This window comes from Nomascus leucogenys, chromosome 4, assembly GCF_006542625.1.
Source record: "Nomascus leucogenys isolate Asia chromosome 4, Asia_NLE_v1, whole genome shotgun sequence".
NCBI lineage: Eukaryota > Metazoa > Chordata > Mammalia > Primates > Hylobatidae > Nomascus > Nomascus leucogenys.
Window position 1 is genome coordinate 15,965,542 of NC_044384.1, and position 72,089 is coordinate 16,037,630.

Genomic DNA, 72,089 nt, shown 5'->3' on the forward strand with positions numbered 1-72,089 from the left:
GATTTGGTTTCCAAATAGTACAAGTTACCTCAGGTTAGAGTCTTTGGCAGAGAGTGGCAAAACAAATAGGAAAAGGAAGGTAGAGTAACCTTGTGGGAAGGCTTTGAACGTCGTACTAGAAAGTTTAGACTCTATCCTGAGGGAGTGAAGAGCTGTCAGTGTTTTATAAGAATATGAACTTGATCTGATCTGTGTTTTAGGTAGAAAACTGGCATTTATAGATGAAAACATAGAATATCTTCACAACTTTAAAAGTGAGAGAAAAGTAAGAGTCACAAGAGACAGGTAGAACAGATACGAGACCAATCCAGAGAAGAAATGCAGCCTCAACAAGGTCAGTGTTGATGAAAAAGAAGAAAAGGGGATATATTCAAGAGTCATTTTCATGGTAACACCAATAAACAGTTCTGCTGTGAAAAAAAAGGAAGATACAAGGATCATCTTGATGTTTCGTGTTTGAGTTTTAGACAATGAACCACAATGAGCACCGAAGACTGGGTAACAAACTCAAGGAAAGGGGTATGTGTTTCCTCTTAGATGTGCTTAGTTTCACCCTAGGACATTCAGGTGGATTTATCAGGAGGCAATTGTGAATCAGGATGAAGTTAAGCGTATAGATAGTTGTCACCAGAAATTATTGAAGCCATGTGATTGGATGGAATTATATATAGAAAGAATTTTGAAAAAGAGGAGAAGAACCCTGCAAATAACTGTGATTAATAAACAGATTAAAGAATTATGAACCTGAAAGATGAAAAGTCATCTTTGTATGAAAAGGAATCCATGACAAGGTCAGTGACATGGCCTTATACTAAAGTGGTCCCTATGCTCTTCTTTCCATCTAAAATCATGTTCTTGAAATGAATGACTCTATTTATTCTAAAGATATAGAGTGCCTACCATATGTCAAGTATTGCTCTGGGATTGTGAAGATACAAAAACAAATCAGACATGAATCCTGTCCCAGGAAGCATGAACTTCAATGGTAAGAGAGAAGCTGAACAGATGTTACCTTTGCTGCCGTTGAACCTGATGTTTGACAACATTCAACAGAAAAGATCGATGATTCCACAGGCACCACAGTTTCAGAAGCTGTTTCAAGCTCATGCAAGTTTCACTAAACTAAAGCCTAGATCATGACTACGCAATATAGCCGTTCTCTGAATAAGTTGGGACCCTTAAACATGAGGTGGACATATGGGCAGGACCAACCAACCAAAATTGCAGAGAAAGTTTGTATTTAGTTTGTCTATAGTGCTATGGTGTGAATGTTTATGGTCTCCCCAAGTCCGTATGTCGATACCTAACCCCCAACACAATATGGCCACCATCCGAATGCATGTTCCCATTGCCTATTTCCTGAGGTCATGCTTCGAACGGTAGTAGATGGGAATGGTAATCAGAAAAATCAATTCCTCTCTCAAAACATGCCACTTAAATTCACTTTCCATAAACATCCCTGAAAGGTGTAATAGTTCGGGTGCTGCAGGTTAGTGGTTAAATTATTTTGGTCAAGAGATTTTCTACATATTTCAAGTCATGTCATATTTACTCATTTATATCATATTTTTAGATTCCACAATATTTGTTGAAAATTAGGTATCTGCCAGCTCTGGTATTAAGCACTGCAGAACCATGCAATAGGCTATCACTGATTTATATAGTTCCTATTCAGGTAAAAGTCTTTGTTGATGAAAATATAATTCAATGGACTCATTGTTTACAAACTCATAAGTAAGTTCAGCATGATCTACTGATTCTCAATTTATTTTTCTTCTGTTTATAAAATTACAGATGGCTTATTATAAATATTCATATACACAAATCATTTCCCTCATGAATTTAAATCCTACTATTTAAAATTAATTCATCAGTCTATATATCTGTATAAGCAATTTTATGTGTAATAAATGAGCCACATTGAATCAAATCAAACATATTATAAAAGAATTCTTGCTTGCTTGCTTGCTTGATTGCTTTGCCTAGAAAACAAAGAAAGCCCTAGTTGTCCTACAATTGGTCAGAGGAAAACAATCACACTGTACAGGTATGTTGTATTTCTTTATTCTGATAAATAGAGAAAAAACTGATAAACTACACAGCATATGAAATATGATTCTGTAAATGACAACTGCCAACAGTTAAAAGATATTTAATATTTGAAAAAACTATGTACATACTGTCTTATCAAAGAAAGGCCAAAATTTGTCAATTGAAAGCATTAATGAAATATTTTGGTTGGTCCCCAATCCCAATTTCATATTTTTTACCACCTAGATTATACACTGATTTAAAATCAAACGTATGAAGGTAAACTCTAATATCTTCATAGGTCAACAAAGAAAATTTATCCTTCACACTTATTTCTAGAAAGCAGCTGGGCTTATTTCCTAGATTGTTTACAATGAAGCTAGAATATCTGTGATAACTGCAGAGTTTCAAAAGGGATCCCTGGGGCTACTTCTACATTCTCCTTACCAGTTAAGCACTCTCCATAATTTCCAGATGGGTCATGGGGGAGAATGATAGAAATGAATGTGGGAAGAAAGACAATGAAATTAGAAATGGGCGAGGCACATGGTGGTGGAATGCTAAGAGCAGGGATCAGGACAATCAACCAAGTGTCTAGGAAGGGTCAAGTCACCAGTGTCATCTGCTGACCAATGTTAGGAAGAAATAAACTCAAAGGAAACACCACATTTTTCCAATTAAACTCAAATCTATTGACTTGTGGTGGTTCTTTGATGTTGTGGGGACTGCTGTAATAGAAACCAGTTGGATTTTCAAGGGCAAGAAACTTTGCCACTGAATAAGATGATGTCATCCTTCCTGATGACAAATAGGAATGGGTGGTCAGCTCTAAACAGCGTGGACTCAGGGAGTTGCTTTTCTACAATATTACTTCCTGTGGCAGCAGTAGCCTCGGTGCCCTCCTCAGTGACCTCTATGTAAGATTTGTGCATCATTCTTGATATATACAGACGACCCCCCGAAGCAATCCCAGAGAGATCTGCTTTGGATTCATCGAAGATATCTTTCAGCCCTAGGGCTCTCAAATATTGTTTCATTTCATAATTCTTCTCTATCTTGAACTGAGGAAAAAATACCTCAACATACTTAGAGGTCATTCGCCTTGGATTGGTCCATTCCATTAGATTCTGAAAGGTCAGTTTGTTTTCAATCTGTAAAAATAATTCAGAGATAATTTAGAATCATATGGTTAAGTGATAGATGAAACAATAGCTACAAAGATACACAGTTTTCTATAATTATCGCTTCCTGGATATTTGTGTTCAAGTACATGAATGTGTCTTGGGAAGTCTTGAAACAGAACATGAATAAAATGAATAGCTCAGGTACTTTTTAACAAATCCCATGTTTAATTTGCTCTACTTTGAGAAGGCATGATTTATTTGCACCTTAGGGCAATTCCGCTCTCTGCTCACCCATGAGCAGATACAGCCAAAGTGGAGCAATAGACAGGTGAAGGAACCTGGGAATTTGAGACCATCAGAGGGAGAAAGGAGCCCAGTGGTCATTTAAATCAATATTTCCTAGCCATCTCCTCATCATGAAAGACAGATAAAATGTTTGCACAGCTTACTGGAGTAAACCAAAGAAACCCCATGTGGCCTGAGGCAAGGAGCCCAGAGCTCCAGCCTCGAAGGTTTGAGTGACCAATATCTCCCAGTACGGTTACCCATACTGTCTGGGAGGCTTGAATTCAAATCAATTTCTTGTTCTCAACAGATGAGGCAACTGAAGTGCAGGAGGATGTAGTTTTATATGCCTGAATGCAAAGCAAGCAACCTCAGTTACACAGCTAGAAGAGTCCTTATCTCTCTCCAGCAGCATCGCTGCCCACAAACAATTCACAAAGCCAATTCACCAGCTCTTGAATACTGAGAATTGATCATAAATTCTCAATTTAGAATAAGAAGATTTTTCGTAAACATTGTTTAGAAATCTTACATAAGGACATTTCTTCTCAAATTCAGGCTCAACTTCAATCCTAAACAACTTTTTACTGATATTAAATTTACCTTGTATTCTTATCAAGGACCTAAATTTGTACAATCAAATTTAGTCTAATTTGAATTTTTTGTTTTAATTATTCAGTTTTGTGGTTGATCTGTAATATATTTTTACCCTGTTGGAATTTTTTTTTTTCATTTAGTGCACCGAGATCCAACTTCCTCATCGTTATCTGGTTGTGAAGGATTATGCAGGTTTTTAAGATTATATAGTATGTAGGTTTATAATAGTCAGATTCAAACATTATTAGGAAATCTATTATGGAAAAGGAAAATTCAGACAGTAAGGGCAAGAACAAAACTATATTGTTAGCTTGCTTTATCGGGGCTACTTTTTCTGCTGCAGATTATTTCAAGTTAAACTAATTGCTGTATGCTAAAATCTGATTGTTATGAAGATTATCAAGTGAATTATAGATTTAATATGAAGACCAATATTTTATATGGTCCTACTTTATATTTAATAGTACCAATTTTATGACATTTCTCTTGCTTCTCATGTCAAAATAATTAAGATGAAAACGTAATGAAAGAAAGTTATTGCTAAAATTCCGTAATCTTTGTCTATGTAGAAAGTGTCATTCCAAAGCTTTAAAGTCATGTTTTTAAATCATAGTAATGCCCCTTGGATGGTAGGCATGTCTGTTTCTTTATATTCAGTCCACTGTCCTGTTACTCCACAGCAAATATTCATTATTTTCCAAGTCAAAACAAAACACTTTTAAGTGTATTGTAACTTTTCAGTGTAGCTGACATACATATATGTGTGTGCACATACATACACACAAATATGCATATCTATACATATGCATCTATCAGAAAAATTGATTAAATTCTTCAGCCTCCCTTTCCTATCTCACGTGCTTGCTATAAACATCCAACAAGATAATATAAATGAAGCTCAGAGCACATAGCCTGGGATGTAGTAGGTGCTCAATAAATGGCACCTGTTATTCCTTTTTAACGAGAGAATAGAGAAGGGAGATGAGTACAGTCCTCTGAGATTGCATATCAAACTCAAAGAGCCAAGTTCAGGAGGAGGAAAAGCAGAAAAAGGGCTGAAAAAAGATCAGGCTCTGAGATTCAGTTGTGGTGTCTGGCTTGCATGGCCCCCACCGTCTTCCCATTGCACTGTTGGTCCATTTTTCCTGCCACATCAGTCACAGGGCAGTCCCTCAACTCTGCTTTTCACTTGAGACACAGCAGCATGGAGTGATGAAACTGCCTTTGCAAAATTATAACAGTAGGAAATCTGACATAGTTGACTCCATCTTGCTGCTAACCTCCAAGCTGTTGTTGGTCATTGTTTGGCATAGGCTAAGATAACTTTGGAAGAAATTTAGTTTATAGTTTAAATGTAAGGCAAGGATCATAATAGCCCTTCCCAAAACTAAACCACCTTTGTAAAACTAATGAAAGACCACATGATTATGATTATGAAAGAGGCCTGAATTCCACCACAGTGTAGGCGTAGTAAACATTAACAAATCATTGTTACGGAGGCCATAAAATTTATAACTCCCTCAATGACTCTTATAGATAATATCCCTATTGTAGAACCTAAGAGTGGCCTTTTGAGATGTCTTTTCAGACTTTTACATTTCTGATACTAACTCCACTTGGACTCATGACTAAACCGGTCTTGTGGCCCCCACAGAGTCCACAGGTGGACTCAGTGCATGAGGACAGTTTTACACACACTTGCGACTGCATCCCCACCCAGTCAACAGCACTCATTTCCTAGACCCCTGCCCACTAAACTATCCTTGAAAACTCCTAACCTCTGAACCTTCAGGGAGATTGATTTGAGTAGTAGTGACCTCATCTCCCATGTGGCATGGTCGGCCTTGCATCGGTTAAACTCTCTTTACTACAATGCTGTGCCCTCAGTGAATTGATTTTGTCTGTGCAGCAGGCAGGGAGACCCTCTTGTCCAATTACAGTGAGATCATACATTTTAATTCTAAAAGGCTCAGGACTCTATCATATCATACCTGCCTAAAGATGCTCAGTCCAGCAAAATTTCAATAACACATGGAAGACTGTATTCATGGCCAAACACCAAAAAGACCTAAACTCATGTGTTTTTAATTCCATAGCTGACATTTGAAAGTGTTCCAACTTGATCACTACTCAACTAAAATTATGCTAAACTGAGTTAAGTCAATCTCAGCAACTATAATGGTGTCTGGCTCATACTAGGTACTCCTTAAATATTTGTCAAATAAATTAATAAGTAGGTAAGTCTCTAATATCTCAATACCCTGAAATCTTACAGTTTATCAATGAAAACTGAATCAACAGTATCCTAAAAGTCTTATTTCCCAGTAGTGAAAATGACAGTCGTAACTTACTTCAGAGAGGTCACTCTCAGGCAGCAGAACGTACATGTTTATGCCGCCATTGTATCTGAGCTCAAGAATCTTCATTGATGGGTCCTTAATAACAGACAAATTGAACTTCCGCTCCTGATGCATCATGGCCACTGCCTTCCCGGAACACTGAAAGTCAAGTCACAAAAAATTATTTATAATCCCACCTCATTTTACTTATTAACCAAATACATATAAGAATATTGCACTTGGTCAATAAATTTTTGCTCAGTTGATCCTGCAGATTTTTTCCTGACGTGTTATCAATAGTGATTGCATTGGTGCAAATCTTAGTGGTAAAGCCAAGACTTCAAGTTTGATTCCTTGAGTTTAAAATTTCCTAACTGTGTGACCTTGGGTGAGTTACTGTGCCTCTCTGTTCCTCCATTTCCTCATCTATAGAATGGGAATGACTATAATCCCTGCTGTACAGGATTGTTGTGGGGATTATGTGAATTAATATAGCCAGCACTTGGAACATTGCCTTGTACTTAGTATTTTAACTGAAAAGTCTCTATAATAAGTAATGAAAATTTACTAAATATCATTAAAATGAAAAATGAATGCTATAGGTTTTTTTTGTCTTCTCAGAAGTAAAATACAGACTAGTACTAACAAAATTACACGATTTAAGACCAGGTGCAGTGGCTCATGCATGTAATCCCAGCACTTTGGGAGGTCCAGGCAAGACGACTACTTGAGCCCAGGAGCTCAAGACCAGGCTGAGCAACATGGTGAGACCGCATCTCTACTAAAAATAAAATAAAAAAAAAAAAACAGCTGGGTGTAGTGGAACATGCCTGTAGTCCCAGCTACTTGGGAGGCTGAGGTGGGAGGACCACCTGAGCCCAAGAGGTCAAGGCTAGAGTGAGCAGTGATTTCACCACTGCACTCCAGCCTGGGAAACAGAGTGAGACCCTGTCTCAAAAAAAAAATACACTATTTAAGCATGAGGTCTTGGAAAAATAAAAATTCCTGCAAGGTATTTGATAATGTCCCTCAAATTCACTAGGGCAAAAAAATAAGTAGCTCTTATCTTGAGATTATCATTTACAGATTTAGAGACACCATTGAGGTACAATAAATTTTCTCCTAGTGATATTATGATCTGCAAACTTGTCAACATTTCTGTAATATCCCCTTTTAGGAAAAAACATCCTACATGAGGAGGACAGATGACAGATAATTCTCTGTCCTTGAACCAAAGGTCCTTCTCTCTCTGGAAAGGTTGCCTTTTTTGACTTAGAGTCCAATCCTCAGAAAGAACACACATGAAATCTACCCGCTTAGTGAGACAGGTCCGCAGAATTGAGCCTGACACACATGGGGACTGGGATGTGATAGACAGGATGTCTCACTGGGGCAGGGAAAGAATCACACATCTGGGTTCTGCTGGAGAGATTATGTCACCAATTTTTAATATGATAGAACTAACACTGATATCAGAGATCTAGATTCCATAGCATATTACATTACAAGCTGTCTGTTATAGCTACCTTACATAGGGTGTGTGGACTAGCAGGAAGAGTGTTTAAAACAATACTATGCTATAGTAATGCTTTTTAAAATAAAAAGAAATTAGGAGAAAAAGAATAACACAGGAAACAGGAATGCAGCTTCTGTGAAGCAAGGCAGGGGCCCCAATACAACATTCCTGACTGCAAAAGCTTTGTTGTTTCTGCTGTACTAAGATTACTGTGTACAAATTGATTTTAAAACCCAAGAATATATGTTTTATAAAGGTTGGTAACAAGATGTTTTAGATCAAAAACAGAACTAAGTGAAGAAATACATATGGCTTGTACTTGGAAATGCTTAACTTTACTAAATATAACTTTTCTCTTTGCAAAAGAAAACACATTCCCTGCTGTGACTCAGGAAAATCATTGATGATAAATGATTTTAAATATAGACCCCATGGTAAAAATGATGAAAAATGAAAAATACAATTTGGTCGTATTTGTTCTTATAGGCCTCCAGTTATAATATCTTAAGATACATTCATACCACTTCTTTCCATTTTGAATGCATTTTAAAGAATACCAATTTACAAGATACCTTTGGTGGTGTTTCATAGCCTGCATGACAGGGAAAATAGAAAGTTTGCTTTATAAAGCAACTGACCTTATAGTATTGGTAATGCAAAAGAAGAAATGGGTTAAAAACGGTGAACCTAGAGTTTACTATGTAACTATCACCATCCTGCAAAGGAATGCTATTGGGGAAAAGTTCCAAATTTAATAGGAGATTGACAACATACCTTGGGAGATTTGAAATGGCAATTTATGGTTTCGCTCTTGGTGAAGGCTGATTGCCACTTGCCTTTGAAGTACACAGCATTCACCAGCACCATTACAGCAGATGAGCTTATGCCACCTTCACCGATCACGTTCTTGATTTTGCCTTTTGAAAAAAAATTGAGGGAAAAAGGTTTATTTTAATATAATTTTAAAACTGATTTAAAAGACCATTAATTGGTATGAAGTTTTTTTCTTAACACATAATAACACCATTAAGAATATTAAGAATAACCTATGAGCAATTAATGTGTCCAGCACTTTCTAAGCCTTTTAGATGCAATCTTTGGTTTAATCCTCACATAATCCCTGTGAGGTAGGCACTATTATTGTTCCCATTTCCTGTTGAGGAAGCTAAGGCACAAAGAGATCAAGACGCACAACCAGAAAGTGATAGCAATAGGATTCCAACCCAGGAAGACAACCCCAGGGTCCCTGCTCATAGGTATCAAAGTGCCTTTACTGCATTGACTAGGCCACCTTTTGTGACTACAGTACTTCAATCCATTGAAAGGGTAATGCCCTCCTTCATTCCACATTAATAAAATTTTTGCTGGATGCTATGCACTATTCTGCATATTTGAATTACAAATGTGAAAGACATAGCCTGTGCCATCATTGACCTCCCAGTCCAGCCAGAAAAGTCAACATCCAAAGAGCAGTTGTAACCCACCAGTGACATAGAGGTCTGATCTCAGTGCACTGCGGGAGCACAGATTAAAGTCACCCAACTTTTCCTGTGGCTGTCTGCTTTAGCTGAAGAACAGTGGAGAGCAGGAAGAGCTTCCATAAAGCAGAGACTATTTATTCAAAGGCACAGAGCCTGGAAGAGCAAGGTGTATTTGTCAGGGAGAATAAGGTTGGCAAGATTGGAAGCAAAGGCCTGATAATGAAGAGGCTTGAATGTCTGGTAAGAATTTTGGATTATTTTGAAGGTGATGGAAAATAATTGCTCAGGATTCATTGAAAGACAAGAAAGGTCATGGTCATGATGGATCTGATCTGCCTTTCAAAAGGATGGCTTTGGTATTGTGTAGAGGATGTGGGCTTCAAGACCTGGGTAGGGTTGTTTAGAATATTAGCAACATTTTTAAGTGTTTCCTCAAATAAATATTGAGTACATATGCTTATGAAAAATTAGAGTAATTAGCATAGATTTGCATGAGAAAGGAAGGCAGAGAAATAAATAGTCTAAATAGAAAAAGTTGCTAGCAATCTGATACCCTTATATTAAATACTAAATAGAATCTCACCTAGATTTTAGAAAAGTAATAATTACATAGTTTCTCTTGATTTATAAGTGCTATATATGAAACATGTGATGGCTAAACATCAAAGTAACCCACTATGAATATAATGAGGAATGAATGACTAAAAAGAAAATTTATACACCGCATTCTTAGTCCCAGGACTAAGTGTATGCTGCTGAAAGTTTGCATTTAAAAGTGCAAGATATAGTTATCTCACATTTCTGAGGCACAGCCAGGCTCAGTAAATACAGGTACAATGTTTAGAGTACAAATCAAGGCCAACCCTTAGGTAATGAAACAGCTACTAGCTTTGGAATTGGTTGATGAACAAAGCAAGGATTAATAAATTTCTTTATTTGCTTTTCACTAAACCAGAACATTAGCTGGAATTCAGTTTTTAGTTGTGACAGAGACTTACCAATAAAGAGCTATACTTTTTCTGGAAGGTACTACCTTTGTTACATAAATTATTTTGATAAATAAAGAACATTTTAAAATGAGAGATATATTATACATCCTTGGGAAAAGCAATATCATGAAAATTTATTTCTTTGACGTAGAATGTTATAACTTTAATAAGATTCAGTCCATAAAGCAGTTATAAAGTATGAAAATCAGCCCTATCTTTAAAAAACAGATTGATTATTAAATGAAATGTTATGCTGTGGTCACTGAAAATAATAATGTGGTCATTGAAAGTAATAACAAGAAACAAGAAAATAATAACTCTTAGTTTTTGTTCACTAACTAGGGTGAGATATTGAGGTTAATTTATCAAATTAACTCAGCTTGTTATTCATTTATGAAGTGGTCACAATAATATGTTTGTCCTGCAGGGTTTTGCCAATGAAATGGGATAATGTAAAAGACTGAACTTCTGAAAAGCACAAAGCATTCAAATTATCAAGATTATTCAAAACCACATTGCAGACAAATACTAAAGCAATTTTAAGTAGCAGCAATCATTACTTTGAACTAGGAGGAGCTGTTCCTTGTATGTACAAAAGACTCCTAGCTTTTGTTCTCAGTATTCACATATAGAACTGACAAATCTTGTAGAAAAATAAGGTATTTCAATACTCACCATGTGTTTCATTTTCAACCCACTTATTAATTTTATGTCTAGTGTCTTCTAAATGATTTGTAAAGTCAACTCGCTCCACTTTGGCATCATATAATTTTCTGGCACACTCAATGTAGTCCTACAAAGAAGAATATAGTTCTTGTATTTACAAATCATCACCAGCTAAGTATATAAGAAATGTATTTTTGAACTTTTTATTTCCACTGCTTTATTCAAAGGTTCAACTCTGCCTCAAAGATGAGTATGTAAATATAGGGATATATGCAAATAGGACTGGAAGGGGATCTGGTGTATTTGAAGTTGAATTTGTACAGCAAATACTCTGTTTAAACTTAAGTTTATCTGAAATGGATTTGAGGAGGCTAACAGAGAACGGATAAAGCCCGTGCTTTTACCACTGCGTTCTCATATTAAATAACTCAATAGCCTCCTAACCAGGCTCCCTTGCCTGTGTCATCCCTTCCTGCTGCAAATTTTTCAAGGCTACATTATTGCACTCAAGACAAAGCCTTGAACCTTGCTGACAAGGCTCTGCTGATCCCCACCCTGCTTACGTCATAGCCACTTTCTCCTTACTCTGCTCTCCCACCATACCACATTCCTGACAGTTGCTCAAAAATGCCATGTGTCCTCTCTCACTAGAGGTGTTTGAACAACATTCCTTCTGCCTGAAATGACCCATATAGCTCATGATTATGTCTTATCCATTTTCTAGTTCCAAGTATGGCTGTCTCTCCTTGACAGATATCTTCTCTAGGTTCCACCTACATTTTCTTTTCTTTTTTTTTTTTTTAATTCTTTTTTTGAGACAATGTCTCACTCTTGTCCCCTTGCAGGCTGGAGTGCAATGGCACGATCTTGGCTCACTGCAACCTCCGCCTCCTGGGTTCAAGTGATTCTCCTCCCTCAGCTTCCTGAGTAGCTGGCATTACAGGTGCCTTCCACCACACCAGTCTAACTTTCGTATTTTTAGTAGAAATGGGGTTTCACCATGTTGGTCAGCTGGTCTTGAACTCCTCACCTCAGGTGATCCTTCCACCTCAGCCTCCCAAAGTGCTGGGATTACAGGCATGAGCCACCACGCCCGGTCCCACCTACATTTTCTAACAGTCTGTTTATCTTGATTTCTTTTCTTAACAGCTGTTATCATAATGCATCATTTTTACCTTTGAGATTGTCTGAGTACTTCACAAAACAGCAAATTCTGTGAAGTCAAGACTACATATGCCTTGCTTATTATTTTATTCCCAGTACCTAGCACATTGCCTTGGACATAATAGTTGCCTAAGAAATACTTGCTGTTCTTAATTAAAAAAAAGTCATAATGATCTAATTTATCAACACATTAGTAATTTAATGAATATACACATATATATTTTTGTGGAAAGATGTTCAGAATTAGAAGAGAAAGATATATTACAAACCATGTATTGTTAGTGGATTTCCTGTTAAAGTTTATAGGATTTTCATCCTAATAATGAAGATTCACCAGTTGTCCTTTGTCTATCTGCAGGATAAAACTAGCCCTCTAATGCAAGCTTTGTGTGTGATTTCCTTGGATACAGCTCTTTTCATCTACTGATTAATTCATTCTTCCATCCACACATCCATTCATCCATCCACTCTGACACAAAGAGTAGTTTTTGTTTGTTTGTTTGTTTGTTTGTTTGTTTTGTTTGTTTTGTTTTGTTTTGAGACAGAGTCTCGCTCTTTCGCCCAGGCCAGAGTGCAGTGGAGCTATCTTGGCTCACTGCAAGCTCCGCCTCCTGGGTTCACGCCATTCTCCTGCCTCAGCCTCCCAAGTAGCTGGGACTACAGGCGCCCGCCACCACGCCCAGCTAATTTTTTGTATTTTTAGTAGAGATGGGGCTTCACCGTGTTAGCCAGGATGGTCTCAATCTCCTGACCTCGCGATCTGCCTGCCTCGGCCTCCCAAAGTGTTGGGATTACAGGCGTGAGCCACCACACAAAGAGTAATTTTAAGTAGTCCATGGCCTAGAAAGGTTGATACATGCAAGAGGTTGATACATGCAAGATGTCAGCAAGGAATAAAGATAGCAGTGGGGAGGGACAGGATAGTTACGTAGATGTTGCTATTCTCTACCACTTCCAAGAAACTCAGGCCAGATGTAGTGGCTCATGCCTGTAATCCCAGCACTTTGGGTGGCTGATATGGGCAGATCACCTGAGGTCAAGAGTTTGAGACCAGCCTGGCCAACATAGCACATCCCCGTCTCTACTAAAAATACAAAAAAAAAAAAAAAAAAAAAAAAAATTAGCAGGACGTGGTGGCACATGCCTGTAATCCCAGCTACTTGGGAAGCTGAGGCAGGAGAATCGCTTGAACCAGAGACACAGAGGTTGCAGTGAGCCGAAATTGCGCCAATGCACTCCATCCCGGGCAACAGAGCTAGACTCCTAGACTCTGTCTAAAAGTGGGAGAGAGAGAGAGAGAAGCTCTAGAAGAGCTAGAAGCCACTAAGCATTTATACTTTTTTAAAAAGTCCAACTAGTATGTCATGTTGATCTCCTTCTAAGACTTGTCTATGTCCTTAAAAAAAATACGTAAAACTTAATGACATAAAAAATAAAATTTGGCCAGGCAAGATGGCTCATGCCTATAGTTCCAGCAATTCGGGAGGCTGAAGCAAGAGGATCACTTGAGCCCAGGGGTTCAAGACCAACCTGGGCAACATGGAGAGACCCTTTCTCAACAACAAAAAAATTAGCTGGGCATAGTGGCATGCACCTGTGGTCACAGCTACTCAGAAAGCTGAGGTGGGATTATTGCTTGAGCCCAGAATGTGTTGCCTGCCATGGACACCCCTAAATGGGCTGACTGCTCCTCCTTTCCATTTATAGCTCAGCATCCCTACCAATAGACACGTTCTCTTCTGTTTTGAAGCCTATCAGTCTAATGAACCTGAATATGTGGATTAATTGGGTAAAAAGTTGAACTTTGGAAATGGTGATGATATTTTCAAGACATCTGAGAACATAATAAGTAGCAATGAGAAACAAAACCATCTTTGTATTGCTCAGTAGAAAGACACAAGCTTTTGTTCAGATAATGGATTTAACAAGATTCAGGTCCTTCTAACAAAGGCAGTTTCACTTACCTTATGAAAGCCATACACTTTTTCAGCAAAAAGACCATTCACAATGCTGAAATCATAGTCCTTGTGGGATGCATTTATATCAGAAAGAACTCTTTTCAGTTGAGACTGGAGCCCTGGCTGTTATTAAAAAGATGTATAAAAATTTATTTTTGGACTGAAAAGATACGCATAATCTCACACATAAAATAAAACAGGCAAATTATACCATAAAAGAATTTTTTTAAATACTATAAAAACAGCAAACAAGGCCACATACATCTATGTCTTACCCTTTCTCAAAATAGCGTCTATGATCAAATGAAATAATTTACTAAGTACTTGGACTTAAAATTGTTAACAGAAGATAATGATTTCGCATAACACACATATTAATTAATTTTACCAATGTAAGTTGTCTATGAATATACAAAGAAAAAGGCAAAACATTTAACTTCATCCTTTCTTGCCCAAATATGGCCAATATGCAAATAAAATATTACTAAAGTAATAAATAACAAGTAAATTATCAAAAATTTTACTTGAAAAATTTACAATCTGGAAATATGAATAAAGCATGTTTCTTTGCTTTGAAAGGATAGTTCCACATTCTCCAACCTCCATCTCTTTGGCTCAAGCTAACCTCCCACCATAGCCCCCCAAGTAGCTGGGACTATAAGCTAATTTTTGTATATTTTGCAGAGATGGGGTTTTCCATGTTGCCCAGGCTGGTCTCGAACTCCTGGGCTCCAGTGATCCACCGGCCTCAGCCTTCCAAAGTTCTGGTATTACAGGCATGAGCCCCTGCACCTGGCTCACCTTCTCTTTTTCTTTTTCTTTTTTTTATTATTATACTTTAGGTTTTAGGGTACATGTGCACAATGTGCAGGTTTGTTACATATGTATCCATGTGCCATGTTGTTTTGCTGCACCCATTAACTCGTCATTTAGCATTAGGTATATCTCCTAATGCTGTCCCTCCCCCCTCCCCCCACCCCACAACAGTCCCCGGAGTGTGATGTTCCCCTTCCTGTGTCCATGAGTTCTCATTGTTCAGTTCCCACCTATGAGTGAGAACATGCGGTGTTTGGTTTTTTGTCTTTGCGATAGTTTACTGAGAATGATGGTTTCCAGCTTCATCCATGTCCCTACAAAGGACATGAACTCATCATTTTTTATGGCTGCATAGTATTCCATGGTGTATATGTGCCACAATTTCTTAATCCAGTCTATCATTGTTGGACATTTGGGTTGGTTCCAACTCTTTGCTATTGTGAATAGGTCCGCAATAAACATACGTGTGCATGTGTCTTTATAGCAGCATGATTTGTAGTCCTTTGGGTATATAAGAACATATTGTCTTTACCTGACTATTAGAAGAGTTTCCATATCCTGAGGCAGTGTTAACATGAAGCAACTGTAAACAGGGCACAAGGAAAGCAATCATTAGAATCAGAGGTTACGAGAACAGTTTGCGAGAGGTTTTAAAAATAAAAATATTCTTTCCCAATAAATGTGTCTAATTGCCATTCCAAGTTCATTAATGTCTTAGAGCAGATTCTCCCCGTGACTCTGAATGCACATCAACAGGCATCCTTGGTTTTAATTTTTATTGCATTTTCTTTCTTTACCACAACTTGATTTTCCCTTAGGTTTACTAGGATTTTGGAATTTGTGTCAATTTACATAAATGCTATAGTGATATCGCTTCCAATTAAATCATGCTTGTCTGGTAGTCAGTCCACACACGGATATTAACGCCTCAGTGCACAGCTCTCCCAGTCTGACACTGAATGAAAATCATATTTCAGCAGTGGAACTCTACAGTTTTCAATATAGTCAGTGAAATGTGACCACCATCTTCACTATACGATGGTGTAACTCAGAATACCTGTGGACTGGCTGGGTGGCTCACGCCTGTAATCTCAGCACTTTGGGAGCCCAAGGCGGGCAGATCACGAGGTCAGGAGATTGAGACCATCCTGGCTAACATGGTGAAACCCCGTCTCTACTAAAAATACAAAAAATTAGCTGGGTGTGGTGGCAGGCACCTGTAGTACCAGCTAGTCGGGAGGCTGAGGCAGGAGAATGGCTTGAACCCGGGAGGCGGAGCTTGCAGTGAGCCGAGATAGTGCCACTGCACTCCAGCCTGGGCAGCAGAGCAAGACTCTGTCTCAAAAAAAATAAAAATAAAAATACCTGTGGACTATTTTGTGATTTATGGAATGAATAAGCCTCTTTCTGAAGTGACCAGGCGGCTATAATTTTAACATTTGGGCAAATACAAATTAGGTCATCAATTCATGTGTTAATTTAGTATTTATTAAGTTTTACTTACCAGATTCTCCTCTTATTTTTTGTAATTTTGGAATCATGGAACCTATCAACATTTCCTACCAATGATTATTCCTAAATTTCTTGAAATGTCATTTTATGTAAAAAAGCACTGTTTTACTCAAATAGGCTCCAAAACTCTATGTCATCACCATTTAAAAAAAATATTTATTTATTTTTATTATTCTTTAAGTTCTGGGATACATGTGTAGAACGTGCAGGTTTTTTACATAGGTATACACATGCTGTGGTGGTTTGCTGCACCCATCAACCCATCATCTACATTAGGTATTTCTCCTAATGCTATCCCTTCCCTAGCCCCTCCAACCCACCGACAGGCCCCAGTGTATGATGTACCCCTCCCTGTGTCCATATGTTCTCATTGTTCAACTCCCACTTATGAGTGAGAATATGCAGTGTTTGGTTTTCTGTTCCTGTGTTAGTTTGCTGAGAATGATGGTCTCCAGCTTCATCCATGTCCCTGCAAAGGACATGAACTCATCCTTTTTTATGGCTGCATAGTATTCCATGGTGTATATGTGCCACACTTTCTTTATCCAGTCTATCATTGCTGGGCATTTGGGTTCATTCCAAGTCTTTGCTATTGTGAATGGCACTGCAATAAACATACGTGTGCATGTGTCTTTATAGTAGAATGATTTATAATGCTTTGGGTATATACCCAGTAATGGGATGGCTGGGTCAAATCCATATGAACACTTAAAACTCTTTCTTTCTCCCCTTCCCTCCCTACCCCATGTTTTACAGAGTTTTCAACATGGAGTGCTTCCCCTAACTTTCAGCTTATTAAGAATACAAACTCATAATTAGAATTTGTATTATCTCTAATATTCAATATTATCCCTTATATTTCTGTCTTATTGTTTATAACTACACATTGTCTCACACAAAGGAGGCACTATACAAATTTAGTTAAGGTAGTCATTTGTACCAACCAAATTTAAAAACTATATTTTGTGTATCAGCCATAATTTTGACCATATTAGTCTGATAGAGGGTTTTTCTCATAGCAGTGTATATACAGAATAACAGTTATTAAATCCTTCCTCCCCAAAGCTGACTTTTTTTAACTAATCCCACCATCATTGCTGTCATCAACCTCACCGTAGTGGTTTCTGACAAAGGAAGAGAACTTTTCAGCACTTGCCACCTCTGCTCCTTTAATTCAAAATTATTTTACGGAGGTTTATAAAATTTAAAATGTGTTGAATTTGGAGATTTTTGTATTAAGTGGGCTTAGTTTAAGGAAAAATTTGTTAAATTCATAATATAATACAACTGGAAAGCTTAATATTTTTCAGTTTAGAAATGTCCATATTTACAACAAAGTTCAAGAAGTCATTGCTGTTATTAAGTTGTAGTTTTGATCACCTAATTATTTACAAGTGATTTTTATTTCAATAGTGACTATGCATGGCACGTTTTCACCTATGGAAAAATTCAAAATCCAAAATTTTTAACTAGAACCTGCAGTGACTGTGTGACAGAGACCCTTGAACAATTCTGGTTCAACAGCCCATGGGAACATCAGCATTTGATTTATAGAAGAGCTTTCTTAGTCTTTAGATAAACTGTCACTGTGAGCATATGGTACTGAAAGACCTGTCATATAAGTCTACAAGAACATTTATGCAGTTATGATGAAGAAAAGATGATGAAAACATAAGAAGTCTTTTAATCTTCAACCTTTCACTATATTTTGAGAATCTTGCATCTTTGCAACATCTCTGCTCTTGGCCAACGTGGATTTTCAATGCCTTAAAAAATATGGCAGTTGGGCATGGTGGCGGGTGCCTGTTGTCCCAGCTACTCAGAGGCTGAGGCAGGAGAATGGCGTGAACCCAGGAGGTGGAGCTTGCAGTGAGCCGAGATCAAGCCACTGCACTCCAGCCTGGGGGACAGTGCAAGACTCCATCTCAAAAAAAAAAAAAAAAAAAAAAAAAAAAAAAAAAAAAAAATTGGCAGTTTTCTCTCCTCAATTGAGAGAAAGAATTCAGAGAGAGAATATGCTGGGTACTCTGTATCCTTAAACAATCCTGCCTCAGTTTTTTAGTCAATTTTATTGCAGCTGCGACTTCATTGGTGAACAGTGAGTGGTGAACAGTGGGGTTGGTCACTTGTCATGAGGAAAGGAAGGTTTAACAGGGACCTTCCACTCCATGGAATTATTTATTTGGACTACTATAAGAAAGGAAATAAAAGCATGTGTCTTTATACTTTGGACTATATCATTATAATTGTTTCATCCTTTGTCAGAAAATAGATGAAGTTTGTCTCTCAGGGCTCCCAAAATGAAAAGTTTCAAATGGAAGTCATTACTGTCCATCGTCTCAGTATAAGATGGAGAGAGACATGAGCAGTGGCCGGCTTGAACTTAGGTGGTCCCTTTGTATCCTTCTTTCCTAAAACGAGGGGTCAGGAGTTGATGGGACCAGCTCACTAATCTTTGAAACAGTTCAAGGAGGAAAGTTTAACCAGTAAAGGCTGAGAACATATTGGAAGTCATATTTGATTATGATACAATGTCTTGAGCAAAATATAAATGGCTATGTACATTTCTATAAATATAAGTTATAAAATATAATTTGACTGATGTCTGATAGTCAAAGTTTTAAACCTTCTACTTATTACAATCATACATCACTTTATGCAGATTCTTTCTGAGAAATGTACCGTTAGGTGATTTTGGCATTGTGTGAATGTTACAGTGTGTACTTACACAAACCTAGATGGCATGGCCTACTATACAACTTGGCTACATGGTATAGCCTATTGCTCCCAAATACAAACCTGTATAGCACGTTACTGTACTGAATACTGTAGGTAGTTGTAACACAATGGTAAATATCTGTGTATTAAATACATCTAAGAATAGAAAAGGTATAGTAAAAAACTGTATAAAAGATGAAAACTGGTAAAACAGTATAGGCACTTCCCATGAATGGCACTTGCAAGACAGGAAGTGGCACTGGGTGAGTCAGCAAGTGAGTAATGAGTGAATGTGAAGGCCTAGGATGTTAATGTATACCGCTGTAGACTTCACAAGCACTGTACACTTAGGCTACACTACATTTATAAAGAATATTTTTGTCTTCAATAATGTTAACTTCAGCTTACTTTAACTTTTTTACTTTATAAACTTCTTATTTTTAAAAAACGTTTTGATTCTTTTGTAACAACACTAGGCTTAAAACACAAAGACATCATACAACTGTACAGTTATATTTTTTCTTTATATTCTTATCCTGTGAGCTGTATTTATTTAATTTTTTTACTTTTTAAACTTTTTTGTGAATAAGTAAGACATAAACACTTTAGCCTAGGCCTACACAGAGTCAGGATTGTCAATATCACTGTCTTTTTCCTTCACATCTTGTCCCACTGAAAGGTCTTCAGAGCATTAACATGCATGGCACCATCATCTCCTATGATAACAATGCCTCCTTCTGGAATCACTCCTGAAGGGTCTGTCTGAGGCTGTTTCACAGCTAACTTTTATTTTTCATAAGTAGAGGAGTACACTTTAAAATAACTACTAAAAGTATAGTATTGTAAATGCATAAATCAGTAATACTCACCATTATCAAGCATTATGTACTGTACATCATTGTATGTGTTGGGCTTTTATAGAACTGGCAATCCAGTAGGTTGGCTTATGCCAGCATCACTACAGACACGTGAGTAATGCATTTCACTATGATATTATGATGGTGGCAACATCACTAGACAATAGTAATATCTCAGTTTCATTATAATTTGATGGTACTGCCCTCATATATGTGGTCCATCATAGACCAAAATGTCATTATATGGCCTGTGACTGTACCTTGTAAAAAGAACCTAGTAATTCATGTGAAGCCTTGCAGAGAAAAGAATCTCCCCTTCCCATTGGCCAAAATTTCTCTTAAGACAGACTGTAACTTTTGAACAACTCCCTGAAGTTCTTTTTTTTTTTTTTTTTTTTTTAATAGTCCTAAAGCTACCACTGGAAAGAATTATTTAGGAATACATGCATGGAACAAAAATATAAAATACCATGTTAAAGTGATTCAAACATACTAATATCTTCTCTGAGATAATGTTTGTGGCACCCAGGCAATAATTTTAAAATTATATGACTATCCAGAAGTCATGCGCCTTAACTTTTTGAATAAAGTTTTAATAAGTTTAAATAACATCATTCTTTGATCATTACTGATACTACTCTCTTTTGATATGAATTTGGTTGATTTTCTGATATTCCTAATTGAATCTTAGTAAACTGGAAGGGTCAAATATTGAAATGATATGTATCTGTTTTTATCTTTACAAAAATCCAAGAAATTGTAGATTCAACAGTAAAACTACCATGACTAAAGATGCATAATGATGCTACAGGTGGAGCATCCTAATCCAAAATCCAAAATGCTCCAAATTCTGAAATTTTTGAGCATCAACATGACACACGTGGAAAATTCCACACGTGACCTCATGTGATGTGTCACGGTCAAAACTCCGTTTCATTAAAAAAAAATGTTTTAATGTTGTATAAAATTACCTTCATGCCATATGTATAGGTTGTTTATGAAACACAAATAAATTTCATGTTTATACCTGGGTACTATCCCATCTCATGTATAAACAAATATGCTGAAATCTAAAAAAATCCCAAATTGGAAAAAATCAAAAATCAAAACACTTGGTCCCAGGCATTTTAGGTAAGGAATATTCAACCTGCAGTAAATATTTATGTGTGATAAATATTAGATGAAACTTCAAAGGGTTTGTTTATCACAATTCTTCCTCTTCTTACTTTTCTTATCGAATTCTTTGGTGTTTCTATCTGAAATACAAAGTGTGCTATACTTTCATGTTCCCTCATGTGCTTATGTAGGGAAATCAGAATTTTTTTTTTCTGATAACTGGTTAATGAATTCAGATGATGGCAATGAGGAAAATCATGGGTCTATACAGTCTAAGCAATTTCAGGACATTTGGATTAAGGATTTTTTTTTTAAAAAAAGGATACTATGAATCATCCTTGGGCTTCTACCCATATATTCATGCCAAATTATAAAACTATTATTTCTTCTTAGAGAGTGGTAGAATATATAATATACTATAATGATTATTTTTAAATGCTTTTTGTAAAACTCAGTTGCATTTTAGAAAATTCAAATTTGTACAACTTTTAAATAATATTGTAATCCAAACATGACTTTAGAAAAATATATATATGTGTGTGTGTATGTATATATTTCATAATGTATTTCAATGGAAACATCTTGCAAGAGAGAAAAAAGTCCAAACACATGGCTCTCATACATATGTAATCCAAATGTGTAATCCAAACTATATATAATATATAAAATAATGCATTTCAAAGGAAATGTGTGGATGTGTGTGTGTGTGTGTATAATGCATTTCAATGGAAATGTCTTGTGAGAGAAGAGAGGAGTAAGTAGCTTACGAAATAGGAAAATCACTTTTTAATACTTTTATATTCAAACACTGTAAGAAAGAACAGCATTATTAGATCTAAATGAAAAAAAGAACACACACAAAAAACAAAAAACAACAACAAAAAAAACCATGAGTCTGAACCCATGACTTTGTCAGTAAATATGCTTTTCCAGCTCTTTCACTCAAATGGTGAGCAGCCTTCATGGCACTTCAACTGCATTGAACCTCAAGCACACTGATTCTTGACTTTAATCAAGTAAACATATATATTTACTCTATAATATATATTTAATAGAGTAAAAGAGCCACAGTTTCATAAGGAATAGCTGAGCTCCTTCTGGAGCTAAGGCAACTCAAGACAAGCCCAGATAACTCAAGCTAAGATAACTCAAGACAAGCCCAGAACGTCTTGTCAGAAAGCAAAAATATTTTAAAGTTATTGGGAAGAACTGTTTAAAAAGATTGGGTTAAAGAGATATCTACTGGCCAAGCTATGACACTTTGAGCATCAAAAAGAAAAAGAAACACAGATCCATGGGAATGCTTAAAAGAGACACACAAATGGAAGCCATAAATTGAGCCTGGATTCATTTAAAATAGAAATGTGTGATTCATGGTGTCGAGGGTCGAGTGTTGTAATGAGAAACCAACTGAAGCAGGGGAGAAGCTGAGAATTAATTTCCTAGAAGACATTTACAGAGGATTAAAATGTGTGCAGATAAATTAGATGAATGTTTTTGTGTCTGTAGTTGCCTTTTCTCCTCTTACATATTTTTTCATGCAAGATCATATTAGTAAGAGTTATAAAAAGTCACACATGAGAGTAACTGATGAGGCAGTAAAGAGTACAGAGCAAACTCCAGCAGAACAGCAGCTCTCTCAGTTCACCATGACTCATGAGCTGTTGACCCTGGTCCACCAGGCATGAGGTGCGGGGCAAGGAGACCTCAGAAGGTGTACCAGACAGGAGCTGAAAGATTGCTCCTGACATAAAAGCACACAGTAGGTAAGAGCTGTGTCTTCTGTTGCATTAAAATCAAGCTTTAGTCATAGGCATGGCGCCTGCATATCATTGTCTAACACAATAACAGTGTAAGGTTTTTTTCTTTATTCATTTTATCATCAAATCAACATCCTCCATGCACAAGTGAGGACACTAGTGCCCACAGAGATGAAATGATTTTCCCAAGGTCAGAACTTGGACCCAATCTTCTAACTCCCGAACCAAGGCTGTGTTTCCCTGATACCAAGTCATCTCACTTGGTTCTGAAACATTATGCATTTTTATGAATGAATACATTTTTATCTGTTGAATGTTTTTCAAGGGCTTTATATTTATTTATCAAAATACTGACTTTAAAATACTGAAGCTTCATAATGATGTACTTTGAGCTATATTTCAGTTTGGTGGCTTCAGAGCAGTTCTCAGCTGGAGACTGGTTTTGCTTTTGAGGGTATTCTTTGGAAATACTTGGAAATGTTTTTGGTTGTCATGATGGGGGAGGGGTATGCTGCTAGTAGCTGTTGATGAGAGGCCAGGGATGCTGCTAAATGATGCATAGGACAGCCCCTCCCAACAAAGATTTATCCAGCCCATAATGTCAGTAGTGCCAAAGTTGAGAAGACTAGTTGTAGAAGATCATCTTGAGTTTGAATCTCAGGTTTGCCATCTACCAGCACACGGTAAGGTCACCCCTCCATAAAATCAGGATAATATTCCCACTTCAGTGTGCCAACGTGAATATCAAATAAGATCGTATTCTTAGGGCTTATCCCAGATCCTGAACACTGATAAAGTTCTCAGCAGATAGTTGCTACTATCATCTCATTAAAGTGTGGTATCCTATGTACTAGGTTGTAAACCGCTCTAGCGCTTGAAAAGAACGGCAGTCTAAGGCTCTGTAGTTGTTCTCCAGCAATTAATGTTTACTGAGCTATTCAGATAAAGGAAGGAATTATTCTAGCTTAAATTATCTCCGCAAATGGTTTTCCATATGAACTGAGGTATGACAGGCTACAACAGGCACCAGATTCCTCTGGCAATCCCTTCTGAACTAAAACAATGGGAGGAATAGTGGGGCAAGAGGTGGGCACTGGGAGGTGGGCAGAAAGGGACGACATCAAGGCCTCTGCATGCAGCCTGGACCTGGCATCTCACTTGCTGTTGAGCTACTGAGTTTCAGTGGCAATTTTCTGAGAAGGGAGGGAAACCTTGACCATTCCACTTCCCTATAAAGTGCACCCAGAGCTGTGTGCAAGGGTGTGTTAATAAGCACTCCTTGAAGGTGGCCGTGAAGGTGGTGATGATGACAATGTGAGGACTATTCAGGTAGGCTGCTATTATCTGGAATGTACTATGATGTTTTTGTGCCCAGGTAACCAGTGCTTAAACTGGGATGTCATTGGAATCTCCTTCTAACTCTCCTATCTCAACTGTATCTACTCAGGCAGTGGTTCTCAACCTTTCATGTGCACCTGGAGAGCTCATTAAAACCCAGAGTGCTGGGCCCCACACCCATAGTTCCTGACTCAGTACTTCTGGGGTAGAGCACAAGTATTTGCATTTCTTTCTTTCTTTTTTTTTTTTTGTTTTGTTTGTTCGTTTGTTTTCTGAGATGGAGTCTCCCTCTGTCACCCAGGCTGGAGTGCAGTGGCGCTATCTCGGCTCACTGCAATCTCCGCCTCCCAGGTTCACGCCATTCTCCTGCCTCAGCCTCTCTGGTAGCTGGGACTACAGGCGCCCGCCACCACACCCGGCTAATTTTTTTTTTTTTTTTTGTATTTTTAGTAGAGACGGGGTTTCAGCGTGGTCTCGATCTCCTGACCTCGTGATCCGCCCGCCTCGGCCTCCCAAAGTGCTGGGATTACAAGCGTGAACCACCGCGCCCGGCCCAACATTTGCATTTCTAACAAGTTCTCCAGGCGGTGCTGATGATCCTGGTCTGGGAAAGACACTTTGAGAACCACTGCACTAAGGGAAAACATCAAAGCTGCGTGCTTGGAATATTTCTGCTGCCTCTTGGCTCAAAAACAAGTACTGCAAGCTGTGTGCTTTCTTCACACCCAAGGCCCCGTGGAAATGTGTGAAGATGTGACACCTTGCGCCTCATGATGACCTCCATTAACATGGGGACCATTGCAATGAAATGTTCTCGTGGGAAAAACAATTTGTCCCGATGATTAACTGCAAAAGCTGAGACTGACCTTATCAATCTGAGAGAGAGAGTCACCTTGAGCGCCCAAGCGGACCAGGGCCAGGGCAGCAAAGAGGCTCAGAGAGGAAAAGAACACATTTCCATTTCCTTGATTGTCATCCATCTCTCTGAACAGGTTGAAGCAAAACTCTGCATTTGCTGCAGCAAGGGAGGCCATTGCGAAATGGAGTGCAGCCTAGAGGACAATGAGGAAATGAAATTAGTTCCTGGTACATTTTCTAGGAATATTATATTTTTAGATTTATTTATTTTTTATAATTTAAAGCTTCATTTTTTTCAGCCTTGGAGGTAATCATCAAATAACTCTAACAAAAAGGGAAAAGTTCCCTTGGCCCAGTATCCTTGTCACTAATACCCTAAAACTATCTCTTCTCGTTGGTGGACATTTCTGTCCTCAGTGGCCTGTGAGTGGCCTGTTTCCAACCCCCAAGCAGACACATTCATGGGGCTCGCTATTTCTCAAATCACCCCAGATTTCTGAACTGAAATAAAGCAAAAGTAAATATTATAGTATTAGACAGCCTATTTGAGACACTACAGCCTTTGCTTTCTAAACCATCTGTAATTCAATACAATGTTAAATTTTTGAGGTTTAACACATCATTTTTAACCCATTCTTTCCATTAAGGCCTCTGTAAATTCTTAGAACAATCATACGTTCTATTTTTTTCAAAACTGTCTTAATTTTAAGTATTATGCATCATTGGTCCCATAAGTGTATTAATTTGTTTAAAACCATTTTCTGATTTTTTTGGAATGCAAAATGTGGTTATCAGAGTATGTATCAAGAACATGTACAAGACTTTTCAATACATAGGCCTGTTTCTTCCTAGAGAACCCAGGGTGCAGTAACAAATTGGAGATTATCTTCAAATTCATGATGTTGTTTCTGAAATACAGAGGGCTGCCACCACCATGGAATTCTTCAGAGATCCACTTGGGTAATTTTTTTTTTGCAGAATTTCTCCACAACTCAAATTGATCTCAAAATCAAGGTTGGGGTTGTCTCAGACTAAATGAACTTACATGAATTCTCCAAATTATTCCTCACGAATGTCCAATGATATTACATCTGATGGTGTGGCAGGTGCCAGGTGTTGCAGACGCCAGGAGTCAAAAACCCTTAGGGGACTTCATCCAAGTCTCAACCTTATTGCTAATAGTTAGTTGTGTGAACTGGGTCAAGTCTTTAATTTCTCTGAACTTCTAAGTTTCATCTTGTTCAGTGAGATGATCTATGTACAGGATCTAGCATAGCAATTCTCAACAGAAAATCATGCTTCCTTGTACCTTTTGCCCCATAAGAAGAGCACACATAGGCATCTGGGGACTGGCATGTTGTGGGTAAGGAAGGGGGTCACAAGGAGGGAGAGCCATGCAGTCTGAAAGAAGAACATTCTAAAATTGCCATTGTGTTGGCTTTGTCGCAGTTGCAAATACTTAAGGCCTTTTAAAATTGCAGATGAAATTAAAATAAGTTTTTTAAATTTTATTATGTCAAATGGGAGTTTGAGTTAAAAAATAAAAAAAAAAAACTTTTCTAGTATAATGCATGATCCAGAGTAGACATTCAATGAATTGAAGCTGTTGCATTTACTATTCTCTGTGAAGTGGTAATAGCCTGTTCTGTCCTAAAAGACAGCAAACATTTCCAGAAAGAATGTCCCTGAGGGACCCACACTCTGCACTTTGGAATTCCAAGCACAGAGAACACCACTGAGGCATGACACCCTACATGATGCTGTTTTTCAGGGTCAAATTCAGCTATATAGAATTCATTATAAGTCATACTCCTCAGTTACATCCTAGGCACATAAGGTGAGAAAATAATTCACACCACACGTATCTTTACTCTAAGAAAGAACACCTGTGTTCTTTCAAAAGTTACCCAGAAAAAAATGTATGTTGATTTTATATCTAATCCAAGTAATCCCGGGTAAAAAGTTGTGGCAATTGTGATTAAAGCTACAGGAGAAACTCTTTGCAACAAAGGAGACGAGAAACAATGAAAGTTAGGGCTGGGTATACAGGATGCGAGTTGGCAGGAAAAGGGCAGCTTTATACAGTGAGTGATATTAGCAGTGCCAAAGGCCCCCAAATGTTTAAGGGATTCAAATCATATTTTAGACCTAAAAATAAGTATTCCTTCTAAAATATGAAAAAATAAGATCAAAATTAACAAGTTTACAATTAAATATATGAAAATGAAATCTATGTTGATTTTTCCATTTAATTTAGTAGTCATAAGAATTTCATTAATTTTAGAAGGAAATTGTGTGCTAGATTCTCTCCATCCTAAAGAATTTCCAAGGCTTCATGCTGGTTGCTGAAAATCAGACAGTAGTAAATGAAATGAATTTTTCTCAGGAAAGTAACTTTGAAAGCAAAGTCATGTTAATCCTTTCAAAGGATTTACAGTGAAAATTATATTTAATAGAAGATTGGGTGTATTTTAATGTTTTCATAAAATGTGAGCTAGAGCTTTTAAAATAAGACCTGGAAGATTTTTAAATGACCCTGTTTAGAAACCTGCTTGCACGGGCCAATGGGGGTCTGGAAGCTATCATTTCCCAAAGTGCAAAAATATACTTTAAGGTATATTTCTCTTTGTTCAAGTTCCAATTCTTCTTGTTGTTTTACAAATTATGCCTAAATATTTTATCCTTTGGGGCAAAAAAAAACATTTTTATATTTTTGAATAGTATTCTTTAATTACTTTCTAAGTACTAATCACGAATTTTCATTTTCTAAACTTTCAGGCATCCTATTTCCATGGTAAATTATTGATGAAACTATAATCTTATTGGAGAAAAGAGAAGCTACACAAGAATGTATTCATTCAGGATACAGAGTATATAAATGTTTAGCTTAGGTAAGTTTTATGGCAGAGAAACCATACTAGAAAAAAAAAATCACGACAGAGAAACATGAGCCAAGACATTCCTAGATAATTATAAATTCTCAAGTCATAACTCTTAAAATGATAGGTGATACTTAATAGTATTTACTTTAACATTCTTGTACAGACATGTTCATGTATGTTTAAAATAAATACCAAAAAGTATGTTCCATTTCACATAATTATTTTTATTATCTTTCTCTATGCAGGTGCACTGTTTAAGTTCCAGGAATAAAAGTAAGATTTGTTTCTCCTCTTCTGATATAAAGTCTGATTCTCACTGGCAAATAAACAATTATATTTAAGGCTGAACTGATTGTTTTACACCCCCAAGTTTTCATCAGGTGACACATAAATAAAAATTAGCATGAGACCAAAACGTGATTTTTCCTTTCACCTATAAATACTTTCAAAGCAACTTAAATAGATAAAACATTAACAAAAATAAACTAAGTTCAGGCAAGCCACCAACAGCTACCAATTGACTTCAGTGCCAGTTAAATAACTAAGGAAATTGAAGGAAAACAACCACATAAAAGCTACCTAAAGAAGATGTCAGTGTGACACCACTCAGTATTTCATTGTCTGGACATGGCAATGCAGGAAAGTTCTTTTCAAATCATAAAAGAACTTTATATTCTGATTTTTCATTTTGCTAAAAATATATTATATTCTTATGTTTCTTGCATAAATATTTTAGCTTAACAAACAAGCATGCAATTAATTTATAATTTTAAGTTAACAAAAATTAGCAAGTACTCATGGATGTTTTTACATCCCAAACTTCAGACTTGAGGGTCTAAAAGTCCATGGCAGCCTGAAGCCTATTTGATTCCTTATGGTCTATTTTAATCTGAGAACTTTTTTATCCCTTTCATCCTTTAGCCAATATATTATTTGCATCAAAACAACAATAAAAATAGATATTTTCTCACTATAGCTTCTTTTTAAAGTTTAATAAAAAGCAAAAAGTAGTTTTTAAATAAAGCATAAGAAAATTCAGGCACAAAACACATTCAATAAAACATAAAGTTATGATACTATTTTATGGACCTAAACTTATTACACCTAACTGATGAATTATGTGCCTTAAATGCTTGATAAAAGTATTATCTAGTCTTAGGATACTTTTGCCTGTACATGGAAAATTAATTATAGTTCATGATACACTATTTTTAACAAAAGCTTTTATATTTACTGAATTAGGATATACATATAGGAAAGAAATGAATAATCCCTTGAATGTGATTAATTTTTATTCTTATCAATAAGTCAAATACAATGCTATACAGATAGTACTGGGAGAAATATTTTAAAATCTTTGTATTTCTTTTAAAAATGTAGTTTCAAATTTTGATAAACCTCTAATCAAATTAGTATATTATGTACTTAAAAGAGTTCAATTCTAATCTCAAAATTCAGTATATTCCAACCTATAATGCCTTAAATAAGAAACAGGAAATATAGAATCTAGATTTGCACATAATCCCCACTTATCTCTTCAAAGATGGAATATAAATTTTTCAGCTGGCATCCGATTCCCATGCCATTCTCCCATGACACCACTTAAATCAGTCATAGACAAGCTGTAAGGTGGAGAAGCAGACAAGAGGACCAATATCCGATCTGGATATTGTTTGATGAGTTTAATGTCTCAGACACAAAGTAACCAAGATTTATTTCTCTCTCTCTCTCTCTCTTTCTTTCTCTCTGTGTGTGTGTGTGTGTGTGTGTGTGTGTGTGTGTGTGTGTATGTGTGTGTGTGTGTGTGTCTTTTTTCAAAGGATCTGGCCAGACTTGAAATTATGGACTTCAGAAATATTTACCTTACTGTCTTCATAGAGGAAGTTGGCCGCTGGTTGGGTGAGTCTGAAAGAGTTCCTTGCATTACTCTGAAATATAAAGCCTCTGACTCAGACACTCCCTACTTTTTTTTATGATGGCCATGATAGTTTTAAATAATGTCGTTAAAATGAATATGTTCAGGTGCTTTATAGGGCAATTTAAAAGAAGTCCATAGAATATTAGCTACAGCTCTAATTCAGAGTAGTCAAATAGATATTTTTAATGAATCAAATTTTAGCGTGAAATGTTATTTCATTTGATATTTAATATCACTAGTATTTTTATGTAGTAAATTTAGATATCCCTACATTAAGGCACAACTGGCACTTCTTACATGTGGAAATTCAATTACTGATTTTTGTTGTTGTTTATTTGATTCCTCCCTCCTCCAATTTTGGTATTTGATGAACAAGACTGAGCCCCACCTGAAATAATTCATATTCTGACATCTATAAATTCAACTGTCGTAGAGGAGTGGCTCTGCAGTCCCAGAGAGTTGAAGAAAGCAAAGTGCTATAGAATAGAGTGGGCCTTTTCTCATCCATAAAATAAAAATTCACACCAATTACATTTTCATTAGTATATGCACACATACATATGTGTGTGTTGCTATGTATGTGTATAATCACCAGCATGGCATTTATGCTGTATTTGGGGAACACTGTATTTAAGAGAGGTAGGTGAGCTGTCCCTCTCAGGAGAAGTACGGTTGTACTTTACACAGTATTTCTGACTTTATCTTACACACCATTTCCCACAAGTGTTTGCCCATACTGCCTTTATTTTCATTGTATGATTAATGCTAAAATTGAATATGCTGACTGTTTGTAGCTCTCTAAGGTGAATATGCTATCAGAGAGAGAGATGCATTAGAACACATTGAACACATGGAGAGGGATATCTACCCCCATCAGAAAAGAAATACATTAGTGATACGAACTTAGAAACCAAACAAATATCCAAAAAGTGAGCAAATTTGATAATTATTAACTCCAGAGAAAGCTTACATTGTGAAAAGTATATCATAGTACACTTTATAGATCAACTGTGAATAAAATTATCATAGTCGTAATGATTTAAACCCTCCAGTCCTCGTTAGACGTCCATTGGGACCCACTTCTTCCCTTTGTCTACCAGAGCTTCTCACAGATCTTGGTTTATCTAGTACACCCAAAAACTATGCTTCACATCAGGACATGGTCTTTCAACTCGCACTATCTTAAGGCACACAAGAAGGTTTCTGACCACAAAACTCTACCCTCATCTTCTCAAGGCTGTCTGAAATCACCATGGCAGTAGCCATCAGCTCCCACGCCACTGATAGAAGTAAGGTTTAGAAGGCAAATAAATCAAGCACGAAAGAATACACACAGTAAGATGCCCTTCATGAAAAGATCAAACCAGACAAAACTGTTTTTTTATGGATGCTTCCATGGGTGGATAGACTAAGCCAAGGGTATAACTGCTTTAGTTAACTCTAGTGGGAGGGGAGGTTCTGTTGGTAAAAGAATGGGGAGGGAGGTTTTAGAGGTTCTGGCGATGTTCTATTATTAAATTGTATGCATCTATTGAATTCATCTTTATGTAGCCACATTGTATTTCATTATTTTAAAACTCAACAACAACAACAACAACAAAAAAACATGGAGCCAAATGACCAAATGCCTCTGAGATAGGGTCATGGCATATTGTATATAACTGATAATTGATCTATTCCTGATAGCAGGTTTTGATGGACAATGGGCTGAGACACCAAGCCGAGGATACACAGGCATCAGTGAGGTAAAGAATAGGATGCAAAATAAGTCCAAGACTGACTGACATAGCCCAAGGAAGAGACCACAGGTCACAGTGCTCTCTCCAGCAGAATCCAAACCCAAGCACATTTGTGTATGGTGATACAAGCTGCCCCACCAGAAAAGCATCCCTCCAAGGAAGCGACCTGGAGAGATTTCAGTCCTCTGAGCATGATCACTGGCCGTTTATGTCTTCCTTGAGATTCGTTAGTGAACTTACCTCTTGCCTACAACAGAAGATAAGAGCAATAATGTAAATCAGTAATTGGATATGCAAATCAACATTGTACTCACGCTAGCATCTGATACCCAGAAGCAGTGATGGGAATCTGATCTCCTTTCTCTAGGTGATCGGTTCTCACTCACAAAGAAAATGTTTCCACACTTCTCAAGGCTGTTGAGCCCTAGGTATTTTCCCCCATGCACTTAGGAAGGTGATGAAGGAGAGCTTCGAAGGGAGCCTGTTTTACCACTACCTAATGAACCAAAGTCAGCATTTCTAGACAAAAATTTGTTCTAAAATTCAGAGAATTCAGTTTTAAAGGCTGTCCAAAGGTGCAGCCTGCACCCTGCACAGGCAGCAGCTTATTGATGAATAGACCTGGCTTCTGGGATGGCTTCCCTATGACTCAGAGCACAGCACTGTCTCTCAAGAATCTTATAAGCATTTAGGTTTTGAACCAGGTTTCAAAATAGTATCTGACTAAGGTGGTTGTTATGTAGTTCATTCAGTTTGTATGTGAATCAGATTTGAGGAGGCAATATTCCCATCTCTGTTTCTTATAATGACAATGGTTTCAACGTAACCATAAAAACAAGTTTCAGAATCAACAGTATTTGTCAGCCTGGGTCAAAACATACTCTTCTGTGAGAAATGTGCAAATAGACTAACTAGACATCAAATCAACTAAGGCAAGATAGCAGTGACAACAGTGACTTTGTGAGCTTAGGGTGCCATTCTATTGCAACTTGCCACTCATAGCCTAATTTCTTTCAACCCTATCCTGTGTAAATTTCCCTAGCATAATGACCTAAAATAGAATCTCACACAATGTTTTTTATCATTCTCCAATCTTAGATTTTCATCTGGACCTCTAACCTTTTTTGCTGGCTTCTCTTTGTACTGCTTTCCATCCTTCCCTCTTTTTCCCAGTTTTCTCTGACTTGGAATTTTCCAGAGAAACATTTGCCCTGTCAGTTATTGCACCTGGCTTCTCTAAATGCGTACCTGAACTGAGCAGCTTTAGATAGGAGCTGAAACTTGGTGTGTTCATTCATTCTTGTCATCCTGCCAGCCTCTCCTCCACCCTTCTGATCTGGCAATGGAAAGCCACGTCTGCACCACCCAGATCCTTCCTCCTATAATACAGGCTAGACTTTGTTAAAGTGGGTTTGCACTTTGAAAAGTGGCGAGGTGTAGGGAAAGGCAGGTTGGGCCCAGTTGGTTGCCTACACCTCTGCCATCAGAACATGCCACACTGGGGCAACAACACGTTTCAGTTTCTGGCCCTAGCATCATGAAGTTGAGCTATATGTTGCACCGACCATCACCTACTATGCACGGAAGTGACTGCAAGCCTTGTCCTTCTGCCTGAGTGTTTTCAAAAATACAGCCAACATTTATCCAAGTAACTGGGTTCTCTATTGTAAAAAGCTATTGGAATTAGAAGGTACCATCATCTTACAGTTGCTCGCCTCTCAATTTTGTGCAATTTTGCCTCTTTTCCAGGAAGAAGGGGGTCCTGTTAACTTATCCAAAATCAAATAGAGTAGTTATTGCTCACCTCCATGATTGTTTATGAGTAGTATAATCATAGAGAAAAGTAAAGTTGCAGATAATCCCTGAAATTTAATTTTGATTTAGCAGTTGTGGTGAACTTTCTGAAGGAGAAGGTTGTTAATATGAAAAAAAAAAATAAGCCTACAAATGGATTCCCTGTTCTCCATATTCTAATTGCAGTGTTCATAGGCTGAATATTTTGAATCCCACATCCTTTCTATTTCTTACCTACTGAGGATATAAAGTACTTTCAAGTGGTGAAATGGTCAATAGGTAAAAGGCAAGGGACTCAAGTGACACACATACTAGATAATCTTCTTGGAATTACCAAGAGTCATCCATAATTAAGGCTCTACTCACCATTGTTTTCTTCTTCACATTAACTCAGACATCCCTCCCACTACTGTGTTTGCAACAGTTGATTTACAATTAACCAATCCCAAAGTGACATAAGTCTGAGAAGAAAGCAGTCATGTGGACTGGCGTGTTACATTAATTATTCTCCCTTGCCATACAATGATAATCCAAATTTCCATTGGCCTTGCCAGTTCATGCATATAGATGAGGAAACATGAACTGTAATAACCTACGTTTACTGTCTCTTGTCCTCACTTACCCAGGGCTGAAGATTGCTAAGAAGTTTAAGGGTTCCCAAGGAAACAGATTTGCTCATCAGCTGCAGCCACCACACGGGTCTTCTGTGCTTCTCTTCTCCTGCTCTGGGCCCTCATCAATGTTCTCAGTCTTCAGAGAGCACCAGTGTCTCTGCCAAGAATATTATTTCCCTGTGCCCTCATAGACACCATGCCACAGGGTCGGCATCATCACTTGGTCCCATGAAGAAATGAGAAGAAGAGCCCTTCCTCACTCTTATGATACTTTGCTACCAGGCACTTAGCAGGGATGCTTATTGTCCGTGCATCTTCTATTGCTTGGCATCTAATCAGTTCTAGTTGCAGATGCTTATCCTTGGGACCAGTTGAATAACAGAGACTCTTATGTTTCCTCATTCACTCACCATATCCATCATTACTCATGCATTCTTTTTGTAGGTTCCTTGATTCAATTGAAATGAACAAGTGTAAGGAGACACTTTGTGAGGCTACCAAACCATCATATCACGCAAATACATTTCAATCCTTTCTACTATCACCACTAAATATTCTATCTGTAAATTTTTATTTGAAGGCTTTATCCGAAGTATTTCTCCCCTCATTTTTTCCAAATGAACCACTAGCCATTCCTTCTCTCTAAAGGCATAATATAAAATAAATTTAATGTCCACCTTTCCCATCAAAAGCCTTGAAAATAAAACAAAGTGGTCTTATCTGGAGCCAAAGTTATTCTCTTCTCCAAAATTTGGGTGTCCTATAAAACTAGGGAGTGATTTTTAAGTAATTAGGGGATGACCAACCTGAGCAACATAGCCAGACCCCATCTTTCTAAAAATAATAAATAATTATTATAATTAGGGGAAAGCACTGCCTTTTCACAAGTCATTCTCATGCTAAATCTAAAAGAAAAGTGGTGTTTTTTCCACATAGATTTGATGTCACAACTTCCAATCTCAAAAAGGTTTTATTCATGGTGGTTCTCCAGCTACCTAAACAATTTTTACCATTTTTTCAAGATTTTTTTCTTAAATTAACTCAAATTCAATACATGTGTGCCCACAATTGTAAGGCTATATTCTAGATACTAGGAGATATAAACTCCTTCAGGCCAAAAACCAAGACTTATTCCTATTTCTTTCCCATTGTATATTATAGGGTCTGTTAAGATACTTGGGGCTTGATAAATGTTATTGAATTAATGAAATGTGCTAAGGTAAAATGAAACAAGTGATAGGATAGAAAGGCAAGCAAATGGAAGTGCTCAGGAAGAAATAATTGGAAGTGGGAGTCTTAATTAGGCCTCGCAAATAAGCTAGCATTTGATCTGGATCAGGGAAAATGAAGATGAGAAGCATCCCGGGGAGAGAGAGCAGCATGAGCAAATGCCCATGGAATTAGTGTACATGATGTGTTCTGAGAATAGTTAGCAAATACCTAATAATCTGGCGTGGAGTGGTGGGGACACTTTAGGCTCAGCTGTCTGATAATGATGTCATTAAGAGACAGAGAATTCAGCAGGAGGAGGCTGAATGATGGGGAAAGAGGAAATAACAAGTCTGGTTTTGAATACAGTGAAATTGAAATACCCATAGAGCATCCATTTGGAAAAAGTAGTTGAATACTTAAGTCTGTATATAAAAGAAGTGGCTGGTGATAAAGATGCTTATTTGGGGTCTCTGACATCTAGATGGCAGCTAAAACCTTTGATGTGACTTCCAGACAGAGTCCAAAGCAAAAAGAAGGAAAAACATTGGGAAGATCCCTTGGGAAATTCCCACACTTAAAGGATAGGCATAACAATAATCCAGACTTCTATAGAGACTTGGAAAGGCCAGACAACCAGCTGTGGTGAGAAATTCAATATTTGTAGAGGAGCTATTAGCAAGGTGATGTGATTTTTCTGTGGTCGTAATTGGAAGTCCAAGAGCAAGGTAGAGAAAATCAATGGTTAGGTTGCAAATTATGAATGCAGATGTGGTGGGCTAGAATTTAGTGTTAACGAGAGTGCAGTTGAAATAGTAGACCATGAAGACCAGCCTGGACAGTGCATAATAAAGAGGTGGGCAGGACCCTCCTCACAATCTTCCAGAGATTGTTTCAGGACCATGGACATCAATACATCAGGTTCCTACCCCCAAACTCTTGTAACTGGTGAACGTGGTGAGCCTTTATAGGCTGAATATAAAAGAAACTAAGAAGGCTTGATGGACTTTAAGATTATAGACATCATTACACTGGAAGACAAAGTGTTATTAAACATGTTTAATGGGAGGGTGGAGTACACAAAGGCTGTGATTGCAGGTAAAGAGCTCAGAATTTCAAAAGTGGACCATTTTCAAAAGGTAACAATGTCCAGGGGTGCCCAACAAAATGGAGTGCAGAACCGGTTAAATGGCTAGACAGTAGATGGTATCCAGTGTGAGCATTCAGGCCAGGGACAAGCTGGTAGAAAAAACTGAGGTACAGATGTCAAAATCCTGGAGGGTTCTGAAGGAAGAGCTTGGAGCTCGGCAGGTAGTCATGACCAAGCTTGGAAAGAAGGAGCAGATGTAGATGTGTAGGGCTTCAAAGGAGGAAAAATAGTAAAAGAAAACAATAGAAAAATGCCTTAAAAATGATGGCAAAGAGCCAGAAGAAAAGTCATTTTCTCTTCCTGGCCTAAATTAAGGTGCACATGGGAAATGAAGAGCTTCCACATGAGAGGGGTTTAAGGAAACTACTAGGGATTAATTCAGGATTACACAAGGTGTCAGTAGGGAAGGCTGTGAACTCTGGTTACATAGAGCTCTGTAGTTAGGCTGAAGATTCAAGAATTCTTTGGTGACCGAATACTAATGGCGAGGGCATGGTAAGGGGTGCTAGATTTAGTGTAGTGCCCAGAAAATGGAAATGACTTGGGTATACTTAATGTTCCAAATTAGGGATATTCTTTGCACATTCTAAAATATATGAACCTATTCCCTGGAAGCTGATGTCATTTGTGTTTTATTTGTTTGCTTGATATGTTCTTTGTTGGTCCAAATTCCAGACATTGAAATTTTTACATAAACTCTGTTTTCCAAATCTAACCTTTGTAATCTATCTATTTATTTGAATAAAATCTTGTAGTAGCAAGTTCCATGGCTTAATTGCAGATTCTATCATATGAATTCATTCTAAGTGATTGCATGTTAGGTCTATGTTTACTTCTTGATGTATTCTTTGTCATTTTACTGTGGGCAGGACATAAAGGAATTCAGTTACTCTATGTCTCTTGTTTACATGTAAATATTTACCCTCTCTTCTCTTCTTGCTATAATTCCTCCTCCTTCTTCTGATTCTCTTTTACTTTTGAAATGAATAATCTCAGCTTTCACTTGGCAATAAATAACATGATATAATATTCTCCTCATGCATTTAAATGAATGCAATCAGTGGAACTTCCTATAATCTCTCTGATCAGAATTCCAACTGCTGGAGACCTTGTTGGTTTCCACTTATTTGTGCTACATCATTTCATCACGTTATCATGGCCCCAACCAACAGAATAATAAATGATAAATTCTTGAAGAATCAAGTCTTGAAGAATCACTATTGTTATCAGTGCTACCTTTTCTATTTGAACTTTTTAATTCTATGAGATTCATGAACACACACAGAGAGTTTCCTAAACAAAATCCAAATCTAATTTTAGAAGCAAATTAAAGTTCACTTTCTACCTCAGGATTTCAGCTTCCCAAAGAAATGCAATAATTGGTCCTATTTCATCTCCTAAATTATTTTATCATCACATTTTGAATGTCATTATTTGTCATGAAAAAGTAAATATTCTGAATCTTTAGATTTATTAAGCTTTACCTTGACCAGTTTCAGTGGCAAAGTTAAATATAAATGATGCATTTAATTTTCCTACAAGCCTCTATTTTCTTATCCTTTAAAATTATTGTTGTGTTTGTAAATGGGAGCTTTAAAACTTCTACCTATATTCTTCCATATGCAGAGTGATGCTTAAATCCTCCCTTTAATTTTAATTAAATATGCAAATTCAGTGGCCTTGAAAGTAAATATATATCCAATTTTTCCTTTATTGATAGATACGAAGCTAAAGGAAACTTTAGACATTATTTAAGTTGAAGTCTCCCATTTTACAACATGAGAAAAGTAGGGTTCGAAAGTTTGTGTTGTGTCTTTCTTAAATAAGAAGCAGTTGATCCTCTCCTTTCTCCCGCCCTCCACCCTCAAGTATATGCTTATTACCTGAGAGAGGAAATAATCTCTATACAACCTCCCTGCCGACATGCAGTTTACCTATATAACAAACCTGCACATGTACTCCTGAACTTAAAATAAAAGTTAAAAAAAAAAAAAGAAGCAGTTGAAATAGATCCTAGGGTGCCTATGATTTTTTTTTTCTTTTTGAACCATGAAGCCTTCCTGATCATTTCTGGGCTTGTCTCCCACTACATCCTTTTAAACTTATCCTTAGAAGTCAGAAGACAATATGGCTACTATCTTGACTTATTCATAAATATCCCCACAAAATCTGCTTAAAAAAATCACAGTCTATCTGTTCTCATAAGGGTCTATGAGAAACAGAGAATCCCATATATAACCTTATCAAAAACAAAAGTAAACGCTTTCAACTCAGAGTAGTTTCCTATTTTTGGAGTAATAAATTTCCAACCCATGCAAACCCTTAGAAGGATGCCTTTAATTTATGGGCAGAGGTTGCAATAGCATGTATCAATTCTGTCTTTAAGAAAAAAACAATATGTTCTTTGTATGCGAAACACATAAGAACACATGAAATAAGTATAAACTAATGGGAAGTCTAGTAAGATTAGGAAACTATTAAGAGTTTATCTTATTGTGGTCATTTCATTTACAATTCTATCAATTTCATTATAAATAAGATATAAAATAAAAGTAAAAACTGAGAATAAAAACTGGGAACCACCAGGATCCAGTCTATGCAGGAAACCATATTCAAAGAAAACACAAATCCCATTTCATTCACTTAGGCTTCCTTAAAGAGACCTCCCTAACGATTTCACAAAGCATGCCAACATCAAAAGTACTTCCTACATTCTTTTAAAATATTCTCTTCTCAGTACTTCCAAAAAACCAAACCCATTTCTCTCCATAGAAAAAAAACTATAAAAAAAATACACTCACTGTAAAAATCATAGAAAACTAAGTACATTTGGTCAGAATCCTCATGTCATACAAATGCACATGTACCTAAAAAAAAAAAAAAAAAAAAAAAAAAAAAAAAAAAAAAAAAAAATTCTCCATCCCAGACTTTCCTCACCACAATTATGCCTCCCTTTCCCTTTTGTCTCTTACTTTCTTGTACATGTTCACACTATCCCCATTCCTAAAGTACCCAGTGCCATGTGACCCACCCACCCCACCCCACCATGCAAACTGCATGCACATCTTTTGGAAGTTCAGTTTTCCTTCCACTCTGGCAACATCTTCTCAGACTATCAGCCCCCTTTGTTCCAGCGAAGATGAATAAAATTTTATGGAATCTCTCTGTGTGAGTGTGTGAGTGTGTGTGTGAGTGTGTGTGTGTGTGTGCACATGTGCAGACTGGAAATAAATAAAATAAGGTAAGGTTGTAAAAGATTTAAACAACATAGTCATTATGTTAAATATGAATATATTGAATTCTATATCCTAATAGTAGAGAACACATTCATCTCAAATGCCCATGGTTGATGCACAGAAATTCATCTCATATAAGTCACAAAGAAAATATCAGTAACTTTAACAAAGGAAGAATATTACAAACAATACTCTCTGATCACATTCAATAAAACTAGAGTTTACTATCAACAACAGCAGAAAAACTCACAACATTTTCTTTCACATGGATAGTAAAAATCCTGTCATAAATTCCTGAGTAAAAGGTAAAATAGAAACTGAAATTACAAGAATTTAATAATAATAATAATGACAATAGCTTCCAGTTTGGGTCAAGATATGAAAAACACACTCCACCATATTCTTTCCTGTTAATTACAACTAAAACTTCTGGACAAAAGCCATAGAGTAACTATGAGAAAACTCTAAAACGGGAAGAAAAGAAGGAAGACTGGCTAGGAATCTCAGGACTTGAGGGGTCACCTAGTTTTACATTTGTTGTTGTTGTTGTTGTTTTCCTTTACATTCCAGCCTAGGTGCCATTGCGAACCACACCCTGCAGCTATAATACTGATAGGGGCAGGGATAAAATCTCTCTAACCAGAAGTCCAGGAAGAAGAAGAATCCTTTGGATGATAATCACAGCACTACAAGCAGATGCCGCAAGAGAAGCAACACCCTCTATCCTCCCCACTGGCCTGGTTGCTGTAAAAACTGTAGGGTAGAACCATAATGACAATCCCACTCTACACTAAGCAAACACAAGCAGAAGCAGCAGTGTCCTGCCTCCATCCTTTGATGGTGAGTGACTGCAGACACAGATAACAAAGCCCTTCCCCTTCCACTCACACTGTGTGCACAAAGTCGTGAGGTGGGATCCTGTCAACTACCACCCTGAAGAAAGTAGACACTAGCAAAAATGTAGCACCCCTTACCCTCCCAGGTAGAGGGTTTGAGGACAATCATAAAGAAGGGAGAGATGGAGAAAAGAATGATTTAAATTTGTATATGAAGTCCTGAGTTCACCACTGTTCCATTAATCTGTGAAAATGAACAGAATCAATAGAGCAAAAGCTTTGTTGACTAAATTATGATATAGTTTCAGATTGACTGCTGGGTAGTGCAAAAACAGGGCAGATGAGAGTAAGACTACAAAGATTTTGACAATTAAATTGCCATTAAAACCAGAACTCACCAATTATCATTAAAACCATTGCTGTCTGTTTAAAAAGTAGATTTAAACAGGAGCCAAAGTCTCATTATATAATACTCAAAATGTCCAGGACATAATGCAAAATACTTGTCAAACCAAAAACCAGGAAAATCTCAATTCATATGGCAAAAGACAATCAGCAGATGTCAACACCAAGATGAGACAGATTTTAGAATTATCTGACAAGGATTTTAAAGCAGCTATTATAAAAAGGCTCTAACAAGTGGTTTCAGACACTTTTATAATAAGTGGGAAAATAGAAAATAGTAATAGCAAATAGAAATTTTAGAATAAAAAATACAGTAATAAAAATCGAAATGTACTAATGAAAATGATGGAAAAAATAAAGAAACTTTTAGAGAGATCAACAGAAATTTTTCAATCAATTTTTCTTTTTCATTTAATTTCAAATTTTCTGTTCATCTCTCTTCAAGGGCTTGTGAGACACCAATAAAACATCTAACATTATGTCATTGAGGTGTAAATCCAAGTTATTTTCCCAAGGAAAAGGGAAGATTATTTGCACAAAAGTGCTTGTACATAAGTGTTACAGTAGTTTCATTCATTCACGATAGCTAACAACTTGAAACAAACCAAATATTCCTCAACAGGTGTTAAATAAAATAAAAATAAATTGTGGTATATCCAAACAATGGAATACTAGTCCTTTTTTAAAAGAGCAAATTATTGATACACTCAAAACTGTGGATGAATCTCAAAATCCCTAAAACAAAACTATAATCTGATTTATGGTAACAAAGAGCTTAGTAGTAGATTGGGGCCAGGGCTGGAGGGAGGACAGATGGCAAACGGACCTTGGGGAGTTTTGGGGGTGATGGAAACATTCTATGAATCGATGGTGGCAGTGGTTTCCTGGGTGTGGCAATGTTTTTTTGCATTTGTCAGAGCTCATTGAATTACATTTTAAATCGATGCAATTTATTATGCATAATTGTAGTTCAATAAAGCTGACTTTTCAAAATCTTAATAGGAAGAAAGATATGCAAAATGTAACATAAAGATCTAATTATATTACAAATATATGAAACAAACTCACTGAAAGGGAAAATGCATGAACCTAAGTGACTTTGGAAATGAGTGGAGTTTGTAAGACTAAAGGCAAAAGAAACTGCACATAAGCACTGTGGTCCTGTCAATAAAGGTGTTTCTCACAGGAGTATAGGTAAATAATTCTGATATCATTATACATGTACAGTGGAATGGAATGATTAAATAAATGGATGAAAGGTGGTGCAAGTCAAATTTTCTCACTATTGGAGCACAAGGCTATAGATAGGCAAGAAAAAAAGGGTAGAACGATCTACAGAATAAAAATAATGAAGAACAGTCTCAAACCAATAATCTGTACTTTCACTTAAAGAAACTAGGACAAGAGCAAAATAAACCAAAAACAAACAGAAACAAGAAAATCATAAAGAAAAGAGCAGTAATCAATAAAAACAATACAGAAAATCAATTAATCCAAAAGACAATTTCCTAAATTAATCAATAAGATTTAACCCCTAACAAGACTGTCACTAAAAAGAAAGAGAATATATAAATTCTCAATATCAGGAAGGAAAGAGACCTTCAGACTTCACAGACCTCACAGATATTAAAAGAATTTTTTTTAAACATTAGGAATAACTTTAAGCACATAAATTTAACAACTTAGAAAAGCTAGACCAAAGCTGTGGAAAACCTCAAACTACCAAAACTCACCCAATATTAAACAAATAACCTGAATAGTTCTATACCTATCAAAAATTAAATGTGTAGTTTTAAACCTTCCAAAAATAGAAATCTCAAGTCCCAGATGGTTTTCTTAGAGAATTCTACCAAATATTCAGAGAAGAGACAACACCAATATTACACAATCTTTTCCAGAAAATGAGAAATAACACTTTCCAACTCATTTATGAGGCCAGCATTACCCTAACACTATAATCAGACAGAATACAAAATGAAAACTAGAGAAAAATATCCCTGATGAATATAAAGGAAAAATCCTCAATAAAATATTAGTAAATCAAACTAAGCAATATATAAAAATTATAATACATCACAACCAAGAAGGATTTATGTTAGTAATGCAAGGCTGGTTCAATATTAGAAAGCCTGTTAGTATAATCCATTAACTCTCCAAGGAAAAGGTGAGGGAGGAAACAGTCTTTCTTTTATTTCCCACGGACTCAACTATGAGACCTGGACAGAATATGTAGATGGATATTTGAAAACTCTAAAAAGTAAATATCAACAGACTGATATGGGAAGAACAGAATTCAAAATAGAAACAAGATAATAGTGGGTTTAAGTTTTTTCCCCTCTATTATTCCCATCCTGAATAAATACATTTATTTATTTAACTCAGCCCACCCTAGAACTCTGAATTGAGTATTGTGAAGCAGACAGAGTGAAATCCAAGAGAAGCCCTCTGGTTCTGGCTTGAGTAGCAGAAAAGAGAGCTCTAAAAAGTTCGATGGGGCCGGGCATGGTGGCTCAAGCCTGTAATCCTAGCACTTTGGGAGGCCGAGGCGGGTGGATCACGAGGTCAGGAGATCGAGACCATCCTGGCTAACACGGTGAAACCTCGTCTCTACTAAATATACAAAAAATAAGCCGGGTGTTGTGGTGGGCGCCTGTAGTCCCAGATACTTGGGAGGCTGAGGCAGGAGAATGGCGTGAACCCAAGAGGCGGAGCTTGCAGTGAGCAGAGATCCCGCCATTGCACTCCAGCCTGGGGGACAGAGCGAGACTCTGTCTCAAAAAAAAAAAAAAAAAAAGTTCAGTGAATGTGGGGGAAATCTCTGCATATATTTTTTTTCTCCATTGCCTCTATTCTTTCACATCACAGTCCCCAACTGGACCTGTGTAGGTCCGTGGTTATCCAGCAAGAGTGGCCTGGAATGACAGCCTCTACTCTTATTCAGCACAGGACAGGAGAAGGCTAACCATGCTGTGAACAGAGATGTAGCAGTGGAGATAGAGAAAAGTAATGGATTTATGCAAAGTTGAAAGTGTGTTTAGCAGAACTTGCTGATTGGATGTAGAAGGTAATGAAAGAAGTAGAAAAAAGAATCACTTCAAGATTCTTTGGTTTATATAACTAAGTAGATGCTTTGCTTTTTACCAAAATGCAGATGACTAGAGGGAATTGAAAGTTGTTTTGATAATGTTGTGTTTGAGCAGCCTTTAGCTGGTAATGTCAGACAGATGGTTTTATCCAGTTCAGGAAAGAGGTTGGGGCTGGGTTGGGAAGGTAGCAATCAGCATATAGATATATCTTTTTAAGTTGGGAGATAATGAGTCATCTTGTTTGCTTTGGGAATCATCTAGTGGAAGACTAATAAATGGTGAAGGAGAAAGATAAAGATAATTTCAGAAGAACATTCCTGCAAAATGATCCCCAAGGGCATGAGCAAAAGTTTAGCCTTCAGTGCAAACTAGACCACCTCAACATAGCATCCCTGAACTGGAAAGTTCAGGAAGTGCTATGCCATGATTCTCAGTAAGTTTTATTTGTTCAACAATTTATTGAATGCTTACCCAAATGTAAGCCATGGGTATATACATTTCTGGGAAAAATAAAACATGATTCCTTCTTTTAAAAGTTAGGAAAAACAGGAATTTGGTAAACAAACATACACACTGTAGCCAAGAATGTTAATACCCAATATTCATTCTCCCTCTTTTTCTTTTAAAGGAAACTAAATTTTGTTTAGTTGAAAGAAAACTAATGGGAAATGGGAGAAGCCATTGTGCCCAGTTTAAAAACAAACAAAAAATTCCCTCCTCCCTTGCAGATGGGGAGGAACATGTGTCTAGATTCTGACCAATAGTCATGCAAGTAGAAGCTTCTGTCTAAGGCTTCCAGGAAACTTTTCCAAGAGAGGAGTTACACAGTTGTTAGGTGCCCATTTTATCCTATGCTCTTCACTGCCCTTCCATGGAATGTAGGATGCAGGAGGCAGAGCAACATCCCTGTGATTGGGGGCAGCAACACTGAAGGAAAGAACAAAGGAATTACAGAGACATCTGTCCTGATAGCCTTGAGCCACTAACGGCAAGACCAGCAACCACTTACCTAACTCTGAACTTCTAATTACATGAGAAAATGCTGTTTTTCAGCTATTTGAAACCTGTCAAATTAATCCTAACACACTAAACACACGCTATAAATAATAAGTGCTATGAAGGAAAAAAATCGGTTTCTAGAAAGAGAATAATGGGATGGGAATCACTTATTTAGATTGTAATGTCAATGGAGGCATTTCTAAGGAAATAAATCTAAGTCAGGATCTAAAATATAAGAATGCAGCTGCAGTGTATAAGCAGGAGAGGAAGGGAGAGAGCATTCTAGAAAGAAAGAACAGCAAAAAGAGTGGCATAGGATGAGGAAAACCAGGGACTGTGTAGAGGCTATAGGCCGTCAGAAAGAATTTGAATTTTATCCTAAATGGGAAGGGAAGCTAGTGAAAGATTTTAAGCAAGAGATGGCTTATTCTTATCTTACTTTTTTAAAAAATAACACTCTAGCTGCTCTAGAAAACAAATCAGAGATAGACAAGAGTGGAAACAAAACAAACAAGAGACAGGTTATTTGAACAGACCAGGCCAGAAATAATAGTGATGTGGACCAGGGAGTGCCATCAGAGGTGGAGAAACTGTACTCCAGATATATGTAGGAGGTAGAATCTTCAGGCTACACTGACTACACTGATGGATTTTATAAGGAAAGGGAAGAAAATGAAAAAAAAAAGATAACATCTGGACTTATGGCTTTGGTAATTGAACAAGAGTTTGTAACATTTTTCTAAGATGTGGAATATTGCAGAGAATCAGATTTGGGGACTTAAGTTTGAGGTGCTTGTTGGCTATTCACACATAGTTGAATCTACGGTTGTGGGAGGCGACTATGAAGGAAAAAACGAATCACAGAGAGCTCACAAGATTTTATTTGTCATAAATAAATTCTGCAATTTGTTGATGGCCTTTTAAATTTCTGTTGATAATTTTTACATAGATGTAATTTATATGTTTACATAGTGAAAAATATATCATTTTTTCTGTGATTTATGTTTAGAAACTCCCTTCCTACTCTGTGATCCAATGCCTAATTACTCACCTCTTCTGGTAGTTTATTTTGTTTTATTTTCTTGCCTTCTGTAATTTTTAGATATGAGGTGATGATATACATATGTAATAATAATAATAGTGGTTAATCAAATATACCACTATTATTTCTTTAAGCTCTCTTTTCCCAAAAGATGTGTGATACCCATGCATCGCAAGCTGTTTTAACTATCTTACAGTCTACTTCCGAGCTACACTCTGCTCCATTCATCTTTGCATTTTTTTGCCACTTAAAATTGTTTAATAAGAGTATATTTCAGTGTTTATTTTTAGAGAGAAATATCTGACTAGAGAGTATAGTGGAATTATTAATTTCTATGATTTTAAAAACACATTGAGTCACATGTTACTTAAGAATAGCCTTGGTGCTTGGGAACAGCCCCTCCCGAGAGATGAGTGAGAAGTTTCCTCTTGACTCTCCACTCAGCAGCCACATGGATAGGGACAGTCAGTGCTCAAATAAGCAGAAACCTGGGTTCCTTCAAGAAAAGGCCAAACCACTTTGTCACTCATATGTTTATTTGAATATGAATTAGTCAGAAAACAATTTGTTTTTGAAATCCCCAGACACAGTAATTGGGCTAAGGCCCACAGAACAGTTGAGTCGTAACACCTTCTTAGTTTAGCAAACCAAATCCCACTGCCCTCACATTATTCTACCCGAGATATTAGGAACCATGGCTGTAAGTTATTGAGAAAAATTCACCCAAACCTCTCAGGTTAATAACCACTTACAAGAATTCAACTCTTGGGAAAATTTGTTTCTTTTCCCTGAAGGTTGAGTAAGCTTCACTCTAGGGCCTGCCTCTAATTTAGCTCATACCATAGAAATGGCATGCAGAGTTTCTGTTTTCATAACTTGGGAAATACTATACAATTGTATTGTAATGCAATTCTCTACAGTGACCCATTTAGTTACACAGGTCAAACTTGTTCTTTTCTGGGTCCATTGGCCTGAAATGCATTCCCAAGTCATGGAATTCTCAAAGAATAGCATGGTGAAATGTTAGGATTTAAGACATTAGAAATTTCCTTGATTTAGTAAAGTAATTAGTGCATGTTCACAGGACATGATCTTTAATAAAGAAAAGTAGCTGCAATATTCTTTACCCAATGGCCAATAATTTCTGCCTCATTAAACCCAAGTCAAAGGCATCAGTGAAAGCTGAAACTCATTCTTTAGCCCTTAACTTCCTTCTCTGACTCTTTATTATTTAAGGTACTCTTTGTAAGTGCTTCATATTTCCATAACACTTTAACATCAGATACTTAATTTTTGGATTAGTATCATCCTTTAGGCAGCACGTGATGAATTTGACCACTACCAAATTTAGCTTCTGGCTGTGACTTCATCAGAATTATTTTAAAAGAAGAAAAAACTATTTTTAGATTGTCTCATAAATGAAAGGTGGATTACTTACCAATTTCTTAAATATTACAATATTTAAACCAGCTCCAACATAAAACCATTTTAGATTGAAAATTATTAAATACTTATATAGTAATAGCAGAAATTCTAAGAACAGTTTATTCTAGTGACTAAATTACTTTCTGGACGATGTATTAGTTGTTTCCATTTGTTAGCATACCATTTCTGCTTGTTAAAAAAATAGTAGCAGGAAAGTTGAAGCACAAGACATGGTAGAGATATAGAATTTTCAACAATTTCCTGTAATAACTCAGAAAAATTATGTCAACGCTCTGATTATGAAAAGCAGAGGCTCATATGATATTAGCAGTGGTGCCCAATCTCAGTCCAGAGCAAGATTTTCATCTACCTTGTGGTCTAATCCCAATTCACCCAAATCCCACAGTTAAAGGAATATGTTTTATGCTACACTATAGCAGCTGAAACCCCCCTTTTACTGAGGTAATCTAAAAATAGGAATATAACCTAACCTCAAGGCAAATGTCACATATGTCTTAATCCACAATTATCTGCTAATATTATGAAGATGCAGGTAATTAAATTTAATGTTTACTTTAAAATATTATCTTGTTATATTTATGTAACTCCTGTTTTATGATCAAATAGTGGTGATCGAGAAATAAAAATGAATCCAGAAGGCATTGCTGACTCTCATGAAAGATGTCATCACATTAAATGACTCTTCTCATAAACATTTGTACATGGAAAGTCAGAGATTAAAAAACTGCTCAAAACCACAGAAAAAGTGAGTATCAAATGTGTCAACAAAGATCAGGCCTTCTAACTCTTGTTAGTTTTCTGCTTTCGTCACTCCCCCAGAGATGCCATGGGGGGGGAAATTAGGCAAATCAGATCCTTGGCACACGCAGTTCTCCTGACTGTGCCTGCAGCTAGAATCCTCAATACATATAATCTCTTCCTATTTCCTTTCATCTCATAAGCATATCCAGGAGGCCTCAGTGTCTCCAAGCACCTGATATGCATACCAATGCACATAATCTGTAAATCAGACTCAATAATAGTGGAATGTTCTGGGCAAGTGATTTCTGAATCAACCTACAAAGACTGTCTCTCCAGAGATAAGAGAAAGATATCACAATCTTATTTTAGAGACAAGCCTGCACATTAAGCCAAAGAAGATAAGTGTAGTAGAATTAATTTTAATGAATTTGCCCATTGAACTCCTTCATCCAGTGGCCTTTTCCCCCTCCAATCAATAGATTCATTCATCCACTCTGACTGAACGAATTTTGATCACAGGCCTGGTGGGTGCTGGGCTTGGCACCACAGTGCAGGGTTACTGTGGAGCAGAAGACCCAGTTCTTGCCCTCCATGGGCCCACAGTCCACTAAGGGAAACAACCCACAAGCAATTACGAGGTGGCATGAAAAGTACCATAAGTGATGCTGTTTGGACAACCTGGAAATAGACGTCACTGAGTCCTAGAAGAATTAGGAACTGTTTTCTACAGAAATGTAGACCTGAAAGGTAAGTTGGATTGGGTCAGGCCTAGGAGACACAGAAGTGGCCCCAGCGGGACACGCCAGGTGTATTAGTCTGTTTTTGCATGGCTGATAAAGACATACCCGAGATTGGGAAGAAAAAGAGAAAAAGGTTTAATTGAACTTACAGTTCCACATAGCTGGGGAGGCCTCATAATCATGGCAGGAGGTGAAAGGCACTTCTTACATGGTGGAAGCCAGAGAAAATAAGGAAGAAGCAAAAGCGGAAACCCCTGATAAATCCATCAGATCTTGTGAGACTTATTCACTATCATGAGAACAGCACAGGAAAGACTGGCCTCCATGATTCAATTACCTCTCCCTGGGTCCCATGTTGTGAATTCTGGGAGACAAAATTTGAGTTGAGATTTGGATGGGGACACAGCCAAACCATATCTTTCAGCCCCTGACCCCTCCAAATCTCATGTCCTTACATTTTAAAACCAATCATGCCTTCCCAACAGTCCCCCAAAGTCTTAACTCATTTCAGCGTTAACCCAAAAGTTCACAGTCCAAAGTCTCACCTGAGACAAGGCAAGTCCCTTCTGTCTATGAGCCTGTAAAATCAAAAGCAAGTTAGTTACTTCCTAGATACAATGGTGGCACAGGAATTGGGTAAATACAGCCATTCCAAATGGGACAAATTGGACAAAACAAAGGGATTACAGGGCCCATGCAAGTTTGAAATCCAGCAGGGCAGTCAAATTTTAAAACTCCAAAATAATCTCCTTTGACTCCAGGTCTCACATCCAGGTCATGCTGATGCAAGAGGTGCGTTTCCATGGTCTTGGACAGCTCTGCCCCTGTGGCTTTGCAGGGTACAGCCTGCCTCCCAGCTGCTTTTATGGCCTGGTGTTGAGTGTCCGTGGCTTTTCAGGTGCAAATACAAGCTGTCCGTGGATCTGCCATTCTCGGGTCTGGAGGACAGTGGCCCTCTTCTTACAGCCCCACTAGGCAGTGCCCCAGTAGGGACTCTGTGTGGGGGCTCCAACCCCACATTTTCCTTCTGAACTGCCCTAGCAAAGGTTCTCCCTGAGAGGACCACTCCTACAGTAAACTTTTGCCTGGGCATCCAGGAATTTCTATACATCTTCTGAAATCTAGGCAGAGGTTCCCAAAACTCAATTCTTGACTTCTGTGAACCTGCAGGCTCAACACCACATGGAAGCTGCCAAGGCTTGGGTCTTCCACCCTCTGAAGCCACAGCCCGAGCTGTATGTTGGCCCTTTTCAGCCACTGCTGGAGCAGCTGGGACAGAGGGCACCAAGTCCCTAGGCTGCACAGAGCACAAGGACTCTGGGCCCAGCCCACAAAACCACTTTTTCCTCCTGGGTCTCCAGGCCTGCCATGGGAGGGGCCTCCATGAAGGTCTCTGACATGGCCTGGAGACATTTTCCCTATGATCTTGGGGATTAACATTAGGCTTCTTGCTACTTATGCAAATTTCTGCAGCCAGCTTGAATTTCTCCCCAGAAAATGGGTTTTTCTTTTCTATCACATAGTCAGGTTGCAAATTTTCCAAACTTTTATGCTCTGCTTCCCTTATAAAACTGAATGCCTTTAACAATACCCAAGTCACCTCTCAAATGCTTTGCTCCTTAGAAATTTCTTCCACCAGATATCCTAAATTATCATTTTCAAGTTCGAAGTTTCACAAATCTCTAGGGCAGGGGCAAAATGCCACCAGTCTCTTTGCTAAAACATCACAAGAGTCACCTTTGCTCCAGTTCCCAACAAGTTCCCCATCTCCATCGGAAACCACCTCAGCCTGGACTTTATTGTCCATATTGCTATCAGCATTTTGGGCAAAGCCATTCATCAAGTCTCTGGGAAGTTCCAAATTTTCCCACATTTTCCTGTCTTCTGAGCCCTCCAAACTATTCCAACCTCTGCCTGTTACCCAGTTCCAAAGTCACTTCCACATTTTTGGGTATCTTTCCAGCAATACCCCACTCCTGGTACCAATTTACTGTATTAGTCTGTTTTTATGCTGCTGATAAAAGCATACCTGAGACCGGGAAGAAAAAGAGGTTTCATTGGACTTACAGTTCCACATGGCTGTGGAGGCCTCAGAATCATGGCGGGAGGTGAGAGGCACTTCTTACATGGTGGTGACAAGAGAAAATGAGGAAGAAGCAAGAGTGGAAACCCCTGATAAACCCATCAGATCTCGTGAGACTTACTCAGTATGACAAGAATAGCATGGGAAAGACCAACCACCTTGATTCAATTACCTCCCCCTGGGTCCTTCCACAACATGTGGGAATTCTGGGAGATACAATTCAAGGTGAGAGTTTGGGTGGGGACACAGCCAAACCCCAGTTCAGAGGTAGGAGAGAATATGGGAGGCCTTTCAGTTACCCGGTGAGCTACTGGTAAAAGGCAGAGAGGGAGAAAACAAATAGAAAGAAAAAAAGAATAATGGAAGAGGAAAGCCTGGTACTACAATAAAAAAGAAAAGAAGGATTCTTAAAAATTGGTTTTGGAAGGAAAAAAACTACATATGCCCAGAGAGGCCTGTGTGCTCTCAGTTAAGCTCCTTTGTCATGTTCTTCTGTGAAGAAAAATAGACATTGTTTTCCAATTGTCAATTTTAATTGGAAAATTTTTAAACAATTTTAATTCTTTAAACAACAATGCTCCAGGTAATGGCATTACTGACCCTTGCCTACTCACTGTTTTTTTTAAATTCAGATTACAAATCACTTGGAAAAACACAATACATTTAGTAGTTAAACACCAGCTTTAAAAAACAAAAATGAGATGCATTAAAATATAAGATAGGATAGGATAGATCAGAAGAGTAGAATAGAATAGGATAGATCATGAAGCATACTCATAGCAGGAGCAAATATTGTTTTGTATATATGCACCCACGCATATGATCAAGTAGAAAGTTATTAGGGGGTCATTATCAAAGTTACTTGACAGCCACTCACCAAGAAGTGGGTCCACATTTAGTGATGATTCCACTCAAGGCTTGACATCCCTTTAAAATTCTTCTTAAATATTTAAGGCTTAATATGAAAACTCTTGGACCCCACCACTCAGCACAGTTCTTGCTCTTCACACTTTGGTACACTTGGACTCTGTGAGGATGCCTGTGGTGAGTTGGGCTTTCTGCCAAAGCAAAGAGTATAACCCTCACAGTGTTCATTCTTCTTGGTGAGAGGGTAGAGGGCTAGAAGGAGGTGGGACCATCACATGCTATCACCAAGACTGTCATGAGGATTTCCTTTTTAAGCTTTATAGCAGAGACCCAGATAATATGACCTTCTGGCCTTTGGAGGGAGCATGCCCTAAAGAATTCTTTTCTTATTATAAGAAATATCCCTGAAATATCTTTCTACAGTCTACTGCTACCTCTCCAGGGGCCAGATACAGAGGATTTGAGACCAGCTGGTAACAGACACATTATTCTTATTTAGAACCAGTTTCTACACATGGGTAGATTTCCCAGTGCTTCAGTGAATCAGAGAGCATCTTTAAGAAAAGGGTTCACGAATTTTTGCTTCACTTTATATTATATGATCTTTTCTAGACAGTAAAAAATGTGGTCACTATAAAATTGAAGTCCTATCAGGCAGAAAGTGAACAAGTATCTGAGGAAAAAGATATTTGTTCCATTGCTGTTGGTGATGTCTGCTTCTGGGCATAGTTGGTTATTGGGATAAGTCATGGTAACAATGCTACTAAAAATTTCTGGGGGTTTATATCTTTGAACATTTTAAGATCACATTGATCATGCCTTTGTTATCTGCTATATAGGCCAAAGTTGGTAATGACAATGATACAGTATGTGTGTTTGTGCATGCATGCATGTACTTTAGAGAGAAAAAGAGGGAGAGCAGGAGCTATAGAGAGAGAGAGACAGAGAGATACAGAGAAGCTAAGCACCATGAGAATGTGGCAATGTGACAGTAACACAAAGTATGAAGAAATGCTTATTAAAATAGAAGGACAACACACCCTTCTAATCCTCCTGATGAAGCTATTTGTACTTGAGGGAGCAGATTAGGGATTCATAGGCAATCAAGAAAGGAACCCTTGGCAAAACCTAGGAAGGTAAACTAGATTCTGGACTTGAAGGGGTTCTCTGCTATTATTTTGTTTAGCATACTGCTAGTGCTTACAGTTAAATGAAAGATTAAGCAATGCATTGTAGAAGGTTACAGAATGTGTTTCATTAGGAACTCCCAAGAGCAGAGATTGGTCAACTTTTTCTGCAAGACGCCAAATAGTAAATATGTTTGGCTTTGTGGGCCATATATTCATCCATCACAACTCAATTTTTCAGTAATGACATTAAAGCAGACATAGGAAATATGTAAGCAAATAGACATGGCTGTGTTTCGATAAAATTTTATTTGTAAAATCAGGTGTCCAGCCAGTTTTGGACCAACGGCCAGAGTTTGCCAACCCCTACCCTAAAGTCCTTGTCAAACAACACAGTTAAATCTTGACAGATCTGTAACTGACTTTACAAGTTTATTGCACCAGTTAAATCCAGCAACAGATAATAGCAAATTAGCATCTCTCTTGACTTTCACAAGCATTTATATTATTAGTACTACTTAGTTTTTGATTCCCATTTTGCAGCTGAGAATTGAGATTTCAAGCTATTCAATTGCTTTTTGAGGGCTATACATGTTGTAATGGATGAGAGAGGATTTGCACACCATTTTTTGGCTTTACAAGAATCAGAAAACCTGAGCTAAATTTTCATTTTGTGGCTGATTGAATTTCTTAGACAAAGAATGTGAAACTCAGAGTGAGAGAAAATTTTTGCAATCTATCCATCTTACAAAGTTCTCATATCCAGAAACCACAAGGAACTTTAACAAATTTACAAGAAAAAAAACAAACAACTCTAATAAAAAGTGGGCAAAGCATATGAACAGATACTTCTCAAAAGAAGACATTCATATACTACTAACTCTTAACATGGAATAGAAACTTTCAAAAATGGTGATAGCAACTGAAATAGGAAAAGGTATAGAATTTGAATGAAGGAAGGCTTTTAATTCACTTTATTGCCAACTACAAAGAAATGAGAGTCTTTATAAGTTTCTTCATTTCTATTCACAGAACACACACACACACACACACACACACACACACACACACAAGCTACCCCAAGACCCTGGAAACAACTGGCAAAACCCAAAATGCAGGACAGAAATATGGGAGGAAAATAAAGTGCCAAGCTTTCCCACCCTAGATGATCCAGATGCTTATTAATGCACTCTAATCTCACAGAATCTTCTTCTCAAATAATGCCGAGCATGAAGGTGGGAATCTCCACCTATCCTCCACCCTGATCTCTACCAGGATGGAGTGGAGACCTGGGCCCACTCTGTTGGATAAGACTGAATGGCTGTGTGGCTTTAAAGGACCTTTAATAAGAGACTGGTTTGGGCTTTCTGATGCCTTGCTGTGTCCTCACTTGATCCCTCTGCTGAATCCTGCACATGAGTCTGGAACTAAACCACTCACAAACTGGTATTCCATGTTCCATGGACAGAAAGACAAGTTACTCTGTGATATCCAGGAAAATCCATTCCAGTTTGCCCAAACATTTTACACACCCACACAGTCTAATGATTTTCTGGTATCTGGTACATGGTAGAGTTTACAATTTGAGATTGAAACAGGTAAAAACATGTGGAAGAAAACATTTCTGGCCTTGGCTTTGTATCTGCTAAGGCATGTTCTTGTTAGTTAATACCTGTGTACATTGAGGAAAAGCACCTACTTTTAAACCTCAAAAGTTCATATGTAAACACTAAATATATTACATATATGAGTGTGTGTGTGTGTAAACCCTATATATAATATTTATATTATATTGTATTATGCTGTAAGTGATGTATATATATATATTTATATATCAATGAACATTGTTACTATTTGTTTCCACTGCTCTTGACTCACTGTAATGACCTTATATAAGAACTTTATACTTTTTATTCACAAAATGATTCATTTAATGTCAACAGTTGAATAGAAGTTTTTGTTTTAGAGACAGGGTCTTGCTTTGTTACCTAGGCTGGGGTGCAGTGGCATCATCGTAGCTCATTGCTGCCTCAAACTCCTGGGTTCAAACAATTCTCACACCTCAGCCTTCCAAGCAGCTGGGACTACAAGTATACACCACTATATCCAGCTAATTTTTTAAATTTTTTGTAGAGACAGAGTCTTGCTATGTTGTCCAGGCTGGTCTCCAATTCCTGGGCTCAAGTAATCCTCCCACCTCAGTCTCCCAAAGTGCTGTGGTTACAGGAATGAGTCACTGAACCTGGCCTAAATAGGGACTTAAAACATTCTTCAGATTGCAGATCTGTTAAGCATAGCTTGCCTCACTAATTCATCTTTTAAAACGATACTTTTTCAAGCGAATTTTGCTCAGCTAAACTTCAAACTTCAGTGTCTGCTACTGAAACAAGCTAGTTACGAAAAAAGAAGGCCAGTAGAAAGAAACTAAGCTCATTTTCATGTTTGTCTTTAATTTTTGTCCCTATTCATGCCTCCTGCAATCCAAAAATTGCTCTTGACTTCTCATAAAGAAAAATTGAAAACAAGGAGGACATGAAATGAAAAGAATCCATGAAAAATGGATTTTTCATCTATTTCAGAAGAAATAGAAGAAAAAAAAGTAAAGACCTCTAACTATAGCCTGAAACACCACCTCAACTTAAGACTTCAGTTTAAACAATGCTGGGCACTAGAAAATTGTTAGGACATTTTCCCTGCCTTTTCCTTCAAAGTCCGTGATCTAGAAATAAATTTGAAAATCAGACTACGGTGTGAAAACAGTGATGGTGGAAGTATTTGTAAAGTGCTTGAAGAGATGGAGGAGATACGGATAGCTTCGGAGTGGAAATGATGCTGAAACTCCATCTGGCAGAGGGAAGGAGAGAGACTAGGGAGGTCTGCTGGGTGGAGGGCGGGGCTCCAAGGGAGGGACTGATACCTGCGTGTCCTGCCCGCCCTCCTAACTTGAGTCTCTCTCGGGACCACCCTAATGACTAGTGTTACCTCTGACCAGTGTCTTTGCTCCTCCAGGGAACATCCTTAGACTACAGGGCTCGTACCTACTAAACGCCTCTTATGATTATCTCTTTACCGGTGTTCTCCTCAGCATTACCTATGGCAACGAGACCAAGTTCAGACAGGAAAACAATCTGATTAGTTCTCCAAGAACGAAGACAATCTGTTTTCATTTGTAACAAACCCGAACCCAGCCTTCATTCAGTCAATGTAAATGAAACTACATATTCCCTTGGAGTGAAATTTATTTCTTCCTAATTCTATCCTCTATCAATCTCTAAACCACATTTCAGACAAATGGTAGACTTTATAACTCTTTAAAAAATCTTCCAGAATCGATTTATTTAAATTCTGTCAAGAAATCAATGCGATTTTATTTATTAACGTAAATAAACTACTATGCTTATATATTAGCATTAAAAACCCTGCCAAAGACTTTGGATGAAAATCTTCCAGATACAACTATGATTAAATACAAGATGTCCTGCTGTTACGATTCCTGTTCCATCAGCCACAGATTTTAGAATCCTTTCCCCTCCCATGAGCAGCCCACACTCTAGTTTGTTTATATTGAGGGCAAAAATATTAGCAGAGATGTCAAGGTTGTAAGTCATTGTAGAAGGCAATTATAAGATGGAGATATTCTAAAGATCAGCTATACATAGTTTGGGATTTGTTGGAGAACCTCCGGTTCTGAATCATTCTATCAAGTACTCAAAAGTGCCTCATATTACTAAAAAAAATTTTTTGAAGCCTCAAACCTCTCAAAATTGTTGCTAAAGTTGCCAAATATCATTGATAAAAATATAATCAACAAGGAATGTCCAACACATCGCAGACCTTTTAGGGAATTCTCATCATGGTTGTATTGTGATCGACCTGGGAGTTGGCATGTAACTTGTCACCTGGGTTCTGGATCATTTGCTTAATAAAAAAGTAAAACTGGCTTATAAATACCAATTCATTCACTCACATATATTTAATCAGTAGGCCTGTGACACCAGAGATAGAAAGCCCAGACACAGGTCGTAGATACAGTTGGTGTGTGAGCTATCTTTTATAAGCTTAGGGGTCTATTCAGCAGTCGGTAGGCATTTTTTTTCATAAGGTAAGAAATAAAGCTGAATTTTCTCTATTAAATATGTTGGCCAACGTTATAGATGCTGCCGTCAATTGTCATTCCAATCCCCAATATTAGTCTACAACAACCATATGGAGAACAGAGATTGGCTGTGGTTACCCTGGAAAGGGGTATGTGTCTGCCAGAACCCCAGATGCCAGAGGTAAAGCTGTTACTTTGACAGCAGGTAAATGCTCAGGGCATGCAGCACCTCAGGCACTAGGGGCTGTCCATCCATCTTAGGGAATCTAAGCATACTCAGAAGCCTAGAATAACCCAGCATAAGTAAGAATGCCACTCACCTCCTCTCACTGCAGTCTGTGGCCTTCACAGCTGGGCTTCAGTTCCTCCTGCCTCCTACCTCCTAAGACTTCTCTCTCCTCCCAGCACACCTATACCAAGGTTCAGGGAAAATTCCCAAGACTTCCCTTTGGCTCAACTCCCAAGGGAGAGGTGAATGACAGCAGCAGCACTGGTGACAGCACTGAATGAAAAGTCCCTCCTTCATCCCAGACTGCACAAAGAGGAAAATCATGGAGGGAACATCAGGAAGGGACGCCACAGGGGCTTTTCTGTCCAGCCCAGAAAGGCACTCAGCATCTCCCGACTCTGCAGGAAGCACAGAGGAGTGCCCCATGGTGTTGTGTTGCTCATCCTTCCATTGACCAACAAACCAGAGAAGCAAACATTCTAAAGATTGTCCTTTCACATTCTCTTTCCAACTGTGTGTGCCTGGACATAGGGCAAGTTGTAGCCTTAGAGTCAGGAATCAGAGCCAGCAGGTTAGAACCAGGGAAGGACACAGGAGGGAGCCACAGCCAGGAGAACAGACTTTGGACAATCCAATCCTCCACCCAGGACCAAGGTTAGATGCTGGGTTTTATCTATTGCCATAGCAGTCATTGACTAGGGTTCAAACGGTCTCCCTGAAAGATGAGGTGTCTCAAGTCACAGATCTCATGATAAGTTTGCAACATACAGATGGTTTTTACCAATATCAAGTGGCAATGTACAGCTCTTGAGAAACACTGACAGCCCACATACACAGCAGAGACCAGATATTCTGAGACAGACCCAAGATATACCTTCCAGAAAGTGTGCCCTTGGATGCAAAATACATAAGGTGGAGTGTCACAGCTAAGGCTTAGAGCCATGCAAACCTGGGTTCCAATTCCAGCTCCCCATCTTGGACCCATGTGACCTTCAAGAGGCTCTTCAACCTGTCTGTATCTTGCTTCACTTGTTTGAAAAATGGGGAAATTTTTCATAACGTCATGGTTAAGAGGATTACAGGTAACATGAAAAGTACTTAGGACATAGTAAGCACTTGATAAATGTAGCTATTATTATAATAATAGGTTGAGACAGGAAAATCCAGGATGTATGAGTACTCCACCTATCCATATATTGCCTATTACTCAAGGCCACCCAAAGTTCCACCATTTCCATCATCTTCCATATTATTATGAGCCTATATTGAGTTCTTTATTTCTTAATAATATTCTTTTATCATACGATTTTACTAAATATTTCCACTGCTGTATAATTTCAGATTGTCACTCATAAGTCACTACTTATGTCACTTAAAAGTCATTTAGTACAAAATCTTTTCCTAAACACAGAAACCAAGCCATGCTGTTTTAAAATCTACATTGTGTTAAACATACTACAAGAAACCTGGTAAGCACTTGAGAAGTAGGTGCTTAATTAATTGCATTTTAGGTACTATTTTGGGTTGGTCATGATGATAAATATCCATTGTAAACACCTTAACAGTTCCTGCATTACCTTTCAGAAAAAGACCTTTAATTTTTTTCACTGCTCCATCATCTGTATGGAAAATACAAATTTTATCTATCTTATTAAAATATTGCCATTTTAACGTTGATATTGAATACAGTCATGGCCTCGTGAGTATGGAGACATAAATATGAATCACTATACTCTCATATATTCACTAGTAAAACCATTTCAAACTGTGGGGGGAAGATGAGGTTTGGAAACACAAATGTAATTCTCACCCACCTCATCCTATTCCTGATATAATGTTATTAGAAATGACATAAAATTTGTAATAAGGGCAACTTCCATCACTGTTCATAAGGGAATAATGTCAGTACCAGAAATTTCATGGAAAGATAACCAGAGTTCACTTGCAAATCACCATTACAATAAGCAATGACCTTGAGGGAGCAGGCGATGGAAGCCCTGCCCTCCACACCTGAACATGAAAACAGAAGGATGGACATGTGGGGAAGATGGTGCAGGCAGCAAGACCAACTGAGAATAGCTTCATATGGAATCTCTTTTGCTTATAAAGTGATGGGATTTGAGGGCAGAGTGACAATGGATCCTAGAAATTCAGATGGATATAAGGGCAAAAAGCCCCTGAAGAGGTATTTCCTGAGATGACAAGACATGTCTTTATAGTGAGTAGTTGACTGACAAAAGTGGCCTTGAAAACCAGATGTGCAAAGAAATTCATCATTGGCAAGATTTTGGAAGAATGAATTCCCAATGTGGCTTGTTATAAATTAGTTAATAAAGCAGGGTTGTTACAGTTAAAACTGAACTGGATACCTAGCTACAGAGGACTCTGCACCTAGATCAAGGGTTTGGAAAACAACCAACACCACAAGAAAAAAAGGAAAATAAAACAAAAACAATCAAAACAGAGAAGTGACTGCACAGAAACAAATTCTCCCTACTAGGCTTGCCCATGACCCTGAATCACTTCTTCTGTCTTGACATTTGCAACAGTGAATTAGTAAAGTTTAATTACTTATGACATTTATAAATGGATCAAAAAAAATCAAAGTATGTGAAAGACCAGAAAAAAAATTGAAGAATATAATTAACAGGAAGAAATGAAGGAACACTTAAACAGCAGGATAGATATATCATATTTATGAAATGGAACACTCAATATTATAAACATGTCAATTCTCCCAAATTTTCCGTCTTTTTTTTTTTTTTGCTATTCCAATCAAAATTTAGCAGGTTTTTTTGTGTATATGTGTTTGTAAATTGCCTGGTTGATTCTAAAATTTATATCAAAAGAAAGAAGGCCAAGAATAATGAAGACAATCTTGAAGTTTAAAAATAAAACTGGAGCCTTACATTAGCAGATGCCAACTATAAGGCTACAGTAATTAAGACTATGATATTCGTGCAAAGATAGGCAAACAAAGCAGCAGAATAGAAGAGGGCGGCCAAAAACAGACCAGCCGATTTCATGTTGCTTTCAAACAAAGTGACCATTAAGTAAAGGAAGAGGGACAGAGAGTCTTTTCAGTAAATGGTCTGGATCTACTTGATATCCATACTTTTTTCAAAAAATGAAGTTTAATCCATATTTTACAAGGGTCACAAAAATAAATTTCAGATGGCTTACAGATCTAAAGGAAAATGATTAAACAATAAGACTTCTAGAAGATAACAAAGGGGAATATCTTCATCAACTTGGTTTAGACAAAAATGTTAATGGATCACAAAAAGCATTAGCTATAAAGAAAAAGATTAATAAACTGACTTCATTAAAATTAAGAACCTCTGGTCATCAAAAAAAATAACCTTTAAGAAAAGAAAAAGACATACCACAGAGTGGTAGAAAATATTTGTAGAGCTCCCAGATAGCTTCTAGGTGGTGGAGGTTCCAGGAGGTTGGCATGCCCAGGGAGGACACGGAAGCTCTGTGACCCTTCCTATAAATAAATAAATAAATAAATAAATAAATAATAAATAAATAACTAAATAAATAAAATATTTGCAATAAATATTTCTGAGAAAGATCTATTATCCAGAATGTATCAAGAACTTCCACGAATCAATAATAAAAGAAAAGATAGCCCAGTAGAAAATGTCAAGCAGGAACTTCACAAACAATTTGAACAGAAACTTCACAAATGAGAAAATCCAAATGTCCAAAAGCTTATGAAAAAATTATCAACATCATTAGTCACCAGAGAAATGCAAATTAAGACCACAGTAAGGTACCACTGCACACCCATTAAAGTGAGTATTTTTAGTAAGACTGGTAATACAAATGTTGCTGAGGATGTAGAGGAACTGGAACTCTCATACATTGCTGATAGAAGTATAAATTACAGCAACTACTTTGGACTACTCTTGAGAAGTATTTTCTAGAGCCAACCTTAGGTCTATGTTATAATCCAGTTGTTTCAGTTCTCAATAGAAATGCGTACCAAATTAGCTGCATATTCTGCTTCTTTAATGGTTTGCACCTGTATACTGAGTGTCAAATTTCAGAAATGGGAAGAACCTAGTCTCCTTAAAATTCAGTATGTGCAAGCAAAATCTTGACTTTCTTTTTTTCAAAATTATACTTTAAGTTCTGAGATATATATGCAGAATGTGTAGGTTTGTTACATAGGTATACATGTGCCATGGTGGTTTGCTGCACCCCTCAACCTGTCATCTAGGTTTTAAGCCCCACATGCATTAAATATCTCTCCCAAAGTTATCCCTTCCCTTGCTCTCCACCCCCCAACAGGCCCCAGTGTGTGGTGTTCCCCTCCCTGTGCCCACGTGTTCTTATTGTTCAACTCCCACTTATGAGTGAGAACATGGCGGTGTTTGCTTTTCTGTTCCTGTGTTAGTTTGCTGAGAATGATGGATTCCAGCTTCATCCACTTCCCTGCAAAGGACATGAACTCATTCTTTTTTATGGCTGCATAGTATTCCATGGTGTATATGTGCCACATTTTCTTTGTCCAGTCTATTATTTGTGGGCATTTGGGTTGGTTCCAATTCTTTGCTATTGTAAATAGTACTGCAATAAACCTACGTGTGCATGTGTCTTTATAGTAGAATGATTTATAATCCTTTGGGTATATACTCAGTAATGGGATTTCTGGGTCAAATGGTATTTCTAGTTCTAGATCCTTGAAGAATCACTGCACTGTCTTCCACAAAGGTTGAACTAAATTACACTCCCACCAATAGTGTAAAAGCGTTCCTATTTCTCCACACCCTCTCCAGCATCAGTTGTTTCCTGACTTTTTAATGATCACCATTCCAACTGGCGTGAGATAGTATCTCATTGTGATTTTGATTTGCATTTCTCTAATGACCAGTGATGATGAGGTTTTTTTTCATGTTTGTTGGCTGCATACAAAAATGTCTTGTTTTGAGAAGTGTCTGTTTGTATCCTTTGCCCACTTTGTGATGGGGTTGTTTGTTATTGTCTTGGAAATTTGTTTAAGTTCCTTGTAGATTCTAGATATTAGACCTTTGTCAAGACTTCCAAGACTATTGACATGACTGTGAGTCTAGAAAATTGATTAAGAAACCTCAGTAGTGTCTTTGTTCCAGATCCTATACACTTTCTTCATGAAGACAGTGTACATTGAAAGCCTGGAAGATGGATATGAAGAATCAAGGAAGTAAGTAACCCTCAAATATTATTCCTAAGTTTTGTCTCCTGCATTTCAATTTTAAAAATTAAGCAAATAATAAATATACATTAATAAGGAATTATTTATATAAATCCTGCTGTACCCTGTAAATGAATACAGTACAGCACTTAATAATTATTTTATAGAGAATGCTTATTGAAAGAGATATGCTCAGAATATGTTAAACACAAAAAGAAACAACATGGTATAATAATATGATCCTTTCTAAAATACAAATTTAGATATATGTGAATATACACATAGGAAAATTCTGGAAGAATATTTGCATAATTTTAACAAAGTTTAGAGTTGAGGGAAGAATTATTAATAAGCTATTTCTTTGAGGTTTTCTGTACTTTTACATGTTTATACCACTGTATAAACTTTTGTAAATAGTCCCTTTTATATTTTCAATGAAATTAAGAGTGTAGAACCTATTCTATTAATTATTGTTGGCATTTTCTCCCAGTATTTTCAGAGCATAGCTTCTCACTTTAGAAATATTAAAACTGAGGTGAAGAAAGCTTTGGTCTGGGAAAATAATTAGCCATCAGTAAAAAAATATTATATCTAAAACTGGTCAACAGATAGTAGATGTAGAGTAGATGTACATTCTTGACCATCTAAGAATGAAAAATGAAGCCAGCAGAATAGCAATTTGGCCAAATAGATAACACAGCATAATTATAGAGCAAAAACAGAACCTGAAGTTTGAGGGCAAGAGGAAAAGCAGAATTTAGCAGTGTCTCAGAGAATCTCCTCAAAGGTATTTATTAACTACAAAGTTGGGGGGAAGTAACTTGGCATTGGAGAAATCAGCAATCATCAAACTGACCAAGTGATTGAGGTAAACATCACCCACCATGAGACACACCAACATTGTAAATACCTTGATGCGGTGCACTGAGGACACAATATTATGTCCTGAGTTTTTGCCAAAAATGCATACTCTCATTTATAATTGGACAATTCAATACTAATGGACAATCTATAAAGTGCCTAATCAGTACTCTTCAGACCTGTCAAGGTGACAAAACACAAAGACCAAGGAACTGTTAGAAAATGGAGGAGACTCAGAAGAAATAGTAACTAAATGTAACGGGAAATTCTGGGTAAGATCCCAGAACCAGAAAGGCGGCATTAGTTGGTGGGTAGGGGGCACAAATGGGTACAATTCAAATAAGGTGTTAAGTTAATACAGTTGTACCAATAGTATTTTTTACTCTAGATATTTGTACTATGGTTATGTAAGATGTTAATGTTGTGGTTAATGGGCTGAAAGATATAAGGCCACACTTCGTACCATGTTTGCTTTTTTATACAACAAAGATTCTTCAAATTAAAATAGGCTTTTAAAAATGATGTGCTCAGAACATGAAAAAATAAAGCGAATAAAATTTCAAATACCTTTGAGCCCCTACTGTAAGCCAGATACTGTTCTAGATGCGGTCATGAATGAGGTGGCCAAATTTCCTACTCTGTGATGTATACTCCTTTTATAGATTTGGCAGACAACGAACACATAAAGGGGAAAAATGGAGCTCTTACATTCATACTGAAAGAAAATTTAATCAGTAGAAATTTGTAATGATAGATATTTATAATGCCTAAGTGAAATACCCCATGAACTATTTTACCAGGAGGATCCAAGATAAGATTTAGAAATTAAATACCATATGCCTACCACATCCTCCTCCCCCTCCTACAACTGAGTCTGCTATCTAGTGTTTGGATGGTAAACTGCCATCCATAGTTCACTAGAATCTGTACAAAATCTTTCCATGGGTTTTGACCTGCCAGTTAGCATGTATGAATTACATATGTTCATTTCCTTAATCAGAAATATCAAGTATTCTCTACAGCTTTCAAATAACATTCAAATTTATCAATGTGGGATTCAAATGAGTACACAATCTGGTCTCTGTCTATCAAGTGTAAAGAAATAAGAACTCCGGGCCGGGCGCGGTAGCTCATGCCTGTAATCCCAGCACTTTGGGAGGCCGAAGTGGGCAGATCATCTGAGGTCAGGAGTTCGAGACTAGCCTGGCCAGTATGGTGAAATCTCGCCTCCACTAAAAATACAAAAAAATTAGCCAGGTGTGGTGGTGGGTGTCAGTAATCCCAGCTACTTGGGAGGCTGAGGCAGGAGAATCGCTTGAACCCAGGAGGTAGAGGTTGCAGTGAGCCAAGATTGTGCCATTGCCACTCCAGCCTGGGCAATGAGAGCAAAACTCCAGGAAGGAAGAAGGAAGGAAGGAAGGAAGGAAGGAAGGAAGGAAGGAAGGAAGGAAGGAAGGAAGGGAAGGAAGGGAAGGGAAGGAAGGGAAGGGAAGGAAGGGAAGGAAGGAAGGAAGGAAGGAAGGAAGGGGAAGGAAGGAAGGAAGGAAGGAAGGAAGGGAAGGAAGGAAGGAAGGAAGGGAAGGAAGGAAGGAAGGGAAAGAAGGAAGGAAGGAAGGAAGGAAGAAGGAAGGAAGGAAGGAAGGAAGGAAGGAAGGGAAGGAAGGAAGGAAGAAGGAAAGAAAGAAAGAAAGAAAGAAAGAAAGAAAGAAAGAAAGAAAGAAAGAAAGAAAGAAAGAAAGAAAGAAAAAGAAAGAAAGAGAAAGAAAGAAAGGAAGAAAAAAAGAAAGAAAAAGGAAGGAAGGAAGGAAGGAAGGAAGGAAGGAAGGAAGGAAGGAAGGAAGGAAGGAAGGAAGGAAGGAGAGAGAGAAAGAAAAGAATTCTGGAGTTTCTTCACCATTGTATTTATTAATTTCCTATGTGATCTTGGACAAATCTTTCAAATTTGTTGGGTTTTAGATGATTTACGTCTAAACAAAGATGCTTAGTTGTGGGACTGAAAGAGACGCTATAGAGAATCAGAATTAGAACTCAGGTCTCCAAACTGCAAATTTAACCCCACCCACAAATGTGCTGAGTGTTACTACAGCAATAGCACAGAGGACAGGACATTGACTCTGAAGCTGGGGCTTCCCAGGCCCAAATCTTGGCTCTGCAGCTAACACTGTGATCTGGGCAAACCACTGACATCGTCCAATTCTCCGTCTTCTCATCTTGGACTGAAAATAGCAATAAGACATGCCACATAGAGTTATGGAACCAAATTAGTGAGATATGTAAAATGGTGCCTGGCATGAAGTTATAATACTGCAATAAATGTTAGCTCTTATTTCTGTTGTCATCCTGGACTTCCACAGGACAGATTGTTTCTTTTATTCATCCTGTGTTATTGCCTCATCCACAAGGAGGAGCTCAATACACACTGGTTGACAAAAGGATTATAACTTTAATGTAAAAGCTGAATAAAATTTCAATGAATAATTGGCAAAACTGGTTACCTTATTTAATATTAGGAAACTTTGTTTTGGAGATGTCAGAAGATTCTTGATCATCCCTAACAATTCTTTTTTTGTTGTTTGAGACAGGGTCTTGCTGTGTCACCCAGGCTGGAATGCAGTGGTGGGATCTCAGCTCACTACAACCTCTGCCTCCCGGGTTCAAGTGATTCTCCTGCCTCAGCCTCCCGAGTAGCTAGGATTACAGGCGCCCGCCACCATGCCGGGCTAATTTTTGTATTTTTAGTAGAGACAGGGTTTCACCATGTTGGACAGTCTGGTCTTGATCTCCTCATGATCCGCCTACCTCGGCCTCCCAAAGTGCTGAGATTACAGGCATGAGCCACAATGTTTGGCCAATCATCCCTAACTATTTTACAAGATGTGAATTGCATCCTAACAAATCAGCAACCACTAAACAGATAAGCTCTCTGTTATCAACACCTTGAATTCAGTTAGACAGTCTGGGCTTCCCCTTTCTAAACCGTAGCTTAGATCTTCTGGGAACCCAGCTCAACACAAGTTGTATTTTAAACCATCTGATATATGTAGTACAAAGGCTCTTTCATCTCCTTTCTAAGAAGAGAACGTGTATGTAGAAATAAAACATTTTTTTCTACACTGCAGCCTGAAGCCACCTTAACTTGCTTATAGAACAATCTTATTAGAATTGTCAGTGGAGCTCTGTCATGGGCCAAGTTCAGTGCACTAACCCCACCCAGCTTATCTCACTCAGGCCATTGCTCTTCACTTTGCAATTCTACAACATAGTAGGCACTAAAAGCATCAAAACAGGTAAAGAATGAATTCTGTCATTCATTCAACTGATATTTATCGAAGATCTACCATGCTCCCGGAATTGTTGTTGCTGAGACAACACAAAAATATAAAACCCCTGCCCTCATGAAACTTACATTCTAGTGGGGAGAGATTGCCAGCAAACAAGATAAATAAGTAAAGTATATGTCAAGAGAGAAGTAAATGCTAATGAGAAAAGTAAAACAGCAAAGAGGGATTGAGAGTGTGTACTGAGGTTGCAATTTAGACAGAAGCTCAAGCTCAGAGCCTGGTATCTCTAAGTGGGAATTATGAGCATGGCCAGGGTCCCAGATGGACCCCTGTGATTACGCAGGAATTCAGGTGGCATGGGAACACATGAAGAAGTGGTGAGGGAGCCTAATGGGGATTATTTGCATGAGGAAACAAGAAACATCCGGGAAATAATTTATGCTCAAGTGAGGAGTCAGAGTCAGGATGTCCATGACCAAAGGACAGGGGTTCAGGCTGGGAAATGAAGGGTGATTATGCAAGCAACCCACCTGCCTGCTCAGGTCATGTTCCCTGCCCACCACAGGCTGAATCTCAGGGAGAAAAGGCACCATGGAACAGTTCAAAGAACTTGTGCACCATCTGAACAAGACTGGGAGGTCAAGTCAGCCCTGGTTAGAATGACAGAATGGGATTACAGCCAACAGACGGTGAGAGTCTTGCCACCCCAGCTTCTACAACGAGCCCAGAAATACCTGACAACATCAAATTCTCAAGCCCTATGGGCAGGAACAGCAGCTCCAGGAAATCAGGGACATTTGGCCAGAAGCAGGTCTAGACATGGCAACATCAGGAGGGTCAGACCTTCATGAACCTGTCAGCTAAGTCATAGGCTTCACCATTGTTCTGTGACCTCAGGACATGGGAACAGATTTTTACACTGAGTAAAGCCTGAGGAGTTCGGGAAGAGTGGTGAATCTCAGAGAGGGTTTGGGGGAACCAGGAGAAGGAAGAGTGGGATTCAGAAGAACACAGAGTTATCAGTGGGATCTAATCCAGACTATTAGTTTTTTGCTGTCTGGAAGACACAGGCTATAAGGGTGATACAAAGATTTAATTAACAAAAAGCAGAATTTACAAAAACAAATCTCTGGCTCAGATGTAGAACCTGGAGTCTCTACCTATCAGGTACAATGTTCACTGTATGGGTCATGGGTACATTAGAAGCCCAATCCCCAACAGTTGGCGATATACTCTTTTCCCCTGAATCTAAAATAAATTTTTAAGAGAAAAAACCAGGAAACCCTGCCAAATCCCAGTCTGGTAAATTCCCACCCAATAGTTTGCTTTTTTGCTTTGATTTTTGTTTGTTTGTTTGTTTTGAGATGGAGTCTCGCTCTGTCACCCAGGCTGGAGTGCAGTGGCGTGATCTTGGCTCACTGCAAGCCCCACCTCCCAGGTTCACACCATTCTCCTGCCTCAGCCTCTTGATTAGATGGGACTACAGGCACCCGCCACCACCCCGGCTAATTTTTTGTATTTTTAGTAGAGACAGGGTTTCACCGTGTTAGCCAGGATCGTCTTGATCTCCTGACCTCGTGATCCACCCGCCTCAGCCTCCCAAAGTGCTAGGATTACAGGTGTGAACCGCCACGCCTGGCCCCCCAACAGTCTTATTACCTCTTAACAAAGAGACTTTTCAACAATGATGGTCAAAGACGCTTGGAGACCGTGCTGGGGATTTCTTGGCATGGTCATGTCATGGTTATTGTGGGTGACTATGACTCACGTCCAAATTACTGGACAATTCCATCACCCAGTTAAACACCTAATGGTGCATGTCACTGTAACACCCAAATTGTCAGAGATGCTGTCTGCACATAACCAAAATAAACCATGAACAGGTATTTTATCCCCACCTTCAAAATGTTCTAGTTCTGCCAAAGTGATTACTAGCATGTAAAATGCTCCTCTGTGATTTATTTCATGCAGTTTATAATGCACCTTTCCCATTATAAATACGAGCATCTGGAAGCCCAAATGACTTTTCTAGAATACAAATCTGACCAGGTCCCTATCTTAGGAAGAGAACCCTCACTCTTTGAAATTGGGTCAACTAAAAGGACCCTGCCTATAGCAGTCTTCTCATGACACCGATTACCCAATTGTCATTACTACCCTAAAGCTGTCTTCTCTGCCAAAATATAAGTCCTTGCCTTATGAAGACAAGGACTGAGGCTTTGTGTTATTCACTGTTTATCTCTGTGACTTAAAATGATATCTGGGCCATAATTGGTGCTCAATAAATGTTTGCTGAAGAAATTAATCTGCTGGGTAGGGTGGTGTACACCTGTAATCACAGCTACTTGGGAGAATGAAGCAGGAGGACAGCTTGAGCCCAGTAGTTTAAGACCAGCCTTAACAAAATAGTGAGCTCTTGTCTCAAAAAATAAATGAAATTGAATAAGGGTGTCAATGAATTTTTAAAATGAGAATCTTTAAAAGTTATTTACTCTTGAGCAGTAAATCTATTGTTAGCTAGAGGTGTATGTTCCTTTTTGGGTCCTGTTGAGGCCGAGCTGGGTACCTCATTGATCTCTGCTTTCTCTGTTGACACAAAGAAGGAACAAGTGCCATCAGTGGATAGGATAAAACGGGAAGCTTCCTCTACAAAACTAAGGTACCACAGGAAGAAGACAGAGGTCAAGAGAGTATGATGTGTAAAACTGCATCAGTTTTCTGCATAAAGTGTTTCAAAACATGGAAGAAAATAATAAAAGTGGAGAAAAATTAGAAAATCACTCATGTGTATAGATGCCACTGGCCTGAGTTTATGACAAAATGAGGTGGAGATCTGAGAAAATAAAGACGCCTAAATATCCTCACTTGTGTTATTGAGTTAAAGGGAAGTTGGAAAAGATTCAGAACAGCCAAGATAACATTGAAGAAGAGTCAAGTCAGAGGATGCCACAACCTGATTTCAAAACTTACTATCAACACTGGCGCACAATTGGGTGACTAGTAGAGTGTCAGGGGGTTGCTGTTGCCAAGATAACTAGGGCTTCTAACTAGCAGCCCTTTTTCCTGCTGCCTTTTGTAACCAATGGCCAATAGATACTGCAGCCTCTAACCATGGCATAATATCCAGTAGTATTTAGGTAAGGTGACCATATCATTTATCCTCCAAATATTGATCTCCTCCAAATATATTGATCTCCTTTCTTTTGGGTAAATACCCAGTGGTGGAATTGTTGAGTCATATGGTAGCTCAATTTTTAGTTCTTTGAGGAACCTCCAAACCATTCTCCATTGTCGTACTAACTTACATTCCCACCAACAGTGTATGAGGATTCCCTTTTCTCCATATCCTTGCCAGCATTTGTTATTGCCTGAATTTCACTTTTGAGAGTGAAATGGGAGGCTATTGATCATTACACCAGGACCACAGGAGTAGACCAGGACCGAGGCAGGAATCCCAGGCATATAGTCACCTGTTAATTCAGATATTTCAAGGGACAACATGTGGGGAAGGAAATAGATTTTCCAAAGGCAGGAGTTTCTGAGGTTTTAGTCCCTGGAAAGTGCTCCCCATTAAGTCCTCACTTTTGCCATTCTATTCTGCTCCTGAAAATTTCTGAGAAAATAAAAAAAAAAGATGACAAATCTAGAAGTAGAAGGAAAAATCTAGACTGAGCAGTAAGTACACAGACACTTACTGTGCCACTGCCCAAATGGTGACTTCTTTTCACTTTGTCTTTTAAATTTACATCAAGTTACCCTGGAGGAGCCTCTGAGCAGAAACACCTCATTAAAGTTACCTTTTGTGTGCACTATGCCCTTTCCATGCCCCACTGGTGCCCTGTGACTAAGAATCTGGTTTGATGCTGCTGACTGCCTGTGGGAAAACACCGTGCTTCCTGTCCATTAGAGGTGTGGGTATGAGTGCTGTCACAGGGAAGCGGCAATTTTCCTGAGTCACTATAATATCATAGGTACCAAACATGGATTTGGGGGCTCAGTGTTTGTCTGCTAAGAAGGAAAAAAATTTATTAATAGACTCAAAAACTTTAGATGTCAGAAGAAATAAGAACAATAGAGATAAAAACAAATACTATTCATGCACAATGAGGAAAAAAATAAAGACTTGTCTTTTGTTTTTTGAAATCCAGATCAAGGAGAGCTTCTCTCCACTTTCTCTCCAACTTCCTTTTTTAAATTAAAAAAAAAATGTGGGTACACAGTAGTCATATGTATTTATAGGGTACATGTAATATTTTGGTACAGGCATGCAGTGTGTAAAAATCACATCATGAAAAATTGGGTATCTGTCCCCTCAAGCATTTATCCCCTCAATGCATAATGGATAAATGCACTACAAAAAAATCCAGTTATATTATTTTAGTTATTATAAAATAAACAATGCAATTATTATTGAATATAGTACCCCTGTTGTGCTTTCAAATACTAGGTCCTATCTGTTTCTTCTAACTATATATTTTTGTACCTATTAACCATTCCACCTCCTCCCCAACCCCCCACTACCCTTCCCAGCCTCTGGTCACCATCCTTCTATTCTCTATCTCCATAAGTTCAATTGTTTTGACTTTTAGATTCCACAGATAATTGAGAACATGCAATATTTGTCTTTCTGTGCCTGGCTTATTTCACTTAACACAGTAACCTCCGGTTCCATTCAAGTTGTTCCAAGTGACAGAATCTCATTCTTTTTTATAGCTGAATGGTACTCCATTGTGTATAAGTATCACATTTTCTTTATCCATTTATCTGTTGATGAATGCTTAGGTAGCTTCCAAATCTTGGCTATTGTGAACAGTACTGCAACAAACATGAGAGTGGAGATACCTCTTAGATACATTGATCTCCTTTCTTTTGGGTAAATATCCAGTAGTGGAATTGTTGAGTCATATGGTAGCTCAATTTTTAGTTTTTTGAGGAACCTCCAAACTGTTCTCCATTGTTGTACTAACTTACATTCCCACCAACAGTGTATGAGGATTCCCTTTTCTCCATATCCTTGCCAACATTTGTTATTGACTGAATTTTTAATAAAAGCAATTTTGACAGGAATGAGATTTGATTTGCATTTCCCTGATAATCAGTGATGTTGAGCACCTTTTCGTATGTCTGTTTGCCATTTGTATGTCTTCTTTTGAGAAATATCTGTTCATTTCTTTTACCCATTTTTTTCTTTTTTTTTTTTTTGAGATAGAGTCTCACTCTGTCACCCAGGCTGGAGTGCAGTGGCGCTATCTCGGCTCACTACAATCTCTGCCTCCCAGGTTCACACCATTCTCCTGCCTCAGCCTCCCAAGTAGTTGGGACTATAGGCACCCGCCACCACGCCCAGCTAATTTTTTGTATTTTTAGTAGAGACGGAGTTTCATTGTGTTAGCCAGGA

The 72,089-nt window shown here is 37.8% G+C and overlaps 1 protein-coding gene across 4 annotated transcripts; it reads right to left on the minus strand.

Moving 5' to 3' along the window:
• Positions 1-2,042: 2,042 nt before the first annotated feature.
• On the minus strand, positions 2,043-57,529 carry SERPINB7 (serpin family B member 7). Of its 4 annotated transcripts, none has more exons than XM_012506250.2 (8): positions 57,456-57,529; positions 25,134-25,319; positions 15,499-15,549; positions 14,157-14,273; positions 11,038-11,155; positions 8,667-8,809; positions 6,389-6,535; positions 2,043-3,182 (listed from the first exon to the last, which is right to left on the minus strand). In XM_012506250.2, the coding sequence occupies exons 2-8, from the start codon at positions 25,299-25,301 to the stop codon at positions 2,784-2,786; spliced, it is 1,143 nt and encodes a 380-aa protein (XP_012361704.2). In that variant the 5' UTR covers positions 25,302-25,319; positions 57,456-57,529; the 3' UTR covers positions 2,043-2,783. The 4 variants fall into 4 exon arrangements, with proteins under 4 accessions (XP_012361704.2, XP_030665934.1, XP_003264362.1 ...); XM_030810074.1 differs by lacking the exon at positions 57,456-57,529 and adding an exon at positions 29,870-29,912; XM_003264312.4 differs by lacking the exon at positions 57,456-57,529 and adding an exon at positions 31,979-32,277 and having other exon boundaries at positions 2,049-3,182.
• Positions 57,530-72,089: the final 14,560 nt, after the last annotated feature.

Coding starts and splice junctions, on each gene's coding strand:
- SERPINB7 (XM_012506250.2), bottom strand. CDS start 25,301: ATGGCCTCCCTTGCTGCAGCAAATGCAGAGTTTTGCTTCAACCTGTTC. Junction 15,550..25,133: donor CTCTCTCTCAGATTGATAAG/GTCAGTCTCAGC, acceptor CCCTGTTTACAG/TTGCTTCATGTTAACACTGC. Junction 6,536..8,666: donor GCCATTTCAAATCTCCCAAG/GTATGTTGTCAA, acceptor CTTGACTTTCAG/TGTTCCGGGAAGGCAGTGGC.